The sequence below is a fragment of the Conger conger genome, chromosome 11 (assembly GCF_963514075.1).
Source record: "Conger conger chromosome 11, fConCon1.1, whole genome shotgun sequence".
NCBI classification, from domain to species: Eukaryota; Metazoa; Chordata; class Actinopteri; order Anguilliformes; family Congridae; genus Conger; species Conger conger.
This window is the reverse complement of record NC_083770.1, coordinates 5,270,089-5,331,221: the sequence shown is the minus strand read 5'-3', so window position 1 is coordinate 5,331,221 and position 61,133 is coordinate 5,270,089. Positions and strand designations below refer to the sequence as shown.

At 41.1% G+C, this 61,133-nt stretch overlaps 3 protein-coding genes across 5 annotated transcripts; 2 read left to right on the top strand and 1 right to left on the bottom strand.

Moving 5' to 3' along the window:
- Positions 1-2,887: 2,887 nt before the first annotated feature.
- On the bottom strand, positions 2,888-34,224 carry coq2 (coenzyme Q2 4-hydroxybenzoate polyprenyltransferase). Its single transcript, XM_061260713.1, has 7 exons — positions 34,180-34,224; positions 11,745-11,911; positions 10,886-11,007; positions 10,682-10,767; positions 8,566-8,699; positions 4,884-5,072; positions 2,888-4,263 (listed from the first exon to the last, which is right to left on the bottom strand). The coding sequence occupies exons 2-7, from the start codon at positions 11,832-11,834 to the stop codon at positions 4,108-4,110; spliced, it is 777 nt and encodes a 258-aa protein (XP_061116697.1). The 5' UTR covers positions 11,835-11,911; positions 34,180-34,224; the 3' UTR covers positions 2,888-4,107.
- On the top strand, positions 19,679-25,459 carry LOC133140530 (transcription factor Jun-like). 2 transcript variants are annotated; one of them, XM_061260538.1, is made up of 2 exons: positions 19,679-19,758; positions 20,765-25,459. In XM_061260538.1, exon 2 carries the CDS (start codon positions 20,873-20,875, stop codon positions 21,899-21,901), a length of 1,029 nt encoding a protein of 342 aa, XP_061116522.1. In that variant the 5' UTR covers positions 19,679-19,758; positions 20,765-20,872; the 3' UTR covers positions 21,902-25,459. The 2 variants fall into 2 exon arrangements, with proteins under 2 accessions (XP_061116522.1, XP_061116521.1); XM_061260537.1 differs by lacking the exon at positions 19,679-19,758 and adding an exon at positions 19,874-20,181.
- Positions 34,225-34,324: 100 nt separating the features above from the next.
- zgc:152968 (uncharacterized protein LOC564848 homolog) lies at positions 34,325-50,799 on the top strand. 2 transcript variants are annotated; one of them, XM_061261341.1, is made up of 16 exons: positions 34,325-34,544; positions 34,935-36,460; positions 36,546-36,644; positions 36,742-36,946; positions 37,219-37,367; positions 37,587-37,727; positions 38,143-38,257; positions 38,518-38,589; positions 40,668-40,814; positions 43,130-43,243; positions 44,518-44,591; positions 45,228-45,332; positions 45,598-45,713; positions 45,836-45,974; positions 47,770-47,890; positions 50,203-50,799. In XM_061261341.1, the coding sequence occupies exons 1-16, from the start codon at positions 34,397-34,399 to the stop codon at positions 50,292-50,294; spliced, it is 3,363 nt and encodes a 1,120-aa protein (XP_061117325.1). In that variant the 5' UTR covers positions 34,325-34,396; the 3' UTR covers positions 50,295-50,799. The 2 variants fall into 2 exon arrangements, with proteins under 2 accessions (XP_061117325.1, XP_061117326.1); XM_061261342.1 differs by lacking the exon at positions 34,935-36,460 and having other exon boundaries at positions 34,349-34,544; positions 50,203-50,796.
- The last annotated feature ends 10,334 nt before the right edge of the window (positions 50,800-61,133 follow it).

Sequence of the window (61,133 nt, the reverse complement as noted above, 5' to 3'; positions counted from 1 at the left end):
TGAACATACATTTTACATCAAGGCTGTCTTTATAAATGAGAGAGCCATTGCAAAAAATGATTTTAGAAAATGCCTAGACTGCATATTTGTCCATAATATAAGGAGATTTTCTTTAATATTTTAAATTATTTCAGAATTTTTCAATTAATAGGACAGTTTGAGTCTAATATTTTTGCAGTGTCAAGATGAAAAAGCTGTATTCCAAAGGCTTTTTGTCCCTGATGGCTTTCCATTCCGTCTTGCAGTCTGCAGGCAGACCCATCTCTGCTGTATGTTGTCATCATGATTGTATTAGGAAATATTTCATAATATATTTTATTTATTACGCTTAGGCCTCTTTTATCACATCGCTTAGCCCGACTGTGAATTAATGTCACACCTTCTTGCCCATAAACTCACACTGACATTCCAGTGACATACCAATGGAAGCACTTCCGACAGACACTGACACAAAATGATCTTTCATGTTTTGTTTTCCATGACAACACTCAACACAGGCTATATTGGATGAATGACTGGCTTATGACTGTTACTATTTTCTTTACATAATAGGGGGTACATTTTTGTCATTTAGCAGATACATCAGGAACGATACTTCCAGTATACTGATCCCTATTAAATTGGGACGACAAAAGCTAAATACAAGCTAACTACGTGACATTGAAGTCTGGATTCAAAGTATACTTTTCATGGTACATAGTTACATAGCCTACTGAATACGATGGGATTTCAGTTCAAAATTTGCAACGAAAAGCAGAATAGAGATAATTTGCGGATGATCTGGAGCCTTGTAATTTTGTGTTTGTATAATGATTTAATGCTTCATTTGCTTACTTGAAGTGCTAGCATAGCACTCAACAGTGTACCGTTCAGCGGGCCGTTTTACTTCTCTATTTACTTTCTCAAATTTTTTTCCCAATTCTTTTTTCAATTGTCCTATATTACATTTTCTTTTTTCTTACCATCACATTCAGTAAACACGAAGGACTGAACACAAAGCACTTCTTGAGATCCATTTGTCTTTTTATTGTCCGTCTGTCTTGCTGTATTTGTACAGAGCTTTTTAAACAAAATTTAAAATAGTCATTTAGCAGATGTTTTTTATCCAAAGCGACTTACAAGTGCATAAGTTCTTTAACAACCGTGCCCTCAAAATATGTACTGTCTACTAAACATACTGCTTACCTACACCGATCAACCACAACATTAAAACCACCTGCTAAAACCAATCTTTTCATGATTAAAAATGCTTTAAACTGTATAAACACTTAATGTTTAAATGTAAGATATGTGAACTTACAGCGGGTAAAATAAGTATTGAACACGTCACCATTTTTCTCAGTAAATATATTTCTAAAGGTGCTACTGACATGAAATTTTCACCAGATGTCAGTAACAACCCATGCAACCCACACATGCAAAGAAATCAAACCTTGATGTCCATAAATTAAGTTATGTGTAATAAATTGAAATGACACAGGGAAAAAGTATTGAACACATGAAGAAATGGAGGTGCAAAAAGACACCAAAAGCCAAGACAACAGCTGAAATCTATCAGTAATCAGAAAGCAATCCTGCCCCATGTCAGTGCAAATTAATATCAGCTAGTTCGGTCCCAACTGATGGCTTATAAAAAGGTGTCTCATTGCCATGGTGTCACACAAGAAACATCTCATGATGGGTAAAAGCAAAGAACTCTCTCAAGACCTTCACAACCTTATTGTTGCAAAACATACTAATGGCATTGGTTACAGAAGGATATCTAAACTTCTGAATGTTCCAGTGAGCACTGTTGAGGCCATAATCCGGAAGTGGAAACAACATCATTTCACCATAAACCGGCCACGACCAGGTGCTCCTCGCAAGATTTCTGACAGAGGAGTCAAAAGAATTATCAGAAGAGTTGTCCAAGAGCCAAGGACCAGTTGTGGAGAGCTTCAGAAAGACCTGGAATTAGCAGGTATAATTGTTTCAAAGAAAACAATAAGTAACGCACTCAACAGCCATGGCCTGTATGCACACTCACCACGCAAGACTCCATTGCTGAAGAAAAAACATGTTGAAGCTCGTTTAAAGTTTGCTGCACAACATTTAGACAAGCCTGTGAAATACTGGGAGAATATAGTCTGGTCAGATGAGACCAAAATTGAACTCTTTGGATGCCATAATACACACCATGTTTGGAGGTCAAATGGCACAGCACATCACCCCAAAAACACCATACCAACAGTGAAGTTTGGAGGTGGGAACATCATGGTGTGGGGCTGTTTTTCAGCATACGGCACTGGCAAACTTCATGTAATTGAAGGAAGGATGAATGGAAAAATGTACCGAGACATTCTTGATAAAAATCTGCTGCCATCTACCAGGATGATGAAGATGAAACGAGGGTGGACATTTCCGCAGGAAAATGATCCCAAACACACAGCCAAGGAAACTCACTCACTTGGTTTCAGAGAAAGAAAATAAAGCTGCTAGAATGGCCCAGCCAATCACCTGACTTGAATCCAATAGAAAATCTATGGAAAGAACTAAAGATTAGAGTTCATAGAAGAGGCCCACGGAACCTTCAAGATTTGAAGGCTGTTTGTGTGGAAGAATGGGCCAAAATCACACCTGAGCAATGCATGCAACTAGTTTCTCCATACAGGAGGCGTCTTGAAGCTGTTATTACCAACAAAGGCTTTTGTACGAAGTATTAAATAAATGTAACTAAGTGTGTTCAATACGTTTTCCCTGTGTCATTCCATTTTATTACACATAACTTAATTTATGGACATCTAAGGTTTGATTTCTTTGCATGTGTGGGTTGCAACCGACATCTGGTGAAAATTATGTCAGTAGCACCTTTAGAAATATATTTACTGAGAAAAATGGTGACGTGTTCAATACTTATTTTACCCGCTGTATATAAACAGATAATAATAAGTGAATTGCATTCAAAAACTTAAACTTTCAATGAAAATGGAAATCTTGTAAACTCATTGGGAGGGGTGGGGGGGTGCATGGTTTTGTTATTTAAATATCTCGGTACGTACTTAGTACGTGCATTTTGAAATATGGTGGGTGGAGCTTACAAGATTTTCATTTAAACCTTTAACTTTTACAATTAATTTATAATTATCTGCTTATACAAGTGCACATATCATATAATGAAATATTAACTGTTTATAGACAAGTTTATACAGTTTAAAGCATTTTTAATCACAAATTAGCTGGTGGTTTTAATGTTGTAGCTGATCGGTGTATATTATGAATGCAGACTGTGAGACCTACTTGCTTATGATTTCATATGGAAATTGAGTACTGGATGAGAACGTTAAATAGGCTACATTTTGTCTCAATGTACTGTACCTTAAAAAGTATTTACTTCCAGAAAAATGTATATTAAGGAAGTCCCACAGAGAGGAAGAGGAAAAGCAATCTTTGGAGTCATATGCACCGTTGGGAAATAGCATAGGGATATATTGCAGTATGTTTCGTAGACACTACATATTTTGAGGACACATTAGTTTCGGGCACATCCACTCAGCAAAGCAAAGGAAATACGTACACTCAGTGAGTACTTTATTACGTACTGATTACACTTCATTTTTAGACTTATTGGTCTTCTGCTCCTTTAGCCTATCCACTTAAGAGACGTGTTGTGTGTTCAGAGATGCTCTTTTGCATACCACTATTGGAACGTGTGGTTATTTGTGTCACATTCCTGTCAGCTTTGACCAGTCTGGCCATTTTCCTCTGACATCTCTCATTAAGGCGCTTCTGTCAGCAGAACGGCTGCTCACTGGAATTTTTGAAAACTTTTGCACCATTCTAGAGACAAGTGTGCGTGAAAATCCCAGGAGATCAGTCACCAACAATCAATCCACTGTCAAAATCAATTTTTTTCCCCATTCTGATGGTTGATGTGAACATTAACTGAAGCTCCTGACCTGTATCTACATGATTGTATGCATTGAACTGCGGCCACACATTTGGCTGATTAGATAATCACATGAATATGTAGGTGTAATAAAGTAAAAATGTTACTAATAAAGTACTCAGTGAGTGTACATTAAGTGGTAAATAATGTCCACAATACCAATAACACAGCCACAATAATGCTCATTCCTCTTTTCTCCCATTATTTAATACAATATCATTTCTTGATTTCCACAAATTTCCAAAGACTATTCCTAAAAACAGAAGAAGTCCAAGATTACGGTTAGATACAAATTTCTTCCAGCAGTCCTCTGGCTTATTGATGTCTAAGGTATAGATCTGTGGGACAGAGAGCAGGGATATCAGACCTGGAACAACTCTTTACTCTTTGAGATGCATATGAAGGCAGTGCAAATTGATGTATTCTGCAATTCAGTGGGGGCTGGTGGGGGGGGGGGGGGAAGGTATGGTACCCTAGGAAAAATATTTGGTGTAATCACTGTAAAATGGTTAGTTTTGGCACCTGTGGGGGAGGTGCAACTTAATTCTACCATTAGGCAGGGAATGCAAGACAATATAAGCCATATCCTTAAAAGTAAAACAAATTAAAAAAATTATATATATATATATATATATATATATATATATATATATATATATATATTACTGTGCAAGGTCACAAAATAATAGTTATATTGGCTTAATGCTAATATATGTATGGTGTATACGTTTTTGGTCAATGACACAATAGTTTATAGTTTTGACACTGTACTCCAGTACAAAATAAGACCAAACCAAACATAATACAAGATTACACAATAAACATAGTGGTAAAAATGAGAAAAAAGAAAAGAAAAAAAAAAGTCAATTAAGACTTCAACATATCCAAAGTATCCGCAAAGCTGCATGGTTCACCCGAAGTGCATGTAAATACATTGAAATTAAAGCTGAATTCCCACCTGATGTGTGAGGTGAAGGGCGACCAGTGACACGGCTCCATAATACGGCAGGGTCTGCTGGGCGTTCACGCCAGTCAGGACCAGGCCCGCCAGCAGGGCCCCCGTGAAGCCACTGAGCCACGGCTTGGTGTGCTCCTGAAACCTCAGGGCCGTGGACTTCACCCCCACCAGGACATCGTCGGCTTTGTCCTAGGTAGCAGAAGAACAAAAATGCAAACCACAATAAACTGAGGTGGTGAGGAAAATACCAGTTTACTAAAATACTAGGCTTCAATGCGTACTCACGAATCCATCCCTAACCAGGTTCACTTGGGCAATGACATTCTGAAGAACTATAAAATGGTTTGTTGAAAAAAACATGAAGACATCATTGTGTTACTCTGGCTGTATTAGTAGATGACACATGACAACTATGCCAAATACACAGTTTCTGTGTGCCATTATTGTCGCACAGACTGTCTATTTAACAAGCACCCCCAAACCAGTCTCTTTGGCTACTATGCCGACCAAGTGGGACAAACTGGGCAACAGAATTTATCTGGTAGTTCAGAACATACTCCAAAAATGCGTATTCCATAATAGCAACAAAATAAAAGCAGCAATAGCCTGAAAGTATGCCAAACCACCAGTTAAAAACACTAAGGCTACACTAATGGCACAATGGCACTAATGGCAAAGTAACTGAAATTATAACTCTAATTCTGCTACCAGTAATCAATATCAGATACTAAATATGGAATGAATATAAATCTTCCATTTGTTTTAGAGGTTTCGGTAGCCTCTTAAGATTCAGTGGTCAGTCACCATCTTTGACGATCTGTTTGTGAAATAAACAGTCATTTGCAACGCCTCTACACCTTCTGAGAAAGCACATGCAGGTGAGACTGACGTTTTGTCCCTGTGAAGTTGTCCAGATAAAGAGTCTCATATTTCCTATTTATTTGAGAGGACTCTAAGGGGTGGTTATTTGAGTAACTGTCACCTTCCTGTCAAGCTGTGACCAGTCTGGCCGTTCTCCTCCAACTTCTCTCATTCACAAGGTGGTTTGTGTTATATGGGGAGGGTCCAACACAAGGAGAACGGACGCTGTTTGAGCTGAACACCCCCCAGGGTTCAGGAATACCCCCCAGGGTTCAGGGTTGTCATATTTTGAAGTGACAGGGTGAGGGGCAAAGGGATGAAGCCTGCAGGTGCAGGTGGTCAGGGTCCTGGTTCAGAAGTGATTGGGTCCTGTGGAGATGCACTGGGGCAGGTGGTCAGGGTCCTGGCTCAGAAGTGATTGGGTCCTGTGGAGATGCACTGGGGCAGATGGTCAGGGTCCTGGTTCAGAAGTGATTGGGTCCTGTGGAGATGCACTGGGGCAGATGGTCAGGGTCCTGGTTCAGAAGTTATTGGGTCCTGTGGAGATGCACTGGGGTAGGGGCTCAGGGTCCTGGCTCAGAAGTGATTGGGTCCTGTGGAGATGCACTGGGGCAGGTGGTCAGGGTCCTGGCTCAGAAGTGATTGGGTCCTGTGGAGATGCACTGGGGTAGGGGCTCAGGGTCCTGGCTCAGAAGTGATTGGGTCCTGTGGAGATGCACTGGGGCAGGTGGTCAGGGTCCTGGCTCAGAAGTGATTGGGTCCTGTGGAGATGCACTGGGGTAGGGGCTCAGGGTCCTGGCTCAGAAGTGATTGGGTCCTGTGGAGATGCACTGGGGCAGGTGGTCAGGGTCCTGGTTCAGAAGTGATTGGGTCCTGTGGAGATGCACTGGGGCAGGTGGTCAGGGTCCTGGTTCAGAAGTGATTGGGTCCTGTGGAGATGCACTGGGGCAGTTTCCTTTACACGCCAGCTCATCCAGGATGAAGGGTGGCAGCAGGAGTGAGTGGAAATGGAAGGCAGGTGTGTCTCGTTCCATTCCTCCAATTCCCTGGCATTTTCCCCAGGCTGATTTGAGAGTGCAGCTCTCAGTGGCCCTGGAGTGCTACAGCACCGGGTTTTCCATTTTGGTGCGCTGCCTCTAACGGGATACTGGAGAAAAGAAAGGCCCTGGTATTCTTTTTACTCCGGTCCATGTTCCAGTTTTAGGACGGTCCCTGGTACTTTAGTGCACTTATCCAGCAAACTCTGCTGTGGATCACCTGATGCCTCACCAGCTATCCCAAAATTCCTTGTGGATGCTAAAAATTGCCTCAATGAACTGTTAGATTTCGGTGTTTTCAACATGTAGCCGAGTTAAAAAGTTGACACGAAAATTTTGCTCCTACTTTTTCCCCCATTCTATTTACATTTCCTTTCCTGGCGTTGATTTGAGGTCTAGGTGCCGACAACCATTTGTCTGTGGCCTAACCAGGAAACCTGTCAATAGACATTATCATATCTAAAGGAGTGTTTTGTCACAATGGATGAAGCACTTCCTTTCAGATACTGATATAAACTCTGTCATTCCCAGTAAGGATTGTGTAAGATTGGTGAAAGCTCAGGAGAACGTACACACTACCTGGAACCACAAATAAATAGCTAAAACTTGTCTTACACCCTCGAATTTCGAGTAACGACTCTTTCTTTCCTGAAACGCGATTCGAAGTACCAGCAGCGAAACAGTTATAGTATTGAAGAAACAAGAAGTTCTTCACAACTGACCTGAACCAACCTCATAGCAGCCCCAGGCCAGCTGCGATCAGCAGTTACATTATCAATTAATTATAGCACCCCCACTACCATGTTTCCCCAAGAAGGGGGTGCTTCGGAATGTAGGCAGTTCCTTTTAGCCTCCACACTTTGCTCTTGCCCTCACTCTGATCAGTGGTTCCGCTAGAATAAATCATAATCTATCAACGTGACCGATAGATCAGTCTATTTTTACTGGTCATTAGGTTTGTTTTAATGTTACCCTATTTCATATGGTTTGAGTTTGTATGCATGTATGTAAATTCAAACAAATATAATCCTATTCATAATTAGAATTATTAGGCTGAATAATGACACAAGTTGGCCTCCTGGCAGCCAATGCAAGCTGAAAACTCATGAAACTGAGGTAACCAAAATAACACAATATATAGCTCATTAATTGGTCTTTCAGTCGTTAAAACAAAGTGCAGAACATGTTTAATATAAACATAAGATTTGTCATTCACTGTCCTTGCTCAGCTAGTGTTTACAATTTGGGGTGATCAATTATCTTTAAAACAAAGTGCAGAAAATTTTAACGTAACGTTACGTTAGCGTTGCTTTGTTCCAGATGATTTACTGCGTGTAGCCTACGTAGTTAAACATGCATAGTCCTACGTAGTTAAACATCGAATGTCGTCGAGTGTTTGAGGTACAGTGTGATAACTTACCCCACTCTCCTCTACATACCTTGAGTCACATATCTATAATTATGTCATTACATTACACTACATTACATTACATTAATGGCATTTGGCAGACATTATCCAGAGCAATGTACAGTTGATTATACTAGGCAGGAGACAATCCTCCCCTGGAGCATTGCAGGGTTAAGGCCCTTGCTCAAAGGCCTAATGGCTATGTGGATCTTATTGTGGCCACACCTGGGATTTGAACCACGGACCTTGCTGGTCCTAGTCATGTACCTTAACCACTACACTACTAGAAACACAACATTTTTCATCAGAGCCCTACTCAGCAACCCTCTCAGAAAAAAGTTGTGATCATGTAAATGTTGGGAAATGCCTATCTGACCTGATGAGCATAGATGGTGTCGTATATCAATGTCCACATCACGCCAGAGAAATAGAGTGGCAGGCAAATTGACCAATCGCAGGACCCAATCACAGCTGACCAGCCCAGCAGGGCTCCCCAATTAAAGGCAAGTCCTGAAAAGGAAGTATGACTGTTAGACACATGGATAAACACCACTGGAAAAAACACTTTGCATGTCAAATGTGATTTCATTAAGATTTCATTATTTCAATTTCAATCTCCAGATTAAGGAAATATGTTGATGCATCATTATCCAGTCCGGGGCAATGATATGTTTCTGGCCTGATGCAATAGTGGGATCCTGTCTTTTGAGGCTTAATAGAGGTTAATAGGCTACTTATTATGTTGCTTGTAATAGTCACTGAAAATTATTAACATAAGAAATTGAAAATATCCTAAAACTATTATTGTATGCTATTTTGGAGTAGATTTTTGATTTATTTATTTATTTTTTGAGACTTGGGGGCAGGGGTTGGATAGAGATCAATCATTTTTTCAGTTCTGCCAGAACCTTGAAGGCAGTAGCTACGTCAATGCTTTTTCAAAATAAACATGCTGCAACTGAATTGTATTACAATAATATGAAATATGTTATTGACTGTGTAATATAGAATGTGTTTAGCTTATAATTACAACATAGACAATTTAATGCTTATCAAGCTCAGCTTCATTTGCAAAATGTGATTAGTAGGCAGTCCTATACGCTGATTGCGGAATTAGCTGTAGCATTATTAAATGAAACATTAATTTCATGCAGACTGTATATGCACCAACATACCCTTACCAGACCAGTTTGCCCAGCGAGTTTTATGTACATACATCTGGCCCTAAGTTTTAATATCTGACATCTGACATTTTAAGTTTCAGTTGAGTAGACAATACCTCCATTTGGCCGATACATTTAAGTTCAGATGCAGCGCTGCAATGTTTAAATTCCAAAAAAGAAATGCAAGTAAGATTTCAACTATTTTAATGTTACAGCACAATGACTACAGTACTTCAGTAAAAGCAATGTTAGAAACGAGTGTTTAGTAATATGTCTAAAAGTACGCCTGCTGTTTTTAATACATTTTCTTTAAACACATATGAGCATACATACACCGATGAGCCAGAATATTATGACCACGCACAGATGAAGCGAATAACATTGATTATCCTGTAACACTGGTGCAATGGGTCTGGGATATACTAGATGGTAAGAGAACAGCTGGTTCTCTTAGTCAACGTGTTGGGTATGGTGCTGCGCAGACCGGTCAGACTGCCCATGCTAACCCCTGTCCACCGTCGAAAGCGCCTACAATGGGTACGTGCATTTCAGAACTGGACCTTGGAGCAATGGAAGAAGTTTGCCTGGTCCGATGAGTCCTGTTTTCTTTAACATTGTGTGGATGGCCGGGTATGTGTTTGCTGTTTACCTGGGGAAGAGATGGCACCAGGATGCACTGTGGGAAGAAGACAAGCCGCTGGAGGGAGTGTGATGCTCTGGGCAATGTTCTGCTGGGAAACCCTGGGTCTGGGAATTCATGTGGACCTAAATTTGACACATGCCAACTCCCTAAACTTTGTGGCAGACTAGGTACACTCCTTCATGGCAACAGTATTCCCCGCTGGGAGTGGCCTCTTCCAGCTGGAAATGAGCCCTGACATGCTGCACAAATTGTTTGGGAATGGTTTGAGGAACATGAGGAACAAAGAGTTGAAGGTGTTGCCCTGGCCTACAAATTCCTCAGATATCAATCTGATCGTGCGTCTGTGGAATGCACTGGAACAAGAAGTCCGATCCAGCGGGGCCCCATCTGCTAACGTCTTGGTGCCAGATACCACAGGGCACCTTCAGGGGTAGAGTCCATGCCACGGTGGCCAGAGCCGTTTTGGCAGTACGCGGAGGACCAACAGCATATTAGACGGGTCATAATGTTTTGGCTTATCGGTGTATTTGCTCATACTGTTAATTTGAATGACTCCACTTCTCAGAATATAATGCCTGTAAGAATTATATCTTCAAGAATGGTTGCTACTCTTATTAATGGGGGGGAAAAAATCACAAAATATTATTCGGGTAAAAGCATTACAGAAAAGCTGAACATGGACATACCCAGTACAAGCTGTGGCCAGTATGTGATCCTTTTCATCAGAGGATAGCTCACCACCAGGGACAGAGAAGCAGCACCAAGGGCTATGCTGTAAAGTAGCAATTTGAAATCAAAACGTAACGCCTGTAAAAACCATTTAAAAACACAAGATCAACACACAAACTGGCATTTTTGGGACTCTGACTGGCATTTGACGCTGTAGCTACCTGTAATAGTTGAGGCAGAGTAGCACTGCCAGTGCTGAGGTCAGCTGCACGCCGAGGAACGCGAGAGCCTGCAGCTGGGAGATCTCCCCAGAGGCAATCGGCCGACTGGCTGTCCTGGTCACCTGAGGAAGGAACAGAGGTAACAAGTTCGAGTCCCCACTGTCATCCGAAGGCCAGGCAGGGTAATACTTGTGTGAGCATCTGCAGTTGTTGGGCCATTTAAGAACAAAAGTACAATTTTCCGACCCCATCTTTTACAGAGAAAACCAACAGTTTCACAGCCAAGGCACAACTGTCAAACTAGCAGTAACACAGTGATCACAATTGAAGTGTCCAAATCAATCTTGGAAAGAGCACACCTGCAGCACTGTGGAAAAAGGGCTTGGTTCAAGAGAAATACATGTTCTGTGGGTGGGGGTTTGGTTTCATTCCAGTCTGATAATTGTCTGATCTTGTAATCTCAAATGCAACCATTTGTCGCAGTCTGGAGTTCTGATGTGGTTTTACCACATGTGTAATGGGAGACAATAGAACAACTGCAATTCTCAGTTTTGTCTGAATATCAATGTAGCATTTGTGTCATAGAAATAATGTTAATTACTGGTGGAGGTACGGAGTGTGTTCATTACTGGTGGAGGTATGGAATGGGCTCATAACTGGTGGAGGTATGGAGTGCGTCGCTTACTGGGTGAGGTCTGGAGGGTGTTCATTTCTGGCGGATGTATGGAGTGGGTTCATTGCTGCTGGAGGTATGGAGTGGGTTCATTACTGCTGGAGGTATGGAGTGGGTTCATTACTGGTGGAGGTATGGGAGGTGCTCATTACTGGTGGAGGGATGGAGTGTGTTCATTGGAGGTACCTTCTTGTCAAAGTCCTTGTCCCACATGTCATTGATGGTGCAGCCAGCACCCCTCATCAACAGGGCTCCCGTACCAAACAGTGTGAGCATTGACAGGTCAGGCAGGCATCCAGGGTCAGCTGCCAGACCAATACTCCATGTGCAGGGCAGGTACAACAGCCATGTACCTTTAAGAAACATACAACACCATTCAGTAAACCAATAAAATCTTGTAATTCTCGTACTCAAAAATCTACCACTGTGTTTGTGCTTCATAATTTCTTTAAAGTATGCAGGGGCATTCCACACCGCAACAACCTGAAATGGTACCTGAAATCTTGTTACCCAGTCCCCTCAGGCCCAACAGGGGTTGTGAATGAACCAGTAATAACACCACGCAGGAGTGTCATAACAAAGATGAAAGTTGAAAAATAAAGGCTGTATAACCGTGTAACAAATTGACGTGTAACCACTGATCCAACAATGAATTTTTTTCATTGAGTGTAACTAAAAATCTGATTTTTATGAGGAGATACCAGCATTACAGATGTGACACCATTGCGTTATGGATGTGACAGACCTGAAATGCACATTGCTTGACGATCTACTTCCAAATTAAATTTTATCATAACACATTTGTCGTCATCAGAAATGGTCCCGAATGTCCGTTTTGACATTCCCTACCTAAACTACACCAGATTTATATGCTGCCACCACGACACGCCGTTATCATGTTACTGTATATCACGCAAATATTGGACATTAACGTGACCATGGAATTTTGAGTGCACAACCCTGTCTGTAACAAAGTTCTCAATAGCAGCAGATTGGGCACATTCCATTACATTCCATTATATTCCATTACATTCCATTACATTCCATTACATTATTGGCATTTGGCAGACGCTCTTATCCAGAGCGACGTACAACAAAGTGCATACCCATAACCAGGGATAAGTTCGCTGAAAGACCCTAGAGGGAAGTACAATTTCAACTGCTACCTGTACAACAAAGATAAGGACAAGGGCCATTTTTTTTTTTTTTTTTGAACAAACAAACCGAGCAAAAGTGACCAAAGTTAACTATCCAAACACTGCTTACCTAGCCAACTAAAAATACCGTCCATGACAATCAAGTCGGAATCCATTGGGAAGAGGAATCGATCGATCAGCATGCCTAGACGTAGCATACACGGCTTTAACTACAGATTGTGAGTACGATGTCAATGTAAATTGAAATCCTTAATTTGACTAGGGGCGGCCTGTAGTGTAGTGGTTAAGGTACAGGACTGGGATACGCAAGGTTGGTGGCTCTAATCCCAGTGTAACCACAATAAGATCCGCACAGCCGTTGGGCCCTTGAGCAAGGCCCTTGACCCTGCATTGCTCCAGGGGAGGATTGTCTCCTGCTTAGTCTAATCAACTGTACGTCGCTCTGGATAAGAGCGTCTGCCAAATGCCATTAATGTAACGTAATGTAATGACTAATAACGTTGACATTTAAATAAAACTATTTTTTGATGGCCCAAAATAATGTTTGAAAATGGAATCACATTTTTGTCAGTAGGCTACCAAGTTTCTTTTTTATTTTATTTTTTTTACATGAATAAGATACGACCGCTAGTGGTCATAAGCAGTATCGGTTACACAGTTCACCGTTTTCAATAACTGATGATTTGTCACATCCCTATGGCAGACAACTGGCGTCTCCTTGACTGAAGTTGACTGAAGAAATAAGTTTCAGACAACAGAATTATTGTTGAAAAGGAAAACAATGATGCTAGCTATACTTTTAAATCATGCATTGTTATGCATGCTAGCTATGAAAACAAAACCTTTGGTTGAGTCAATTCAACCAAGAATGGATCATCAATGAATGGCAAAATACCACTTTTTGTTCTCTTACTGAGTCCATACGCATTGGATCCAAAAGTGCTGTCCTTATAGGAGCCGCGATGGTACTGTGAATGTTTGTCCTGGAGAGATGCGCAGGCTGGGGCGTCTTAGCCGCGCGTTGTCGTCTGGTCCACTCGGTTGCTGGAAGGATGTTCGTTGCAGTTGTTCTTTGGTGAGCTTTGCAGGGGTAAACTGATGTAGCGTTCCGCGTACACCAGTTTCCACTCGAAGTTACCGCAAGGTAACTGGGTGTGTCCGTAGGCCTGGTAGTGCGCTGTGCAGCATTCAGCCTCTGTCCGAGTCTCGGAGCAGATGAGCTGAAGCGAATGGCCAAAAAGCGTGCGTCGAAGAGAAGAAGCAGAAAAGAGATCCCAAGAACGTGTCTTGCTCTTATACGGGAAAGTTTATTGCTCCCACCATTACGGGATTGGCTGAACCAAGTTAGACGTCATTCGTGGTGGAAGTCGCAGAATTTTCCTGTGGGAATGTAGAAGTTGTAGTCCCTACAAAGTTCTCAGCCGAGAATTTAAAGGTACAATAGGTACCATTTTTGGTTTTAAACATTGTTTAACGAGACCTGAATCCCTTCCCATCATTGAAAAAGGGTCACTGACATGGTGACTCGCCTGTGTTTAAGATGCCCTTAAATTCGGGTTTCAAAACATGCAGTTGACGGACCGTCGCTCTGTACCAAACCATTGTACAGCTGTACATTAATTCAAGCTCACTGGTGGAAAAGTGGTTCTAATCGCCAGAGCCAATGGCATTGCGGGGCTTATTCTGAAACATGCATGAGCACAAGCCTTGCCCATGAACAATGGCAGAGTCCACCAGCAAGCAATCCTTAGATCCTCCTGTGGTTAAACCAAAGAAAATTAGACCTATGTGTTGTGTGCGTCGCGGCAAATCTCTGGGCGTGTTTAGCTAAACCTATATTTGTCTCAAACAGTTGCATCGTTTGCGGTAGACTATCATGTCTTAGTTATATAGCCAGCTAGTTACTTAGCGAAACTAGACTGAATTAATAATCCTAATCCTAACCTAGCATAACCTGTGTAATATTTCTGAATTTATTGAGGTAAATGTTTTCTCATGCTATTATGAAACCATGATTTTCCCATGTCTATTTCTCGACATTCATCAGTAGAGTAGCAGCTAGTTAGATTCAAATTCAACCAACAAGCAGACCAGCTTCCCCATCTGCCATTGGCAGCTCCACAATTATTTACCCATAACCCTCCAATTTGTAATGTCTTTTGTAATTAGCTTTCCATAACCCTCCAATTTATAATGTCTTCTGTAATTATCTTTCCATAACCTCCCAATTTGTGATTCACTCTTTAATGGGAATGTATGAGAGAAGCTGAAATTCACATGAAAATGCAACAATTTCAACTATCCATCCATCCATCCATTATCTGAACCCGCTTATCCTGAACAGGGTCGCAGAGGGGCTGGAGCCTATCCCAGCATACATTGGCCGAAAGGCAGGAATACACCCTGGACAGGTCGCCAGTCCATCGCAGGACACACACCATTCACTCACACACTCATACCTACGGGCAATTTAGACTCTCCAATCAGCCTAACCTGCATGTCTTTGGACTGTGGGAGGAAACCGGAGTACCCGGAGGAAACCCACGCAGACACGGGTAGAACATGCAAACTCCACACACAGAGGCCCCGGCCAACGGGGATTCGAACCCAGGACCTCCTTGCTGTGAGGCGGCAGTGCTACCCATTGCACCATCCATGCCGCCCAATTTCAACTAACCCAGTTTAAACAAACAAAAAATGTTTTTTAGCAATGTCCATAAAGTCACTCACCAATTGGTTTGTCCAGTCTCATGAGTCTGAGGTAGGGCTGAACAGCCACTGGTGCGGAGTTAACAATCCCAGCAGCAGACAGGCTGAACGATCGTCTAATACGAATACCAGTGTCCAGTTTGGACAAAATGTTTGAACATGAGCCTTGGGTGTGAAAAGTGGCGTTCTCCAGTGTTCGAGAGAGCCACTTTTGCACTGGTCTTTTTCTGGGTCTGTGGTTGTGTGACAAACAGGAGAAGCAAGTTCCATGGTGAAATCCTCTCAAAGACAGGAGATGGAGCCGAGTACATTTAGGAAGGATCATCATGTATGTTCTTCAAACCTGGAATGAAGGGAAACGGGCAATACAGCTCATATCTTCTTGTAAATGGGAGCGAGTTTACAATGGCGCAGCAGAGCTAATTTTGTCAATGAAAGTGCTTAGCAGGACATTTTGTATGCGTCTCATTCTTCGTTTCACTGCTGGGTTTGGGCTTTCTTTGTATTTTGAAAACGTTCTGCGAAATCACACCGACTTTATCCATTGGATAAGAATAATTAAAAAGCCAGTAATTCCACTGTAAAATAATTACGTGGGAAGGTAGCGTTGCCAGATGTACGATAATTATCGTGTTTGTATAGTTTGGCCCTTTGTACGATGTACGATCAACAATTCAAAAAAACTCCTAAATGTACGATAATCTTTTACATGTCATAGTTTCAGTTTTTTTCATAAGAGTGAAATGGCACGGAGCTGATTTGGATCAAGCCTTAATATTCTTACGTTTTCTATGTCAATGTATTTGGGGGAACACTGACCTGGATCTGCCATAAATTATCCACCGCAACATGACATTATAAGAGCTCTGGATGAGCAGCAGTCTGCATTTGAATGTACAATAATTTGCACTGAAATACAATAATTATGTCTTCGTACGGTTTTCGGCATCTTGCAACCCTGGTAGAAGGGAAAACGAACTATAACTAGCTAGCCAACTATTTACAACTGTAAACAAACTCGTCTCGTAAATTCGTCTATTGAAAGTGTTTATATGCAATCTGTACTCGGGTACGTTAGTAAATTAGACTCACAGTTATAGCAAAGATCAGGGCCTGTTCTTGATCTATTGAAAGTATCTAGCCAGCTCTATATCATACGTATTCAGGTAAAGTGTTACTGTTTGGTTACTGAATTGTATAGCAATGCTCGAAACAACGAAGTGACTTCCGTAAACGAGTTACATGCGACCGCCTTCCCCATAGACTTCCCGCAGAAACGTGGCTACAGTAGTTCCGCCTGATGGGCAGAGCACATGGCAACGCATCGCGGCAGATTCTGACAGCAACAATATTGAAGAATCCTGTAGAATATTGTATGATTCTCAAGCTAAGATATGGAATTAAATGAAACTGTTGAAGATCCGAAATCAAAACCTAGCTAACGTCGTAATTTAGACGACCGTCAAGCCATTCCCTGATTGTGTAAACATACAGAAACTAACCTTACCGGCTTGAGGCGAAATGCGCTCTTACCATAAGAATCAAGATGAAACCATCTGATGAAACATTTGTGCACGTGACATATGTGTAATTTCAAAATAAAAGCTCTTTAATGTTATACTGAGTTGTCGCTTATATCTTGTTGAATCGCTTTTCCTGAAACTATACATGGTTTCTCAATTCAAAATGCTCAAGTGTTTTTGAAAAACCTCAAAATATTAATGTACCCACGCCCCAAAATGACACTGTCTCCAAATCATAAACACGCCTCAACAACTGAAAATACCTTATGAATATAAATAATAAGCACTGGTATGAAAAATAAAAGACACTATTGTGAATTCATTTAGGCATGTTTTTGAATGCTTTTTTCCCCCCATGATGCAGCCACCCTTGAGATTACTCTGCAAATTTACTCTCATATGCTGGCTCCATTGTCCAAAAATCAGTGTGCTTTTTGGTGTCAAAAAGCATTAATCTCCTTTCATTTCGAAGATATTGGACCTGAAGTGATATTTTGTTCACAAGTTCACAGTTTCAAGATGTCATATCTCAAAGTAAACACTTATTTGTTGTCCATTGTTTTGTCTGTGGAAGTCTAGTGAGAAACCTTTCTTTTTAAATACATCAGGTGTTCAACAACAATGATGTAGCTCACAAAAAATGCAATTAAGATAATTATGCATATGTTGGCATCAGAAATGTGTCACCATCCTCAACTTTGCGTATGTTGATGATTCACTCATCTTTCATGAAAAAAATATTTCATGGTGTCTTGATAGGTTTGGTTTCTATGGTAGCTTAAAAAACCCTAACCTCATACATTCGTACAGTGGGCTCCTAAATACAAATTGAGAAAAAAGGCTGCATATAATAAACAACATGGATAATGATCTACAGTCCCCTCCAAAGGTATTGGAGCAGCAAGGGCAATTCCTTTGTTTTTGCTATACACTGATGACAATCGAGTTTTAGGTCAAAAGATGTACATGAGATGACAGATCCGAGCCTTGGGTTTTGCCTGTGAAGACTGCATTTCTGTTAAAATATAAACCAACTTGAAGACCAGAGAGCTGTCTTTGGGAGAAAAGCAAGCCAATTTTGAAGCTTAGAAAAGATCGGAAATTGATCAGAGCCATTGCACGAGCATTGGGGATAGCTTGTACAACAACTTGGAATGTCCTGAAAAAGGAAGAACCTGCTGGAATATTGAGAAAGCAACAGTAGTTGATGACAGAAACATTGTGAGAGCTGTGAATAAAAACCCCAAAACATCGGTCAGTGACATCACAAACAATCTCCATAGGGAAGGATGGATGAAGGTAACTCAATCAACCGTTTGAAGAAGAAAACTTAGAAAGCAATAGAGAGACTCTACCACAATCTGCAAACCACTAATCAGTACTAAGAATTGGAAGGCAAAATTACAATTTGCAGAGAAGTACAGAGATGTGCCACAAAATTCTGAAACAAAGTTTTATGGACTGATGAGACCAAGATTAACCTCTACCAATGTGATGGAATGGCCAAAGTGTGGAGAAAGCAGGGATCTAATCATGATCCAAAACATACTCTAGCTGCAAGTCCTCTAGCTGTGGGTCTCTCGCTGTGGGTCTCTAGCTGTGGGTCTCTCGCTGTGGGTCTCTAGCTGTGGGTCTCTAGCTGTGGGTCTCTAGCTGTGGGTCTCTAGCTGTGGGTCTCTCGCTAGCTTCAGACCAGCTCCCCACTCAACATGGTTAACCAGCTATGCTTTGGAACTTGTTCACACTGTGAAAATCAACCCGAGTGGGGGGTGACCACCAATTTGTGCAAACTTTGTGAAAATGTTTTTTATATATTCAATAGTGAACACGCACAATATTTGCTTCATTGTAGCTATTTGTCGTTCTGGAGATATTGCCTCTTTAAAAAAAAAAAAAAAAAAGGGGGGGGGGGGGGGGTCAGGGGGGCGTGGCACCCAAAAAGGCACTTGCCAGTGGAAATTGGAATATATGCAAGCAGACATGGTCAAGAGCTTCAGCTGTTTTCCAGGCCAAATGTCAGAATGGGGAAAAATGTGATCTAAGTGACTTTGAGCTAATAATATATCATTTTTGAGCTGGTGCTCGCTGGATTTTAGAATAGGGCAAAGCAATAAAATTACAACAAAACTGTGAACATAACTTACCTAACGTTAGTTTTTCACTAGGAATAATTATTCATTTATTTTTTATTATTTGTAAAAATGTCTAAAAACATGCTTTCATTTAGTCATTATGGGTTATTGAGTGTAGATTGATGGGCAAAAATGGCAATTATCAATGACACAATTAAGTGTGCAGAAAGATAATGTGACTGAATACTTTCCGAAGCCTTTACCCAATGCTCATATAAACACGTTAACTGGTTTCTACTAAAACCTAATGACACGTTAGGTACATTTAAGCCTACGCCCTCCCAAATAACTGAATAATATTTAGAAATAGCCAGCGCTGATTGTATATTACCGTGCGCGTGACGCATTTTAGAAATGTCTTTTTGTTTTGTTTGAGTCTTGGAGTTCATGATACGATTCCCATGAAAATAACTTTTTGTTGGAGGCTACATGCAGACACTGTCGCAGTAATAGCCCAACAACTGGCGGGCAAACGGAGGGGACATTTGCGCGCTGTGACCTGAAATGATTGCGGAGGAGGCAGTAAAGTGTGACATCAGTGCATGGTAGTTTGAGGAACTTAAGTGGGCGTGTGATTTTAGTAATCAGACAAGCAGATAGTCTCACAGAGGTGACAGCAGCAAGGACGGGCGGGAAGTAGCCACATACTTTATGGCTGGCGACTCGTGTGACTAAAATGGTATAGATGTATTGTACAGCCGTGTGTTTTGGAAAACGACATTGACCAACCGGATTATTATTATTATTATTATTATATTATTATTATTATTATTATTATTATTATTATTATTATTATTCTTTTAACGTCATATCGTTTGGAGCGGCTGCGATTCCGATAGCTACACTATTCGTATCAATATATGAGTAGTGCGCTGGATGGCTTGATTACCCGGTTCCTCGTCTGCGTGGATAACATGCCCACGATGGTCGGAATTTCATGTCATCAGTGTGACTAATCGTATACACCCAGGTCCGTTGACTCATTGGATTTTATAAGACAACTTAATTTATTTATTTTCAAGAAATGGCGATAACTGAATATAGGCAGCTGCCGCGGTGGTCGGATTTACTTTTTCGAAAACGGATTCATCGTTTACGTACAGTAAGTAAAGTGGACAATTATGATATACTTCTAAGTCCTTTATGATAATGCTAGCTAGTCTAACGCTCTGAGACGTGACAAAATCGAGTTGAAGGAATCATTCATAGCATATGGAATATTGAATGACGACACTATTGCAGCCCAGAACTGTTTCAGCATGCCTTTTAGATATGTATGTATGTATGTATGTATGTTTTTGGCTTTACGTGTTTCGCGTATAGACCACTTTGTGTATTGGGCTGATAGATTCAACAGTCGCTTGTTAGCCTGCCTGTAACTAATCGAAACACATAATGTTATGTTGCGAGATTTGCCGTCTTCCGTAGCCTATATAGCTCCGGTAGTGAACGTTTGTCTAGTAAGTTAGAAAGGCTAATAGATTGTTCAGTAAACTGATGCTACCTCATTACTACAAACGTGGAAAGTTTGTTGGTATTTATGTTAGTGTGGTGAGTGTTTCCTGGATTTGAATCCTTCTTGCGTTGTGTGGTGATATTTTGTTTGGCCATGCTCCTGATGTTGTTTACTCCTTGTAATTCCTATACATTTTTGATAATTGTTCTCTTTTAATTTTTTTGAACAGGTCTAAAATACCCTTTTCATTTGAAAATACAAAGGCTACAGTTACTATATTTGTGGAAATACCAATACCCCTGATATGTGTTAAATCAAATGCTGCAAGTCTGTGTCGATGACGGGTAAGATGGAAATGCCTTTTTATCATGATGACACACCAGATCTTCCGAACTTTGAACAAATTCCACAACATGTCAAGTACCAAAACCACAAAATAATGATGAGCAAGAAAAATATGACAGCTCAGAATTTCCCTGGAGACTCCTCCAGCCTGAAGCTCTTGCAGAGAAATGGTGACAACATGAACCCTAATGACACAAGGATTAACAGTAATGCAAACACCTCTCTAATGCCTCCCACAGACATAAACCCACTAAAGCTAGCTTCCCCTGACTTGGAGCATCTGATCATTCAGTCCCACCAGGGACTGGTGACGACCAGCCTGACGCCCAGCTCCACAGGCAGCAACTTATGCAGGAACCAAGTAACTAATGAACAGGAGGGTTTCGCAGATGGCTTTGTGAAAGCCTTGGCTGACCTTCATCAACAGAATCTGCTCATCAGGGCACCTGTCTCCCCATCCTCCTCAATCCAAGGGCCATATCAGAGAAGCATCATGCCCAGCGGGGAAATGCCCACCTACACTAATCTGAGCAGCTACAACCCTGGTAACGTTGCGGTCCCATCGTCCTATTCAGGGAGCCAGCTGTCATACACTGCCTCTGTTCTTGGCTTGGGGCAAGGAGGGCTGGCCCACAGCCAGCATCCCCGCAGCCGGGGTCCCGATGAGCCCCAGAGGGTCCCTGAGGTGGCCCACCCTCTCGGTGACCCCACCAGCCCCCCGCCCTGCCTTTCCCCCCTCGACCAGGACACCCAGGAGGGCACTAAGGCAGAGAGGAAGAGGCTGCGGAATCGCATCGCCGCCACCAAGTGCCGCAAGAGGAAGCTGGAGAGGATCTCGCGTCTGGAGGAGAAGGTGAAGATCCTGAAGACCCAGAACGTTGACCTGGCCTCCACCGCCGGCATTCTGCGAGAGCAGGTGGCACAGCTCAAGCGGAAGGTCCTGACTCACGCCACCAACGGGTGCCAGATAGCAGTGAGCTCAGCCGCATTGGTGACAAGCGGGGCGGGCACCAGCCGCTGAACTTTGCTGTTGAGGGTGTATTTCGCTGTTGCCATCTGAGTGAGAGCTGTAAAGAAGCAACCAAGTAAATAACAATGGCACTGAGATGGCTGAAGTAGACTGGGGGGAGGCCGTGCCCTTTCCTGACCAGAATGTATCAGATTAATTATTTGAATGTGTGAGACTTGAACTTTTCCTAGATTACCTAGGGTACCAAGGAAAGGCTCTTGCAGTACAAAAAGCTACCTGCACCATCCAGATTGCCACCATTTGTCACCTTCAGCCTCAGCCTGTATACACACTCACACACACACACAATAGTTGTGATTAATCAGCGAGCACACAGCTGGCTCTCAGAATGTGTTATAAGCATCTTTCATTGGAAGTACTGAGTGGAGCTGAAGAGAAGTGAATGACCCTGCATGGTCCATGCAGATGGATTAGAGATTTTTTGGAGGAATAAAGAGGAATTCCTACACTTTCAATATTCATTCAGACAGAATGGAGCTTTTTTTAAAAGACCAAATCTCCACAACTGCTTACAGATACAAGCCCACCCTGTACTCTGAAGGTGAAACATAAATGCTTGAACAAAGATGCACCTGGGAACAGGGGAAAAGCAAGAGGGAGAAGGGAGAATTGTTTTCTGCAAGTGTACTTAACTCAACTATTCATTGTCATACACACTCCTTTAATTCAAGGCAGTAAAAAAGACACAAATTATGAGCACTTTAATGTGAATACGTAATATCCAGTTGCTTACGGGAAATTACTTTGGTTCACCTGGCATTTAAGTGCTGTGATAGTGTGCCATTTTAGTCATTTTAGTCGTTTATACCTTGTCTCTATTCTGTTAAGATCAATTTGTTGACCACGCACAAGATAAAAGAGCTTTCAGTTAATAGTGGTTTGTTCTTTCTGAGATTAAGGCATCTACTAGTTTATTTATGCTAAATATTTACTATGTATATGTTCATAAAAATATGTGTGAGTATACAAGTATGACACTTTCTTTATGTTGGGGACCATCATATTGCACTTAAAGGAAACGTTGGATACTTTATATTCATCGAATGCAAATCTTGTCAGGATGGCTTCTTTTTCTCAACAAAATAAAAGCCCACTCCTGCTCTTCTCATCCAGGAAAATGTTATGACAGCGTGCAAATGATTTTGGACAACACTGAAATAATTGCTGTACTCTACTGCTATTGGTACATACAGTGATACCGATTTGTTTTGATAAAATGAGAAATGTTATATTTTTGAGTTAAATATTTCATAAGTAAATACATTTGTTTACCCTTTAGTATAAGTATAGGTGATGCTCAATATACATTCAGTGAACACTTTAATAGGTAGACCTGTACACCAGCTTGTTAATGCAAAGATTTAATCAGCCAATTATGTGGTAGTAACTAAATGCATAAAAGCTTGCAGTCATGGTCAAGAGGTTCCGCAGTTTTTCAGACCAAATGGGGAAGAAATGTGATATAAGTGACTTTGACCATGGAATGATTGTTGGTGCCAGACCGGGTGGATTGAGTATCTCAGAAACTACTGATCTCCTGTGATTTTCACGCACAACAGTCTCTAGATGTGAACAGACAAAAATATGGCTGTGATTAAATATTCCAGAATAGAGGTTGTAATATTACATACAATGTCTACTGCGAGAAAACTGAATACAACGAAAATAGTGATAGAGGAAGATGTTACTGTATATACTTTTAATTCAGCACAGAACTGTGAGTTAGTACTAAAGGATTTTACACTCATGAATATTTAAAATAAATTGATGAATTTACATATTTGCTAGAATAAACTCCTGCTTCCTGTAGCAGCAGTCTGCATTTCTAGATCATTTTCAAAGTGGGTGGTTCAGAATCTCCTTTGTTTGTGAATCAGTGGCATACACTTGAGGTGAACAGAAGCACAATGTATTTCTTTTTTCAGATCTTGGTGAGGGTTGATCAACATTTTAAATCTATAATTCTGTGAATTCAGAACTGCATGCAGAGGACTTGCGTTTTAGAGGAATAGTTTCAGAGACACTGCACTCAAGTTGTGAAGGGAAGATTTGTGAGAAATGAGTTCATTTACAATTCTTCAGGAAAATAGACCTAATAATTTTAAGCACTTTTATCAACTATTGTTGATATTTTGTAGAGATCAGACTGACAGTTTTGATAAGTTATACAACTCGCAAGTGGATTTTCTGGACAACTCAATGGAGCTTCATTTAATGTGTATTTTAACAGTTGGTGATTTTCACTGTTGGGTGAATGTTAAAGCTAAATAATACCTGTGTCATTTGTAAAGCTCCCAGCTGCAGTGGAGCTGATATAAAGGCGCAAGTGTGTGGATCTGATACTGGTACATGTTACCAAGTTTATTTAATGTTTATAGGAACGAAAGCTATGTCTACAATTTCAAGAAACTAATTGTAACATTCAAGATATGACAAAAATGCATCCCATTTTAGGTGTTGGATAAGCATCCTTGATATGTTAATGTTAACTTTTTCATTTAAAAGGTTTAAAATGGAGAGTATGAGAGACATACATTTATTACCACATCATTGTTAACATTTTAATAGGACTGTTTGAATACAACCACGTGTCAAATGAACAGTAATTTTTTGCCTTGTTTTTGTTAATGGTTCCTTATTCATTGTTTTTATTTTAATTTATTGTGAATTGTTTAGCGTTTCGATGCTGTCAAGAAGACCCCAGCATTTTGACTTTTGTTTTCCTCTGTTTTCTGTAGTTCTGTTTTCTGTTCATTTATTAGTTAGTCCTTTGCTAGATTGTAATGTGCTCCTGCTGTTTCACGCTCTGCTTTCTCTTCTTTGCTCTGCTCTGCTCTACTCTGCTCTGCTCTCTCTGCCCTTCTCTCTCTGCTCTGCTCTCTCTGCTCTGCCCTACTCTGCTCTCTCTGCCCTTCTCTCTCTGCTCTGCTCTCTCTGCCCTACTCTGCTCTGCTCTTCTCTCTCTGCCCTTCTCTCTCTGCTCTGCTCTCTCTGCTCTGCCCTACTCTGCTCTGCTCTCTCTGCTCTGCCCTACTCTGCTCTGCTCTCTCTGCCCTTCTCTCTCTGCTCTGCCCTACTCTGCTCTGCCCTCTCTGCTCTGCCCTACTCTGCTCTCTCTGCCCTTCTCTCTCTGCTCTGCTCTCTGCTCTGCCCTACTCTGCTCTGCTCTCTGCCCTTCTCTCTCTGCTCTGCCCTACTCTGCTCTGCTCTAATTGTGTACTGACCAGTTTTGTGATCCCTGACCACTGATTCTTGGATTACCCTAGTCTGATTCTGACCCGCTGTGTATGGACTTGGACATTCAGTTTGTGACTTTCGGTTTTCATTGTATTTTTCCGCCTGTTCTGATTGCCTTCCTGTTAAACTCTCACCTGCCTTATTGACTATGATTTGGATTATCCCCCCTGTGTCAGTTTGTCCTGGTCACAAACCTTTGCCTGGACTTTTGAGTACGAACTGCCTTATCTCTGACATTCCCATTTGCCTGTGTTGGACAATTGCTTGTTTAATGTGCTGTTCTGCCAATAAAAACTCTTAGTGGAAATACAAGTTCACTACTGGGTCCTGTGTTCTGAAACCTGACAGGATGGTGGAGAACGGGGCCGTGTTCAATTCTCCAAAACAAGAGGCACTGCCTCAAAAATGCAATTGCCATTTTGTGTGACTTTGTGAGGTCAACTTCCTGTTTAGTCACACTAATCTGAGGTGAGGACTGTTTTTCTATTTAATGGCACTCCACATTTTATGTAATAAAACCTTTTTAGGTACAAAATTATATATATGAGAATAATGTGTCTTTAGCTGCAGTCTTAATTTAAGGTGACATGAGATAGCCAGCATTGTGCAACCATTTCTATTAAATGTCACACAGTCACAATAGAAAAGTTTATAAATGATTTGCTCTTTCATCATTCCTTCCCCTGCAAATTAAATGACTTTTGGGGGGATTCCCCTCAGTCTTCAGTATTCACTACACTTTGCGATGAAATTATGCGAATTTCTAAACCTCACTTTGGCATGCAGAATAGGCAACCCAGTAACAGTAAATGAGGCAGCAGAGCCTACAGTATGTGAAACCCTCAAATTAAAGCTGCACTTTAACCACATAGTGATTATTTTATTTTTATTTTATTTGTTTGTTTGCTGGCGTACAGAGTGAAAAGAAAATGTGTCACTGTCCAAATATTTACGGACTGCACTGTATTTCAGTGGCTTGAGAAGCCACTCTATCTACACACTCAAATGCAGTTCAGTCAAGCTTATACCTTTTAACCCCATGAAAGTTTCACAGGAAACATACAAGAGCATGACATCAAAACGTCATTGTATTACATCTTATTAATGGCTTGCTTTTCTTGAATACACATTAAACTAATCAACTGAAAAACAGAAAGAAGCTATTACACATTTACATTTTACATTTACATTTACATTTACATTTTAGTCATTTGGCAGATGCTTTTAATCCAAAGCGATTTACATGTGCATAGGTTCTACCATAAGTCAAAGCATCATGTGCAAAATATGTGCAAAATACACATGAAATGCTGTTCTAAACATAGTTGTCATCATAAGTGCATTTTTTTTTTGGGGGGGGGGGGGGGGGGGGTGGTTAGACAAGGATAGGGATATCAGAAAGGAGGGGCAGGGGCAATCAGGAGGGAGGACTAAGGTAGGGTTTTGAGTCTGCATCGAAATAGGGGGAGGGATTCTGCTGTTCTGACAGTGGTAGGCAAGTCATTCCACCACTGAGGAACCAGAACGGAAAACAGGCGTGAACGTACAGCTCGACCGCCAGGTGCACGTAGAGAGGGAACCGTAAGGCGACCAGAGCTGGCAGACCGGAGTGGTCTAGCTGGGGAGTAGGGAGTGATCAGGGATTGTATGTAAGGTTGGGCAGTCCCCTTAGCAGCCTGAAATGCCAACACTAGGGCCTTGAAACCTTAAATGATTAGGGCCTTAAATGATTATAGGCTACTACTATGTTATTTTCTCATTGTGGTTTTATTTATTTTTGGCCTATTTATCTGTATTCATCCTTGTTTGACTTTCTGCACTTTAACCACATAGTTACTGTTTGCTATTTAACAGTTACTTATGGACTGCACTGTATCTACAACTTAAATGAGTGATGCCGCATCAAAATGTTGCGGTACTACATTTTGTGATTGGAGCAGTTGGAATAGTTAGTGGAGCCAGTGCCATCACTTCAAATTATTTGTCTGGAGCTCTGAATTGGTTAAATGTGTTAAAGCAATGCAGCTTTGGCTTGTTATCATTTGTTTTGTCCTTGAATTGTTACACTACATCCAAACATACCGTGAAGTGAGCAATCGGGACAATTTCACAGACCTGTCTTGATATGATCTGAGGATGACATTAGAACCATTCGGCAGGCTGGAGGCTGGTTATGGTGGCAGGCTGGAGGCTGGTTATGGTGGCAGGCTGGAGGCTGGTTATGGTGGCAGGCTGGAGGCTGGTTATGGTGGCAGGCTGAAGGCTGGTTATGGTGGCAGGCTGGAGGCTGGTTATGGTGGCAGGCTGAAGGCTGGTTATGGTGGCAGGCTGAAGGCTGGCAGTGGTGACAGGTCACTGCTAGCAGAAGAACAGAAACCTGAGGCTGCAGTGGGCACAGGCTCACCAAAACTAGACAGCTGAAGACTGGAAAAACATAGTCATACGGTTTGATGAATCTCAATTCCTGTTGAGGCATACAGATGGTTGGGTCAGAATTTGGCACCAACAGCATGAATCCATGGAGCCATCCGGTCTTGTGTCAACAGTCCAGGCTGGTGGTGGTGTAATGGTGTGGGGAATGTTTTCTTGGCACGCTTTGGGCCCGTTAATACCAATCAATCGTTGCTTGAATGCCACAGCCTATTTGAGTATTGTTGCTGACCATGTGTGTCCCTTCATCTTCTAATGGCTACTTCCAGCATGATAATGCACCATGTCATCAAGCAAAAGTCGTCACCGGATCTGAATCCAATAGAACACCTTTGGGATGTGGTAGAACGGAAGAAAGAGGGAATGTTTTTAACATCTTGTGGAATCCATGCCACAAAGAATTGAGGCTGTTTTGAGAGCAAAGGGAGGCCCTATCCAGGATTATTATAGTATTATTATAGTGTTCCTAATAAAGTGCCTTGTGAGTGTTTAAAAATGCTGCCTCTGTATAGTTACTCTGAAATAGCCAACATGCATGCAGGATATGCAGTTAGCACTTGAGCCATTCTGCAGCTACTTTCTGTACACATGCGCAACCAGCCTGTTGTACGTTGTTGCAATGCCGAAACAAACCAAATTTCATGCAACCAAACTGATACTGGTGCAGCCGAACCCAAACAAAAAAAGCTGAACTTTTTCAGCTTTGAAAGGAATGGGAAACTAGTTTGCAAGCCGCGTACAACACCATACACCATACACCATACATCTACACATCTTAAATGTTTAGGTCTGCAAAATGCATGGCCTTCATCATTGTTTGCTCAGGCAAAATATTCAAGTGTTAACCACAGCTATGGGATTCCTTTAAAAAGGTTTCAGAGCTGTATAATAAACACAGGAGTTTTCGAGAAAAGTCACTTGAAATGAGTACTCAACACCCACACATTTCGCTGTACACAATTCCTTTTGAGCAACTCACCTCAAACCCTTCATTCCCCTGAGCTAAGCTTCACGCCCAGGAAATAAGGTTTTGAGAGTCGGTGTTCTGTCAAGCATTCTCATTGAGATCAACTTCAAATGAAACACTGTGTCTTTCCAAGCACCTGACCTTCCCTATAGACACATGATGTGCAATAACTTTTTTGGCTAAACCATTTCTCTACCAATAAATCCAAACTGTCTTTCAGTGCTACAATATTTAAACACTTTTGTTGTCATTCCTACACAAATATTGTTTGTGCATTTTATAGCCTTCAGTGGTCATGGTATTTACATCGCAAGCCAAAATTAAGATGTGGGGTTCTATAAAGGAAATTGAAGACAAAGCTTAAGCTTAGGGTATGTGTTTGTTTGTGGCTATGAAATTACCATGATTGCAAGCCTCCATTCCCCACAGGTATAAAGATCTTTAAAGCATAAACTGCTTTTGATGACTATACTATACTGTTGTGGGGCAGATATATTGGTACCATGCAGTTACACCTCCCAGGCAGGCTTCAGCAGACTGAAATCCACTGGTGTTAGCGGCAGTGGTGAGTCTCACCACTAACGACGTTTAGCTAAATACATGGGTAACTCTTAAATAGCTAGCTTGCGTGGAAAGCAGCTACCAAAGAAGATGTAATATGAATCATGTTAGACCAGCTCATTGCTATCACACGGCAGTCTGCAGCAGCCAGAATCACCATGGGGGTATAGGCTGAGAATACAGGGGTACAGCGAGGAAATAAATCCCTCATAGTGCACTTTTAAAGTGACTGTAAAGTGGCTGGAAATGTTTTAAACCATAAGCTATCACATAGAGATGTATCCACTAGACACCCACTAAATATCTATTCAAAGTAATGTAAATAACTATAATAACACACATTTCAAGTCAGACATAAAATATGACAAGACTTTATGGGCGTGGTCTGGACTGCTTCACCACCCCACCTCCCTCCTCAAGATGGAGGGAGACTGGGAGAGGGATTACGTCAGGAGAGGGATTAAGGGCTGAGATAAAAGCAAGATGCAAACTCCAGACAAACAGGTCCCTGCCGCATTTGAAGCCTGGACAGTGTTGTTGTGAGGCAACACTGTGATCCATTGCACCACTATCCTGCCATGGAGCTCATGCTACAAATCTCTCTTTAGAAAAATCTCTAAATAGAAATCTCATGAAACTCAATGAATGAGACTCAAACAATTATTGGCCATTAGGTCAGGGAATTCTTGATGTCATCAAGGACTAACACCCAATAGCTCAGACTCAGAGTCATAAATCGATCAATCCCCACATCGGAATAGAGGATTTCTCAAATTTTGCTGATGCTTAATACATACAATAATAATGCCATTCAATGTAGTTTGCAGCCATTCCAGTCATTTAAATTTCCAGTCACTTTTTTAAAACAAATTTTGAAAGGTTCTCTTTGCCCATTGCTACAGTAGTATTTTACAAAACAAAGTTTCTCCTGAATGCATTTCTGTAAGCACCCCACTTATTCTGACTCTTCTTAAAACTATTTATTTTTTATTATTCTTTTTTTTTTTATTGCCATTCATGGTTCCTGGTTTGAATGCTCCTCTTACTTTGCAGACTTTGCAGATTAGTCTGGACTTGGTCTCCTTTTCTACCTGCTGTGATCTTTTTATTTCCTCAATTATTTGGTTTGGAACTGAAACATATTCAGAACATTGGTTTTATAGCTTGTGTACTACTTTTGCAAATTTCTCATGCCACCTCAAGAAAACAACTAGAAAAACTTTTTGACAAGAATGTAAATAAAATGAATATTTATATGAATACTGTATGATATATGCATTCAAAAAATGTCATTCAGAACTTCTACTATTCACAAAATTGATTAATATATTCAGTATATTTAAGAGTTTAAGTTTATACAATATATTTTTTAATTGTCATTCATGCACAATGGCACAAGAACCAACATAAATATTAACTTCTATTACTAATACTAATATCCATTTAAATGTCTAGAGTTTTTCTACTGTGTAGGGAAAACACCGTCATAATAATTATGGCAGATTTGGGTTTTCCCTGGCTGGAGTAAATGTGTTATTTGAAGGTAATGTCAAAAATTTCCTGGAGTAGGTGTGCAGTAATGTAATTATATGCCCATAAATACATGCTAATTAATCCGAGGAATAAAGAGACATGGCTGTTTTAGTAAGGAGTTTAGCCTTTCTGCCTTTAGTTTATTTTGCACTGCCATGGATTTGGAAGTCTTGAGGACTCATATTTATTATGAGCACATTTTTCATAATTAATGAAAGCAATTGTATTATTGTATGAATACTTGCTAATCAAATTCTAAAACGTATTTTAAGCATAAGCAAAATTAAATATTCAAAACAATATCACAGTTTCAAAGTGTCAATGGAGCAGGACAGGTGTAAATGATGACACTATTTTGTGGTAAAATAGCATTTGAAATTGGTCAGGTGCTAGCTTACAAACACGTGATGAACAGCAAGGCACCGCCTTACAGAAAGCTGGGGTGGAGGACTGAGTGTTCAGCTTTGCAGGTTTATACCTGAGGTTAGGCACCCACAATTAAACAAGGTACTTGTAAACTGAATCGTTTGCAAACAGATATAAATCCAGCTGTATAATTAATTAGCTGCAAAAAAGTAACCTTTGTGAGTAACACTGCATGTTTGCTCATGACATCTGAATAAAAGAACAGACATACTTGATAGAAACAATCAGTTTCTATCAAGTTTTTATTTAATTTTACCATACTGCTAATAGGCCTGCCATTCAGTAGATTTTAATTATTGAAATTCTGAAATAGCTAAATTCTGTGTTAGAGACCTCTAGTGGACAGTCTGTAAGCAGCACAGTTTAAGTTGACAGTGTGAAGAGACGTTGCATCAAAGGGGAGCAGTAATGATTTATTGTCAACATGATTACAATTTCAGAAGTGACAGGTTCAGTTTTCAACAGTTCAGCTTGTTTTCAACAGTCAACAGACCTCCCCTTGTGTATAAAGTTGGTTCGGTTCTGCCGTTTATAAATGTTTTTATACAGAGCTGCATAAAAGGAGATTCACTTAATAAACATGGAAATTTGGTGGTGGGTCCATGATGTGCAGGTGTTGATTTAATAACCATGTCCAGAGACGCTGGTTGAAATCAATTTATAATGTAATGTAATAGGATGTAATAGGCAATATAAGTATCAGGCAATTTTGGCTGACAATCTAGTTACCTCTACCACAAGGCTGAGACTTGGCTGTAGGTGGACATTCCAATGACCCAAAACTTGCCTCAAAATCCACACAGAAATGGTTCAGTGACAACAAAATCTATGTTCTGCAGTGGCAGACCTCAATCCAATAGAAAACCGGTGGGCTGAACTGAAGAGGTCAGTTGATAAGCACAAACCCAAGAATGTGAAGGATCTAAACTACAGTATTAATATGTCAGTGTAGTATTAATATACAGCATAGTGTCCACGGTCAACAATTAGATCACATTTTTTGAGGGACAATATCACCAAAAATGAGCATTCTGCATTGCTTTTTCTAATCTACAATCACTGAGCACTTTATTAGGAACATTTTTACTTTATTACACCTACTTATTAATGTGATTATTTAATCAGCCAATTGTGTGGCAGCAGTACAATGCATATAATCATGTAGATACGGGTCAGGAGTTTCAGTTAATGTTCATATCAACCATCAGAATGGGGAAAAATGTGATCTGAGCGACTGACCATGAAATGATTGTTGGTGGCAGACAGTGTGGCTTCAGTATCTCAGAAACTGCTGATCTCCTCGGATTTTCACACACACTAGTCTTGCATGATGAAAGGTGCAAAAAACTAAAATAAAATCCAGTGAGCAGCAGTTCTGCAGACAGAAACATCTTGTTAATGAAAGACATCAGAGGAAACTGGTCAAAGCTGACAGGAAGGTGACAGTAAAGCAAATAACCACACATACAGTGGTATGCAGAAGAGTATCTCTGAACACACAACACATCATAACTAAGTGGATAGGCTATAGTAGAAGTCTAAAAAATAAGTCTGATAAATACCTATTAAAGTGCTTGGTGAGTGTATAAAATGGTATCAATCTTGCCAGGAAGAGGATAAGTGCACATTGTCCCCACAGATGGTGAGGATCACAGTTCTAGAATTGCAGCGATTGAGTGCATCTTGGGGTCACAAAGTCTCAAAAAGAACCATAAGATGCCACCTCCATGCCGACAAACTCTTAGGAAGGAATGCAGAAAGACAGCCCTTACGGAGCATAATAAACAAAACGAATCTGCCATTTGCCAAAAGTCATTGGAATAATGACTGGAGGAGAGTATTTGGTCAGATGGACCAAAATTGAATTTTTAACCATCCACTGCATCAACATGTTTGGTGGCAAAAGAAAAATTAATACAAGCAAACGCACCTCATACCTGCCAAATACGGAGGAGGGCCATTGATGTTTTGGGGACATTTTGCTGCCAGGGGCAGGGGCACTATTTAAGATCAATGGCATAATTAATTCAACAAACCTAACCACACATTACAACAGTGGTATGGAGAAGAGCATCTCTGAACTCACAACGCATCATAACTCTAAGTGGATAGGCTACAGCAGTAGAAGTCTAAAAAATATACCTAATAAAGTGCTCACTGAAATTGATGCTTCTCGTTCTCCCATTCATACAAACACCAGCATTGGCTGCCATGCAAGGCACCAACCAGCTTGTCAGGGACACTTTGACACACCCAGGACGGGATCGAACTGGCAACCCTCTTTACTGACTGAGCCAATGTCGCCCCTATTCTGGGATAGAATTAACATATTGATTGCATATGCTCGTTTCAAATGGAATTTTAATTTTAAGGTATATCAATGATTTTTTTAAAATTGTACAAGGAGTATTTTTAAATAAGTATTTAAACAATAGTATACCCATTCTCTTTAATTTGCATTACTATTCTACTGTATTTTTTATATGTATGGTAATTCATGCTGCTGTATCATACAAGACATAAGATGTTTACTATTTTGATGTTCAATCTCAAACCGTGCAGTTTATGAGCATGCAAGCAGCTGATTAACAGCTAGAGACTAGATGCATGTATTAGTACAAAACAACCAAAGTTGTATGCTGAAACTGGCTATATTCCCCCCGCCACGCCCTCTGAGCAGTAAATTGTCATTATGTGATCTAGTAGAGACAAAAGCTTTCCTGGGTGAAGGGAACATCAAGGAGTCATGAAAAATGTATGCATACAATTCATCCACAGATTCGTGCTACATGAAAAAAAAAAACAGTTAATTTTGGCGATTGTTGCACTCGCCGAACTTAGTAGAGAATAAAACACTAAAACTTGGGTTTATTTTTCATACCAACTTCAATATATTAACGTACTAGAAATAATCATGCCCCTGACTTTTCTACAGTTCTACAACCACAGGAACGTCCGGACACGTCTCGGAAAGACGGGAAAGACCGTTGCTTCAAATTAGCGATACATCAAATCCGCAAGTTCCGCATCTTAATTTGTATGCAATTTCGCGATTGTAAGTATGAAAAACGAGTTCCGCAAAATATTAAAAGGTCAGCGCTGGGTGTATTCTCACCCTCCTGTGTTGATTCTCCTTTGCCTGGTTTAAGCACACGTGCGCCTTCTGAACCTTTAAATAATGACGTGCCAAAACCTTCAGGAATATTTCCTGTCAGCTGGACCTATAAAAACTGACGTTTGATTGACGCCAAATTCAGGGCTGTAAACAAACCTGGGGATGTTCGAGTACGAAATTACACTTGCTTGGACCATATAATAAGAATAAACTGTTGATGTTACCTTCAGCTAGATTTTTTGAGGAAATACACTGCCCTTTTTTCCGACAGGGCTTTTGTGAGCGACCTTTCTGTCAATATAAACATGGAAACGATGAAAAGGTGGTTTCAACTTCATATCAGTCACGTTTCACAAGATCAGCTGGTAAGTTCATATCTGTCTAGATTAAATTAAGTTGATTTGATATGCTCGCGGTCGCATGTTCCGCGGAGCTGAGCTTTGGTGTTAAATCTAAGTTTGTTAGCTTTTAAATAGTATGCCTGGCGCAGTCTAATGTGCTCGTTACCCATCTCACTTACTGAACATGGAGACTATGTTGTTCAGAGGTTTGAGGATGCATTTGTCTCTAATGATTTATTATATTTAAAACGTTTACCTTCTGTATATTCATTCAACCGTGTGTGCGTTGCTCCAGTAGTGGATTTTAATTATATGTCATTGTTTGTTTATTGAGTTTCTTTTGATACGAGAATATTCAGAAGAAATTCCTGTGGAAAACCAGTTGTTTTTTTTTTTTCTCGTTCCTCTATAAAGGAAGTGCAAGGAATCACTTGACACTTAGCAAAATGACCCCCCACAACAGAGAGGTGTCATTTGAAAGGGACCCTTGCCTTTTGGAGTTGGAAAGGATCAACAAAGAAATTGAAACTGTGAAATGTGAAGTGGAGAAAGAACAAAGACGATTATCCCACTACAAGAGCCTTCAGGGTGAAGGTGATGGTACGAACAAAGCGTTGATCCCCTATAATGATTCTGTAGGTAAAGGCCATAAACCTATTCACTGCAGCACTTTGTGTCAACCGAAGTCCTCTGCTATGCATTCCCATATTAGCAAATATGTGGTTGACCATTCCAAACCAAGAACAGATTTGGAATATGACCCTTTGTCCAATTATGCTGCGGATGTGCGGTCAAGCAGTTATGCAGAGCCCAAACCTCAACTCTGTGATGGCAGTGAAGAAAAACCATGTCTGAAGAGGCCAAGGGAAAATCCCAACAAAGATAGACGTGAGTTGCTAACTATAGAGCTAGAGGACTCTGATGATGGTGTCCTTGTCATTGATATTCCACCACTTGACGTAAAAAGGAAGAACCGCAGACGCCAAAAATTGAGCAAGACATTACCCGAAGTCCCTGAAAATGCCATACCTCTAGTCCCTATAGCTGATGTTTTGATTCCCATTCAGTCATGCAAAGCAGAGGTCTCCACACCTGTCTTAGGGGGCACACAGTCCGATTCTAACTGTGCTCAGCCCTCAACTGGGGTTACTGTAAATCAGGGAAGTGAATGTGAACAAGACCCCAATGTATTTGAAGATATATCCAAGTGTCTGGAAACTCTCAGGAGCGAAAGCGAAAAAATCGCTCCACTTCCAGAAATGGAAGTTGTGCAGATGAACAAGCATAGTACTGCTTCAGAGTCCTCCACAACTAACTTGGTCTCCTGGTCCCAGAAGGATCCACCAGGCAAGCAGAAGAGCAACTCCAACATAATGGTGCCTCAATCGATAAAACAAGAGCTTGCACCCAGTTGTGATAAAAAAAGCAACTCCCCACTCCCAGCCAGACTGGTTTCATTCCCAAGATTTACAGAAAGTGACGGGGGTACTCTCCCAATATCTGTTAAATCCAATTCAAATATCCAGAGTAATGACCAGCAGAGTACCAGCATCCTTGAAAGTTATTGGTTGCCTGTGCAACAGATTCCACTTCCAAGTTTTCAGAAAACAGGATCAGACTCCACCAAAGGTCACTCAATGCCACCTGTAGATCCCAAGTACAATGACGATCCAGAATCCACAGCCGATACCAGTCCTATCAACCTGTTGCAAGGTCCATCCACGTCTGGCAATGAGGTGGACCATCCTGACATTTCCAAGGATCAACAGTTGAACAAAATCAGTGAATCGGTGACCAAAACTGATTTGAGCTCCGGGGAGGAAATTCATTATTCAGACGTGGAGCTATCTGACAGTGACCCCATGGAAGAGTGTTACCGCATCTTCATGGAGGCCAACCAAGGTGGACAAAATCCAGTGGATCAGCGGGAGAGCTCAACTGTAAGACTCTTATCTGATTTGGTGCTTGGTTGTGGTGTGGGCAGAGGGCTGAGCTGTTAGTCTGAATGTAATTGTGTTAATTCAGGTGGAGATATCAGACTTGGAGAAGCCAGGGATGGAGAAGCCACCTCCCCTCCTGCTAGGACCAAAGAAAAGGGTCGCGCATGTGTCCAAACATAACGAGGTATGTGTGTGCGTGTTTGTACATGCATGCGTGTGTCTGTGTGTGCTCGAGTGTGTGATTTGACCTTGTTTTTATTATTGCTTTATTCTTTCCACAGGTGAATAAAAGCAGACAGCAGGTGATTGTTCCACTGAGAGGGTCAGGCACACATTTTCCTCATCCCTCCAGAGTCCAGCAGCTGCAGCAGAAGGCCGCAGTGTTGACCACGGCCATCAAAGGAGGCCAGGCGTTTGTGGCTGCAACTGCGCAGAAGAAACCAGTAACTCTGTTTCCTGTTTCACGGCCCCTCCCTGTGCAAACCAGTGAGTGTCATCCAGAGTAGGAATGATTTATTCATTTGAATGATGGAATTCCATGACTTCTGGTGTCACCGCCTGTAAACCTGTATTCTGTCCTGAACCATAACTGGAAATGTATTTGAGGCTCCCTATTGAATGTCCTGCATGTTTTACTGTAAATGATAGACAGGTCATTGAATTCATATACTGTAGCACTTTTCTAGATGATCAAAATTGTTCTTGGTAGTTGAGTAATACAATAAAGCCTCTTATTTTGTATTCCTTAACTTCATCAGCCTGTGTTAATATCATACCTGTTGGATCAACTATACAATTGGGCTCAAATGTGCACTTCATCATACCGGATAGGAACTCTGCTCTGCCCATAACTCCGGTTCCCACCCAAGTAGTGTCACCACAGCACACTACTCTAACCCCTGCCAAGGTAAGTCTGCCCTGCTTAGTGCTAATACTAATTGAGTGTAAGAAACCCAACATATCAGTAATTGTGAGTGAACTGAAAAGACGTTGGCATGTTGAATATGCTGGGGGGTGAGTTCCAGAGCAAGTCGCCCAGGCTTTGCTTCGGTTGTGAAAAACCTTGTTTAGCAGTTGTGTTTAGGTTTGCAAAACTTGTTCAAACAAGTGCCATTGTGTCCCCCAGCCATTCGCCTTCAAAAGGAAACCCAAGGCCCGGCCGGAGCCGAGCGTCAAAGTGCCGCATGACATACGTCAGCGTTATGTCAACCTGTTCGTGGAGGAATTCCTGAAAACATCCTACACCGTGCAAGATGCTTTTGAAAAGGTCTGTGCCTAAGATTGTCTCAGCTGTTGCCTTAGTAAATCCATGAGGTAGACATTCTATAGTCTGTCTTTTGTGTCTGCAGAGTGACTCATCACATTAAAAATTGGGTTCCAGTGTAGTTTTGCTCCTTCTAGTTTGGAATTTAATCCTCACCTTGACAGGGTGACTAATTTGCCACTCTGCAAAATGGCACATAACTGAACCTACGATGCTTCACTCCTAGGCAGAGGGTGACCCTTGTCAATTGGCTGTCTGTACCAACTGTAAATGAAATATTTCTGATTTGACAGAAGACGTTGCAGTAATGAACGCAATTTAAGCATATGATTGGGCATAACTTTTTTTGAGAAAATGAAAGCTGCTTGGAATGACTCTCACTGGTAATTTGAACTCCATTGAAATGGACTGCTGCTAGGCACTGGCTGAGGAGAAGATGGTATATGATCGTAGCATCAACAAGCTGAAGTATCTGAGTGTAGCTGTGAATTCCCTCAAGAGATTGAAGAACCAGAATCTTCCCTCTGTGAAAGGTCTGTATTTCTGATATATAAATATAGCTGACTGTCTCTGTGCATTTTGGCTGTCATGCTGAACTCTTACCATCTGAAATGATCGAAGAGCCTTCCTTTAACATTAAAGTCTCACCATGAATAATCTAGAACTAAATCTTTTCTGAACCATTTTATATATGTTAAATGCACTGTACAGTCAAAGTAAATGTATTTAAGAGTTTATTTTCCATTAGCATGCCTGTTGGTTCTGTTCAATTCCTGGTTTCTTTTTTTTACAGCAAGCATTGAGGCCAGTTCCCAGGGATCAAGAGGCAAAATTTCCCTCACTCCTGTAGAACTACAGGCAAATGGTAGGAGCTAGAATTTGCTACATAAATTACCTTTTTTATTTGGTCAGTGCTTGTTCAGCTACACATGGTAAGGTGCCTTGGTCATCAAATTATTCTATGCCAAACAGACCTAAATGTATGTTTGCATGCAGCCTGAATTTCTGAGGAGGGATATAACATCACTCTTCCAGGAGAGAATTGATCAACTCCACAGCAGGTGCGGATATTTGGCCTCATGCAAGAACATTTTCGTATTATCATGAATCGCTGGCGTGTATGAGGGTGCCACATCAGATTGTACAAATGCTCCTAACTTTAAAGAGTAAAATTGACCACATAAACATGATGAACCACCTGCCCCTTGAAAATTAGCCTGCATGCAAATTGTAAATTGGTATAATTGACGCCCCAGAAATGCTATATAAGGCTAAGCGTGTCCAGAAGATTTATTCATAAAAATATAATTGAACCCCCAAGCAGTCCGTTTTCTGGGTGGTACTGTGGTTGGGTTCTGTCGGATAGATGGCACAATGAGATCAATATGAACAAGGGACGTAGTCTACCTGAAACACTGTCGGCACCTGATTGGGTCGACTGTGATCATTGGTTTTGGCAAAGCATTACTATATGGCTGGCTGTTGCTAAACTTTTTGTTATTCATCCAAAACAGTCCACTAATAAACAGTGCCTACGGAAAGTATTCACTCCGCTTCACTTTTCCACATTTTGTTATGTTAAAGCCTTATTCCAAAATAGATTAAATTCATTTTTTCTCAGCAATCTACACACAATACCCAATATTGACAAAGTGAACTTCCTAGAGCTGGCCTCCGAGCCAAACTGAGCAATTGGGGGAGAAGGGCCTTGGTCAGGGAGGTGACCAAGAACCCGATGGTCACTCTGACAGAGCTCCAGGGAAGATGGGAGAACCTTCCAGAAGGTCAATCATCACTGCAGCACTCTGCTCAGGCAGAAGCCACTCCTCAGTAAACGGCACATGACAGCCTGCTTGGCGTTAAAAAGGCACCTAACGGACTCACAGACCATGAGACGCAAGATTCTCTGGTCTGATGAAACCAAGATTGAACTCTTTAACCTCTTTGCCCAGAATGCCAAGCATCACGTCTGGAGGAAAGCAGGCACCCCTCATTGCCTGGCCAATACCACCCCAGGTGAAGTATGGTGGTGGCAGCATCATGCTGTGGGGATGTTTTTCAGCGGCGGGATCATTACATTAATGGCATTTGGCAGACGCTCTTATCCAGAGCGATGTACTTTATTGGACAGTATATAGTATAGAGAGACAGGAAGAATGGGAGCGAGAGAGAGGGGAAGACATGCGACAAATGTCGGATGGTCGGATTCGAACCGCCGACGTCGCAGCTCGCAATGAGCATGCGGTCAGTGCTCTACAGGCTGCGCCACCGAGACACCCCAAGAGCAATGTACATTTGATTAGACTAAGCAGGACAACGGAAAGATGAATGGAGCAAAGTTCAGAGAGATCCTTGATGAAAACCTGCTCCAGAACGCTAGGACCTCAGACTGGAGCAAAGGTTCACCTTCCAACTGGACAAGTCTGTGAATGTCCTTGAGTGGCCCAGCCAGAGCCCGGACTTGATAAGGCCAGAAATGTTTTGTCATTATTGGATATTGTGTGTAGATTTCTGAGAAATAGAATTTAATCAATTTTGGAATAAGGCTGTAACATAAAAAAAAAACTGGAAAAAGACAAGCCGAGTGAATACTTTCCGTAGGCGCTGTATGTTTCTGAAAACATTGAGGTGAGAAATAAGCAATGCAGTTGCTGAATCTTTATTCTTATTTAATCTGCAACACCTAGTTTGACATTTTCATGAGTTTTGTGAGCCAGGCAAGCTGGACGCATTTAATTTGCATGGGCAGATTACTATATGCAAATGCAAATACTGAACTGATGAACGTACCACAGCACTTGTTGGACTGTGCCTGTCATTCACCGTAAGAAAAGGACTGGAATGGCCACAGAGGAGCTTTTTCGATAGCCTGTCTGTCTCAGAAATGGGAAGCTTAAGCATGCCTGGCCTTTGAATCACTGGAGACTTCACGATGAATTTCAGATCCAGGAGTTGCCGCGCTGTATGAACAACTGAAGGAACATGTACTATTGGAGGTGGCATTTAAGGAAAATGGCTATCCTCTTCAGAATCCAGAAAAACCTGGCAGTGCCATATTGTATGGGGAGGTGAAGAAAGGAAGCACTGACCGTAGGTACCCTTGTTCTACTGACTGTAGTGTGATGACCAAGATTTAGCCTTGAGCCATTTGTCCATAACTTTCAGTTGCTAATCTGGGCTAATGTTGCCACAAATACAATCTGTACCAATGTGTTCATGAGTTTCATACTTTGATTCAAACTGTGGTTTACAAATTAAAGTAAGGGTTGGGTTTGCTTCTTTCAATGCGGAACTGGAATGTATTATTATTTTGGTTAACTTTGCACGAGGCAAAGGGTTTGTAAAGAAAGCAGTGGTAACACTTGCATTTTGATTGAATCCAAGTCGCTGTGTTTAAACTTTCCAAAACAGAAATGAGTGGCAGTCACAATACAGTCTAGTCCAGAATTATTGGCACCCTTGATAAATTTACACAAAAATACTGTAAAATAAAATAAAAACATACCGCTATTGACAATTCCCCATCCCCTCCCACATGTGTAAAATTGGGTGCTTTATTTAAGTGTTATGGAACGATGGTGGTTAGGCACCACGCAAATTGTATCCCCACTCCACTATTTACGCAACAGTACTTACGTTAGCTAACGTTACTAGCAATAATGTATCCCCACTGCATTAATGTTAGCTTGCCAATTTAAGTCATTTGTCTTCGTTGTGGACATTTATCTGGACACTGCCAGATAACGTGCAGTTATTGATTTAACTTAGTGTTATTATGAGTCAATATTTCCTTCACCGGGGTTTGGTGGTCTTGCTGGTATTTCAATCCGAGGATGTTGCCGTAGTTGTATTTATTTTATTTCTTTAGTTCCTACTCCTTTCCAAATCCCCTAGAAGGTAAAAGGATAAATCGTTCATTTTGCTTTACTTTGGTAGGCTACTAGTAGCAAGATAATGATAACTCAGTCTCCGTCTCTGGGCAGAGAATACCAGAATGTGGGAATGACCCACATTCGTATTTTGCAGTAGGTATGAGGTGCGTTTGCTTGTATGCATTTATCTTTTGCCACCAAACATGTCGATGGAGTGGATGGTTAAAAATTCTATCTGGTCTCTTCTGACCATAATACTCTCCTCCAGTCATTATTCCAATAACGTTTGGCAAACGGCAGATTAGTTTTGTTTATTGTGCGCCGTAAGGGCTGTCTTTCTGCAATCCTTCCTAAGAGTTTGTCGGCATGGAGGTGGCATCTTATGGTTCTTTTTGAGACTTGGTGACCCCAAGATGCACCCAATCTCTGCAATTCTAGAACCGTTTTTGTCTGCAGAACTGCTGATCACTGGATTTTTGTTTTGTTGTTTGCACCACTCTTTGAACTCTAGTGTGTGTGTGAAAATCCGAGGAGATCAGCAGTTTCTGAGATACTCAAAACACCCTGTCTGCCACCAACAATCATTCCATGGTCAAAGTCACTTAGATCACATTTTTTACCCATTCTGATGGTTGATGTGAACATTAACTGAAGCTCATGATCTATATCTACATGACTCTATGCATTGCACTGCTGCCACATAATTGGCTGATTAGATAATCACATGAATAAGTAGGTGTAATAAAGTAAAAATGTTCCTAATAAAGTGCTCGGTGAGTGTGTGTCAATTTATTTTTTATTTATTTTTTATTATTGCCCATGCAGTGCAAGGTGGTATTTTTAAACTGTTTTTTGTTTTTGCCCATTACCAGACTTGTGAAGGTCAATTACCATTGGTCTCTTGAGTTGATGGTTCTTTGGCTTTTCTTTTGTGATGGCTGACAAAGGGATTTTTCATTATTATTATTATTATTATTATAATTATTATTATTATTATTGTTATTATTACTATATATTATATACTTTTACTTTTATTATACTATACTATTATTTTATATTTTAGTAAAACGTAATTGCCAATTTAACAGTTTGATCTTATTGTCAGGGGTGCCAACAATTTTAACACCTGTTATTGTTTTCAGAACAATAACAAAAGGGATTATGTAATAAATTACCGCAATAAATGTTTTTTCCCATACATTTGAACATAACATACATATTATTATTGTGTGTGTATTTACATTTCTTTGCATATAAATATAGGCAATATTAGCCTTTATTCTGTGGAAATTCTGCCTAATTATCGTCAAATTTTCGGCAAGGCAATTATACGATATGCATTTATGCTAGGTATGTCACATTTCACACTTTTTTCACCGAAGCAGGTCTTAAATTAATCTTTGCAGTAGAAAAACTGTTGCATTTGTTATTTGTAGTCAAGGAGAAATGCTTGGATTGAATGTTTATATTTTGTGTTTTCCATTACCATCTTGAGCTGATTTTGGTGTGTAAACATCACTAACATGAAAACAGCTATGAAGAGGATTTGCTGCCGGTGTGGAGCAACTTTCTCTGTCAGCCAATCAGGGAGACATGTCCGCAAGGAGGAGTGCAATTATCACTATGGGAAAGTGGTTGAAAACAAAGGTAAGTCAGAAAATGCGCAAGCCAAATTCCACTGCTTCCCACTGCTCACAAAACACTGTTAGCGATTGGCTGTTGCTCCTTTAGTTTAGTGTATTCTGTCTATACAGTGCAATCTAAGTATTTGGACAGTGGTACAATTTCTGTTATTTTTGGCTCTGTACTCCAGAACTTTTGATTTATTAATGACACAATGAATATGAGGTTAAAATGCAGACAGCCTCAAATTAAAGGTGACAATGGACATTCATATTTGGCAATCTGTGTAGGAATTGCATTCCTTTTTATACAATGACTGTCAAGGAGGCTGTTTTGAGGCTGAGAAATAATAAAAAGAGACAACTGTAAACTTACTGAAACAAACTGTTTAGAACATCATTAATAAGAAAGAGAGCAAACGTGTATGTTTGACACCATTGCCTTGCTGTGGGATGAAGCAACACCCAATGGGATTTGAGGCATTTGATTGAACTTGAGTCGACAAAATGCTTCTGCATACGTCAGAATTCATTCTGCTGCTATCAGCTGTTACATTATCACTGAAGGCAAGTGAGCCAGCATCTGTGGCAGCTATACATGCCCAAACAAACACCCCCACCACCATGTTTCACAGATGAGATGGGGTGCTTTGGATCTTGGGCAGTTCCTTTTAGCCTCCACACTTTTCTCTTGCCATCTCTCTGATACACGTCAATCTTTGTCTCATCTGTCCACAAGACCTTCTTCCAGAACTCTGCAGGAACCTTTAAGTACTACTTAGCAAATTGTAACTTGGCCATTCTATTTTGCAGCTAATTAGTGGTTTACATCTTGCAGTGTAGCCAGGAACGCATGTAGATCTGTTTGTGAATTCATCTGTGGACAGTAGTCACTGACATATCCATGCCTGCATCCTGAAGAGTGTTTCTGATCTATCTGTGTTTGGGGATTCTTCATTGTGACAAGAACTCTTCAGTCATCAACAATAGAGGTCTTCCTTGCGCTAGCAGCCCCTTTGCAATTACTGAGCTCACCAGTGCGCTCTTCTTAATGATGTTGGGTGTCCCAATTGTGCAATACAACACATTGCCTCTCGGACTGCCAGTCCAAAATTGTGGTGGGAACGGATTAATTATCTTGTCATTGATCATGATAAGGCTTCCCACTGTTGTTGGATATGAAAATTTAAAAGTAAATGATTTAAAGTCATTTCAGAACTTTACCAAGCATCATTGCGTATGGTCATGTGTCATCTACTTGATGACTGTGTTGCACTGTTCGGTCTCTGGTCATGCCAGTTCCTGGTGGAGTAGAAACTCGCTACAGCTGCTGTGAAGGAGCCATTGGAACAACTGGATGCCAGGTTTTTAAGGTGAGACATGACATTTCTTTAACTCCTGTTCACTACAATTGATGTTTCTTATGCCTTTTACTCGATTCATAGCATTATCGGTGAACATAGAATTGCATGACCACTGAACTGTTGTTGGATAGATTTAAGCCAACCATGATTCCTCTGGTTGCTGCTGCATTCGCTGCTCCCAGTACAATTACTGTTGCCAGTTAATGGTATACCTCTTTTCCAGTAACTACCAGCTCTTGTAGTACTGTGTGGCCTGTAGTGTGGAGGAGTTTGCACAACAGTGGCTTAATCTTTCATTACTCCAAATGATGGTAAAATAAGATGGGAACAAAAAAGTAAACTAATATTGAACTGGGAAACTGTGTGAACATCAGTTTTTTCATTTTTTACTTTTAATGTAACACTTGCATGTGACTTTCCATTTGTGTTTTCTATTTTGGGTCATTGAAGTACAACCAGCCATTTTAATAATGCAATGTCCTGCTACTGTATTTTGCAACTTTCTATCCCTCAAATAGTGTATTGAAAAAGTAGGCACTAGATGGCAGTAATGCACTACTGAAGCCATTTTGGCATAGTTATTGTACGGTCACTTCCTGCTGTAACAGTCACAGTCCAGTTTTTAATAGGCATTTCCTCTCCCAGCTTCATGTCCATGATGCCATGAGTCTTGATGGCTTTGTGAAGAGCCTCCCAAAGCCCCTTCCTGAGAATGACTGTCCTGGAGTGTTTGCGCTAGACTGTGAGATGGTAAAATTTAATTTTATTGTGTGAGGAACTGAGCTTGCTAGATGTATTCAAATGAAAGATGTGTTTACATTTTTGTCCCAAATAAGACTGCTCTTGTGCCAAAATAATAGATTATACAGTGTACTAGGACTAGTTTAAGCATTTAAGCTGACGGTTAGTTGGTTGTCTTCAAGAATGAATGCTTTTATAATTCCAACATTTGTATCTTCAGAAACTGTATGACATGCATAAGTGAGTAATGTACGATGGTTTTCCCTCTATATAGTGTTATACCACTCAAGGTCTGGAATTGGCCAGGGTAACTGTGGTAAACACCAGTTTGCAGATCATCTATGACACCTTTGTTAAACCTGACAATGAAGTAATCGACTACAACACCAGGTAATGACGTACCCCTCAAGAAATAGCCTTGGGCACAAAATGGTTTTTGGAAAGTTTCCGCTATATGTTGTGGGACTTCTGCATAAACTGCAATAGTGTGAGTGACCTCATTTGTCCTGAAGGTTCTCTGGAGTGAGTGAGGAAGATTTGAGAGGTTCCAGCTTGTCCATACACAATGTCCAGGAGGTGCTGCAGAGTTTCATCAGCGCAGACACCATCCTCATCGGACACGGCCTGGAAAAAGACCTCTGCGCCCTCAAGGTGCGTAAACATTAGTGGGGCGGCCTGTACTCTTTCCCTTCTAATCCCAACTGCGATAAAGGGACACGGTTATGGTCAAGTGTAGGGTTTTCACGGGTGGAATATCAAAGTTGGAAGTCATCTTTCAATGAGAGTATGGATGTTCTCACCAAGGTGGTTTATTTTCATGATATTTATGCAGTAACGTAGGCTATTTTATAGGCAAATATAAAGGTTCTATGTATAAATATAAATCTAAACCATGCATGTGCATGAACAAGATGAGGCATTCAGAATAAACCCATTAAATGTATTCAATTACAGAAACATTTGCTATGATAATTAAACCAAAAAGGTGATGACCTAAACAATGAAATGTTCTTTTGCATAAAGTCCCGTTCATTTAAACAAAAGGACATTTGTGCATGGGAAACATTTGCACTGTACAATTGATGCTTCTCGTTTACCCATTCATACATACACTCACACACCAACGGCGATTGGCTGCCATGTGAGACACCAACCAGCATGGATCATTTGGGGGTTAGCTGTCTTACTCAGGGACACTTTGACACACCCAGGGTGGGATTGAACCGGCAAACCTGCCGACTGCAAGACAACTGCCCTTACCTCCTGAGCCAATGAGATGACTGCTCTTACCTCCTGAGCCAATGTCACCCCACATAGGCTTTCAATTCATATAGGTGCATCTCAAAAAATTTAAATATGGAAAAGTATTTTTATTTTATTTTTTTCTGTAATTTAATTCAAAAAGTGAAACGTTCAAGAGATAGTGGATTTTTGGAAGATTAAAACAAAAAAAGGCTTGAAATACTTCACTTTGTGTAATGAATCTAGAATATATGAAGGTTTCCCCTTTTTAATTAAATTACAGAAAAAAAATAAAAAATATATATGTAATATGTTATGTTATATGTTACATATATATGTTATATGTTTTATATATATATATGTATATGTATATGTATATGTGTGTGTGTGTATGTGTATGCATATTATCATTATTTTTAATTATTCATCATGGCCTTCAGTCAGGACCTTAAGTTGAAGTGGGTGTCTTGGTGCTGTGATCAAACAGAAACACCCACACAGGCCCCTACTTCATATGGATGCATTCTTTTCTCTACTGCAGTGATACTCAATCCTGGTCCTTCAGTACTGCTTTATTTTTTCCTTAAGTTCAGTGACCAATTCTGACCAAAGAAATCAGGTGACTTGTTAACTGTGCAGTCAACTGCTTTAACTAATCAATTGACATGCTACTCAAGTGCTGAGTAACAACAAAATCCAGTAGATCCTGCAGCCTTCTATGACCTCCAGAATGAGGACCATTGGCTTGAAGACATGATTTCCTGGCATTTAAACTTCCATCCATGTTCACTTCCTTATCGGACTCTCCCCATATTGGAGCAAGTAATTGTGTGTAAGGTCTCAATTAGAGCCTCAATTGTATAAACACTTAATTGAGCTGTTGGAATGTCTACGGCACAGGTGTCAAACTCCAGTCCTGGAGGGCTGCAGTGTCTGCTGGTTTAACTCCAGTCCTGGAAGGCCGCAGTGTCTGCTGGTTTAACTCCAGTCCTGGAAGGCCGCAGTGTCTGATGGTTTTCAGGTTGTTCTCAGAACCTGTGGTTCATTTAAGCCATTGATTGGCAGAATCAACACACCTTGTTCTCAAGGCCTTAATTGGCTGCTGATCGGAAGGAAACCACAAACACCAGCAGACACTGCGGCCCCGTGGGAATTCAGTTTCACATCCCTGGTCTTGATCTTGATTGTAAATGTCCGATTTCAGCTTCTTCACAGCAGTGTGGTGGACCTGACTGTAGTGTTCCCTCACCGGCTTGGCCTTCCACACAAACACACACTTCGAAGCCTGACAGCAGATTACCTCCGGAGAATCATTCAGGAAAGTGGTAGGTCACACTTGTCTCAGCAAAATGTGTGGAATATTTTCACATTTAATTTGTTCTATAATTCTTGAGAAATAAAATGGAACTAACATGTAAATGAAGCTGATATGGCTCTGGTGTGGCTTAACCTACCCTAGGACGGGACGGGGAGAAGTGTACATTGAATATTTATGAATTTTGAGCACAATCCAGAGGGCCTGCTTCCACACTAAGCATTTTTAAGTGAATTGTAAAAATTGAATTTACCTGAATTGTTTTGATACTCCGAAAAAGTAATTTCAAGTTTAGTTGTCATCAGTAAGGCCCAAGAGGCCTGATTTCAAATGCCCATATCTTTGGAACTGCGGGTCAAAATGAAGAACTCTTTTTCTGGTAATTAATATCTTGACCACTTAGCAGGTTTGAGTTGGTTAATCTAAGACTATTCTGGGGCTGTTATCTATGTGGTATGTTAAAAATAAATGTCAATCATAAGCACGTGGGTGATTAAAAAAACCAATGAACGGACCTTTTAAAATGTATTATAAAATACAGGTATAGACGATGCAGGAGTTAGAGTATTAAAGTTATATGAGCTGTCTTTCTAGACCTTGCCAGTTATGTGATGGCTATATTTTGAACTACACTGCTCAAAAAACACTTAAGGGACACATCAGATCTTGATGAATGATTTATTCAAGTTGAAAATCTTTACTGAAGTACATTGTATAATTTGTTGAGAACAAAATCGCGTAACAACAGTCAAAGGAAACCAAAATCATCAACCCATTAAGGGCTGGATTCAAAATCACACTGAAAATCAAAGTAAAAAATTTAAATCACAGGCTAATCCAACTTTTATCACGGCAACTCATAATGTGAGTCAGTAGTGTGTTTGGCCCCCGCGTGCCTGTACACACTCCCGACAAAGTCTGGGCATGCTCCTGATGAGTCAGCGGATGGTGTCCTGGGGGATCTCCTCCCAGACCTGGATCAGGGCATCAGTGAGCTCCTGGACAGTCTGTGGCAGTACTTGGCGGCGTCGGATGCACCAATACATAACATCCCATAGGTGCTCAATTGGATTTAGGTTTGGGGAAGATGAGGGCCAGTCAATGGCATCAATGCCTTCCTCATTGAGGAACTGCCTACACACTCTGGCCACATTGTCCTGCACCAGGAGGAACCCAGGGCCCACTGCTCCAGCGTAAGGTCTGACAATCGGTCTGAGGATTTCATCCCAGTACCTAACAGCAGTCAGGGTACCGTTGGCTATGACATGGACATCTGTGCGACCCTCCAAGGATATGCCTCCCCAGACCATCACTGACCCATCGCCAAACCGGTCATGCTGGATGATGTTACAGGCAGCATAACTTTCACGCCTGTCACATGCGCTCAGTGTGAATCTGTGACGAGAACAGGCCCCAGCGGTGGACCTGCCGATTCTGAGCTGCACGGTGCTGGGCTGTGAGCACAGGTCCCACTAGAGGACGTCGGGCCCTCATGCCACCCTCATGGAGTCTGTTTCTGGCAGTTAGGTCAGAAACATGCACACCAGTAGCCTGCTGGAGGTCATTTTGTAGGGCTCTGGCAGTGCTCCTCCTGTTCCTTCTAGCACAAAGGAGCAGATATCTGTCCTGCTGCTGGGTTGATGCCCTTCTATGGCCCTGTCCAGCTCTCCTTGTGTAACGGCCGGTCTCCTGGTATCTCTTCCATGCTCTTGAAACCTGCTTGCAACCACACGTATGGATGTGCCTTCCTGGAGGAGCTGGACTACCTGTGCAACCTGATTGGGCTGCAGGTACTGCCTCATGCTACCAGTAGTGACAAGGACTCTAGTAGAACACAAAACTAGAGAAGAATCAGTCAGGAAGGATAAGGAGAGAGCAATTGTCTGTGGCCATCACAAGCAAAACCATTACCTTTTTGGGGGTTGTCTTGCTTTTGCATCTCCATTGCACCTCCATTGCACCTTTTTTGAGCAGTGTAGTGTTCTTTCGGTAATACTAAGAAGCACTTTACATGGTTTCATTAGCTGTAGATTTCATCACTATTTTGTGTATCAAATGACCAAAAACAAACGAACCTGTCCAAGACCGGTACATATTCATTGTCTCATTGGCTGCATGGATTTTAATCATTTTATGAATGTGTTTTCAGTCCAACAAAATGCAGGGATACATAAGACACGGTTCCATCGCAGACCTTGCCCTAGTCTAACATAAAAACACTTTGAGGCTGTGCATTGTTTGTACATTAGTTTAGCTGGACTTTATGGTGCGTGACTAGGTTTCAGAATTCTGAAAAGCAGTTGTTTGTTTTTTGTCATGCAGTCAAGGGTCATGACTCTGGGGAAGACGCTACTGCTTGCATGGAACTGATGCTGTGGAAGGTCAAGGAAGATGCCAAAGTGAAAAGATGGTGATTTCAATAAATTCCCCATCGCTGTCCTGATCCATATAAAAAAAAAAACCAAAAAAAAAACCCTGATCATATCAAATCCTGTGTTGATTGGCACTGCACACCTCAACCGCTCTGTGCGCGCTGTATCTTTCAGTTCAATCATTTTTTTTTCTCGTTTTAGCATTTGCTGTTCATTATTTGCTGTTCAAATGGTAACCCATGCCTGGGTCTAATGTTTAAGTTTAATGTTGGGGCAGGGATTGGGGGGGGGCATACCACATGCACTGGATATAAGTTAGAATGCACTTGGAGAGGGAAAACCGAGAGCAATGGAATGCACATCACTCCACCTGCAATTAATGTGATTTCTATACATGAGCCTGCTCGGTGATGATGGAGAATTTAAGTAAATGCACATTAAAGCTGTTTGAGTTGTGTGTATGTTTGTTTACCTCTGACATACTTGGTGTTTGTGTGTTGACTCGTACGTGAGAGGACCATTATAGTGAGACCCAGTCTGAAGCCAAACACACAGGACTGACCAGTAAATCACGCTTCCTTTTGCTGAGTAAGTTTGTTGCTGGATTACACTCATTTGAATTTGGAGGTTAAGGTCTAAAAATCAATAATTGGATGAATTAATTTTTTGAATTCATCCAATATCTGTAAAGACCCAGCTGTATTACATTACATTACATTACATTACATTACATTATTGGCATTTGGCAGACGCTCTTATCCAGAGCGACGTACAACAAAGTGCATACCCATAACCAGGGATAAGTTCGCTGAAAGACCCTAGAGGTAAGTACAATTTCAACTGCTACCTGTACAACAAAGATAAGGACAAGGGGCTTTTTTTTTTTTTTCTTTTTTTTTTTTTTTTTTTTGAACAAACAAACAAACAGAGCAAAAGTCACCAAAGTTAACTATCCAAACACTGCTTACCTAGCCAACAAAAAATACCGATACACAAGGCAAGTCACAGAGACAACAATTAAGGTTCACAGGGAGGTAGGGAGGGATGGGGAGAGGTGCTGCTTGAAGAGGTGCGTCTTCAGCTTGCGCTTGAAGGTGGGGAGAGATTCTATAGTTCTGACCTCAACGGGGAGTTCGTTCCACCACCGTGGAGCCAGAACAGACAGTAGTCGTGAGCGTGAGGTGGAGGTTCTGAGAGGGGGAGGTGCCAAGCGGCCTGTGGAGGCTGAACGAAGAGGTCTGGCAGGGGTGTAGGGTCTGATGATTTTTTGCAGATAAGCTGGGGAAGACCCTTTAACTGCTTGGAAGGCTAGCACCAATGTTTTGAATTTGATGCGAGCCATGACAGGCAGCCAGTGGAGGGAAGTAAGCAGGGGGGTGACGTGAGTATTTGGGAAGGTTGAAGACCAGACGAGCTGCTGCATTCTGGATGAGTTGGAGGGGTCTGATGGCGGACGCTGGGAGGCCAGCCAAGAGGGAATTGCAGTAGTCCAGGCGGGACAGAACCATCGCTTGGACCAGGAGCTGGGTCGAGTAGGGGGTGAGAAAGGGGCGGATTCTCCGTATGTTGTATAGGAAGAACCTGCAAGACCGGGTCACCGCCGCAATGTTCTCGGAAAGGGACAGTCTGCTGTCCATCACCACGCCGAGGTTCCTTGCACTGGGTGACGGCGTGAGTGTGGTATCCCCGAGAGAAATGGAGAGATCCAGATGGGGAGAGGTATTGGCAGGGATGAATATCATTTCAGTTTTACCTGGGTTGAGCTTTAGATGGTGGTTGTCCATCCAGCTCTGGATGTCCCTCAGGCAAGCAGAGATACGGGCTGAAACCTGCGTATCAGACGGCGGGAACGAGACGAAGAGTTGGGTATCGTCCGCATAGCAGTGGTAGGATAGCCCATGTGCAGTGATCACAGGGCCAAGGGAGCGAGTGTAGAGAGAAAAAAGAAGTGGGCCAAGGACTGAGCCCTGGGGAACTCCTGTGGCGAGGGGCCGAGGTGTCGATACCGAACCAGCCCAGGCAACCTGGAAGGAGCGACCAGAGAGGTAGGACTCAATCCAGTCCAGGGCTGTGCCACAGATGCCCGTTGCTGACAGGGCAGACAGGAGGATGGAGTGATCCACAGTGTCGAAGGCAGCAGAGAGATCTAGAAGAATGAGGATAGAGGAGAGGGAGGCTGCTCGTGCGGCATGAAGTGACTCACTGACGGAGAGGAGCGCAGTCTCTGTCGAGTGGCCCGATCTGAAGCCAGACTGATGGGGGTCTAGCAGGTTGTTGTTAGAAAAGAAGGAAGAAAGTTGAGTAGAAGCGGCTCGTTCTATAGTTTTAGAAAGGAAAGGAAGAAGAGATACCGGGCGGTAGTTCTGGATGATGGAGGGATCCAGGGTAGGCTTTTTTAGCAGCGGAGTGATGTGGGCCCTCTTGGAGGATGCCGGAAAACAGCCGGAAGACAGGGAGGAGTTGACAAGGGAGGTGACAAATGGGAGAATGTCAGGTGTGATAGTTTGGAGAAGAGAAGAGGGGATAGGGTCAAGGGCACAGGTTGTAGGGCGGTGGCAGAGCAGGAGTTGAGAAACATCAGAGTCCGTAAGGGGGGAGAAAGTGGAAAAGGAAGGGATGGGCCTAGAGGGGGGGAAGGGCACAGTGAGGGGGGCGGTGGTTGTATTACGTCTCAAGAGATTGCTGCTGGTTATGTGGTAGTCGCAGCCACTTCAATGTCAAATTGTGATGAATGAGGCCAGCATTACAATTCAATTCATAGAATTAGTGGTTGTTTTTGTGCTCAATCAATTTCATTGGTGGTGGGGGATTAAATTGATATTCAAGAAACCAATCAAACATAGCCACACAAATGCACTTTAAATATGCATTTTCTCATATATGCAGAGGATACAGTTGTGTTCAAATAAATAGCAGTGTGTTAAAAGTGAATAAAGTGCAAATATTATTATTATTATTATAAATTTAGTTCAGTCTGCGTTATTCTTTTACAGGAAGCAAAGAAAAGGAATATTAATCTGTTAAAAAAATGGCAGTGTTGACATCTTTCTCTTCAAACTCTCTTCAAACTGTATAAACTGAAGACATTTTTCAAGATTTAACTAAACTTTAAAATACTGAATTAATATTTAGTTGCATAACCATTAAGAAACTGGTATTTCAGCCCAGGATGAACACTCTACATTCCACAGTTCCTGTGAATTTTTGGGTTTTGCTTCAGAAACAGCATTTTTAATGTCACTCCACAAGTTTTCAATCTGGTTGAGTTTGGGGGATTGAGCTGGCCACTCCATTACTTCTATCCTCTTTGTTTGGAACCAAGATGTTGCTCGCTTACTTGTGTGTTTGTGGTCGTTATCTTGTTGAAACACCCATTTCAGGGGCATTTCCTCTTTGGCATATGGCAACAATCTCTTCAAGTATTTTGATTTCAAACTGATCCATGATCCCTGGCATACGAACCCAACACCGTAGTATGAAAAACATCCCCATACCATGATTTTTGCACCACCATGCTTCACTGTGTTCACAGTGTACTTTGGCTTCAATTCTGTTCCCAGAGGTCGTCTGTACTGTTGACGAACACTAGACCCAAAAATAACAATTTTACTCTCATCAGTTCAAAGAATGTTACGCCATTTTTCTTTGGGCCAATCGATGTGTTCCCTGGCAAATTCTAACCGATTCTGCACATGCCCTTTTTTCAACAATGGTGCTTTACGGGGGCTTCTTGCTGATAGCTTAACTTTGATCAAACGTCTTCTGGCTGTAACAGCACTTACAGGTAATTGTAGATCATCTTTGATCTTTCTGGAGCTGATGAATGGCTGAATCTTTGCCATTCTGACAATTCTTTGATCAGTTTTAATGAATGAGTCGATTACTCAGAACGTGCATGTCATAACAGTTGGGTCTGTTGTTTTTCTATTACACTACAACATCTACAAGTGAAGTATTTGCAATGCAGAAATATCACTACCACTAATAACAGTGGTTCATCATGTTACTGATGTTGTACTGCTATTTTCTTGAACAACTGTATAAGTAGAAACATAGAAGCCAAAACATGTTACAAGGGTCAAAATGTTACATGACCCTTGTATAGCGCCTATTGTAACTATGCACATAAGAAGTCTGCGGGTCACAAAACAGCCCTAGAGTCACCTGACAAGGGTACTTTACTGACTGTCAAAAAAATGAATTCCAAAAAAGTAGAGTCCCCTCCAAAAGTATTGGAACAGCAAGGTCAATTCCTCTTTTTGCTATACACTGAAGACAAATTAGTTTGAGGTCAAAGAATGTACATAAGATGACAGATCTGAATTTCAGCTTTTATGTCCTGGTATTTTTTATCTAGATTTGTTAAACAACTTGTCACCTTTTGTATCAGACCACCCAATTTCTAGGTGAGCAAAAGTATTGGAATGTGACTGACAGGTGTTTCTTGTTGCCCAGATATATCCTGTTAGATTGATTGGTTAAACAATAAATAGTTCTGAATATCTACTCTTGGTTTTAGCCTTGGTTTTTGCCTGTGAAGACTGCATTTGTGTTAGAAAAAATAAACGAACATGAAGACTAGAGAGCTGTTTTTTTCGGGAGAAAAGCAAGCCACTTTGAAGCTTAGAAAAGAGGGGAAATCAACCAGAGCCATTGCACAAGCATCGAGGATAGCTTTTACAACAACTTGGAATGTCCTGAAACAGAAAGAAACTGCTGGTGTGTACTGAGCAACAGACATTGAACAGGTCCACCAAGGAAAACAACAGCAGTTGATGACAGAAACATTGTGAGAGCTGTGAAGAAAAACCCCAAAACATCAGTCAGTGACATCACAGACAATCTCAACAGACAATTACACACTACCAACACAATAAAGGACTTCATTAGGGAGAAAAATTGGAAGGTTTTTGTAGCACCCCGCCTTTTTGCGTTTGTCTGGTCTGCCCCTTGTTTCTTGCTCTCCACCAGCTATTTTGAGCTATTTCCGGCTATACATCAGTCTGGAGACCGCGGTCACAAGCTACAGCCAGCAGAGAACAGAAAGTATCATTGCACTGTTGTGCTGTGTGATTGCTGAATTTGGGGTAAATGTCCATCCCATTAAACCGGTCATTAAACTCACCAAACTCACCAGTGACTTCCTGGCAGCTTGCAGGATATGCTGCTGGTCCGTGTAACGGAGCAGGTTATGAATCAGTGTTCTAAGCCTCATTCCCTGTTTTAGATCGGCCGCCATAGATCGACTGCCTGTTTTAGAAGCTGACCGGATCAGCATTTTCAGGTAGGGTAATAATGCAAAGGTTGCATCGCCAGTTCCTATCCTCTAGCTCTGCCATTTCAGCCTCAAGCTGATCTCGTTTGGCTTGGAGCGGAGATGTAGCAGTTTTGGCTTGTTTAACTTTGGCTTGGTGCGGAGATGTAGCAGTTTTGGCTTGTTTAACTTTGGCTTGGTGCGGAGATGTAGCAGTTTTGGCTTGTTTAACTTTGGCTTGGTGCAGAGATGTAGCAGTTTTGGCTTGTTTAACTTTGGCTTGGTGCAGAGATGTAGTAGTTTTGGCTTGTTTAACTTTGGCTTGGTGCAGAGATGTAGCAGTTTTGGCTTGTTTAACTTTGGCTTGGTGCAGAGATGTAGCAGTTTTGGCTTGTTTAACTTTGGCTTGGTGCAGAGATGTAGCAGTTTTGGCTTGTTTAACTTTGGCTTGGTGCAGAGATGTAGCAGTTTTGGCTTGTTTAACTTTGGCTTGGTGCAGAGATGTAGTAGTTTTGGCTTGTTTAACTTTGGCTTGGTGCAGAGATGTAGCAGTTTTGGCTTGTTTAACTTTGGCTTGGTGCAGAGATGTAGTAGTTTTGGCTTGTTTAACTTTGGCTTGCAAACTGAAAAATTCAGCCCATAGCTCTGTCGTGCCGTGTGAATATTGAGTGTATGGACTGGGTTCCATCCTCAGTCAGAGAGAGCTGCGTCTCTCATTCTTCTAAAGCAGCCTCTAAGACAGTCGCTAGCATAGCATAGCATAGCATAGCATGGTTTTCTTTATTTTTTAGGTCTGGCCCAAGCGCAGGTTTCTGAACATATCTATTATCTCGATTTGATAGTACGAATGAACTGTTGGGAGAGATCTGTTAAGTTGGTTATTCATGTAGTAATGAAATAAATAAATCAATAAAAGCAGAAGCATTTGAATGGAAGTAAGAAGCCTGAGGTAATCGCAGAGACTCATGAGATATCCTTCCCGGCGATGAAGGATGCATGAATACTGCCTTCAGAATTGTTCCCCAAGCCTTTTGCAATAATGTTCTATGGACAGATGAGTCAAAGGGGAACTTTGTGAATGATACGGGTCTCATTATTTCTAGCGTAAAGTAAATACAGCATTTCACAGGAAGAACATCATAAATCAAACATAGTGATGCATTGTTGCCTGGGACCTGGACAATTTTTAATTACTGAAGGAACCATGAATTCCGCTCTGTACCAGAAAATTCATAAGGAGAATGCCTGGTCATCAGTCCATGAGCTGAAGCTAAATTGTAATTGGCTTATGTAACAAGGCAATAATCCAAAACACAAATGGAAGTCCACATCTAATTGACTGAAAATAATTAAAATTACGTTTTTTAGTGGTTTTGTCAAACTTCTGCCTCGATTAAAGATGTGGCAGTACCTGAAAAGACCAGTTCATGCTCAAAAGCCGACCAATTTGTCTTTATTAAAGTATAGGTAAATTAATATAATGAATTTAATTCTGTAGGTAAATGCTTTGAATGATTGTATGTTGTGTATTGTTATTTGCAACATTTGTCTGAACTGTATCTGTCTGTCTATATGCCTGGATGTGTTTATTACCTATGTATATAGGTCTCACTTGAAAAAGAGATTCCTATCTCAATGTGACCACCTATTAAAATAAAGGATTAATGCAAAGTAGAAGAGAGGATTGAAATTCACCCCAGTGATGCGAAAGGCTGATATCAAATTATAGGAAGCGTATGGTTACAGTTACTGTTGCGAAAGGTTGTGAAATCAGTTATTACATTGACTATAAGGGGACACTTTTATCACAGGGTTGACATGACTTTTTTTCATGAAATTAATTAAACAATAATTGTGTACCTACTTAAAAAATGTGGTTTGTGTTTACTCAGGTTCCTTTTGTCTAAATTTTGTCTAAAGATCTGAAACTATTCAATAATAGAGGAAATCAGGAAGGGGGCAAATATATTTTCACAGCACTGTCTATCTAATTTTCATGTTTAACTGCATAACTGCATATATTTGTGCATGTGACCCCTTGGCCAGCAGTCCTGTGTTCTCCCCTTTACACCCTTTACAATGCCAACACCACTGTGCTGTATTTCGGGTTTTATAGTGGTCCACCCTGGAGAAGCAGGTGGACATTCAGAAGCATTCCTGCTGTGTTTACCAACACTAATAGGACTGACCCTCAATAAGACAGGCAACCTGGGTTATAAAAAGGGGGACACTCATTGTGTATTTCAGTTGACATGGAAACTAGGGATACCATTTTACTGGTTCATCTGTTAAGTAAAATATGCACAATACATGCACCATACAAAATGTATGTTCTTTTTATTTTGTTTTTTATATGGAACATAACATCATTATCAGTGAAGCTTTAACAACTGTCAACTGCTGAAAACAGCAGGAATAGTAAGCAGGAATTTCAAATAAAACACTACAGTAATTATTATTTTCCAATCCGTAAAACTGTTGGAGCAATTAGTTGGTCTTGTTTTACAAACCAGTAGAACATTGTTTTTTATCATATGCAATTCATGCATTTTTACAAATACCGACTTAGAATTTTAAATATGCTAAGGTAGCTTTCTACATGATATTTTATAATACAAATGTCTTTTTTGACAGTAGGTGTTATTTTGCCACTAAAAGTGATAAGCCCCCCCCCCCCCCTTCCTTTAGCTGAAAAGGTAATCTTTCATTAACACAGAAATCCCCTTATCACAGTCTTTCAGAGTGTTGAGAACGCTTATCGCTGCGAGCCAGCAGACTGCAGCAAGCTCTCGTAGGAATGAGGCAGAGACAAAGGAGACCCCAGGGCCTGATTCCTGCCATCGTGCAACCTCCAAGTCTGCTAACCGCCATAAATAACTAGTTACTATTCAGCCTTCGTTAACTCGTACCGAGCATTCTTGCAACAAGGACAACTAGGACAAATCCATAAAAAAAGGACGATTTCTTTGATGCCGTCTAAACAAAAAGCATGAAGACGGTGTTTAAACAGCACCTCACACGGGCTCTGAGTAAACATTTGGGGAATGGCGTTGTAATTACCCTTGCCACACTTTTGCTCCTTTCATGAAATCAAGATTTATAGTGAGAATGGACATGCTGTTCAAATCTAACCTTTTGGTTGTTCTTTACCCTCAGTCATTCATGCATAGTGGCCTGTTCTTTACCAGTACTGAGCACAATCAATGTGACCGATATGACCTTACAGCCAGAGGGTTGTTAGATGTTGATATAATCCACAGACATGATTCAAATGCTGTTGTTCACTTGGAAGTTGCAACACCTGTGCGCAATGAAATCAGAATTTTTGGCTTCATAGGGGCTGCTTCTGTTATTAGTGGACATTTCAAGTAAATAAGGAATTGTTTATTGTGTGAAGCAGCTGTAGAATAGCCATCTGCGCAAGTTGGAAATAAAACCTTGGACAAGTAGTTGGCTATTATGAAATAAAACTAGATTTGGTCATATATTCCAGGGATTTCCTTTCAGCTCAGGCAAACTATTAACCCCTTGGTTTGTATTCTATCCTTTTTTTCACTGTGAAATTTTCTATTAATTTCATCACAGGATATACCGCATGAAAGCAATAAAACTAACTATTTTAGAATACCAGTGTCTTTTAGCGACAATGGTTCCTTACTGTATAAGATGTGGGGTGGCGAAACAAACACTGGGGGGACCTCACCTTCTCTGCATTTTGGAAATCCACAGATGACACCAATCAGGGTAAAGTCAGTATCCTTTTCATAGCAAGGGTACAGCAAACCAATTCCGTAACAGTTTTTAATAATTAAAAAAAAAAAAAACTCAGGGAAAGATCGATAGAATGTCCTTTGTTTACTAAGAATTTCTCCGGAGGAATTCTATTTTTTGTCCGTTTCACCATTGCATACTTGTACAAGAGTGAAAGTAACATAGGAATTAACATAGGAACGCAAAAGTAACATCGGTACTACCGTATAATTTCTGCACACAGCTGGCCAGTAGCATTCTATCACAGTGATGATGGAGCAGTGTTTTAACTTCTGAAATTACATTTGTAATAGTGGATAGTTTCATGAAACAGCACATATTTGTTTCCCAGCACAAACATTTGAGTATGCATGTTCCACGAAGGCAAAAGCGGTTATTGACTCTTGAGCCTAGAGAGGTCACATTAACATTACATTAACAACAAGATATGTATTTTGCCATGCCTAAGTCTAAATAGAAGACTCTGCATTTGGAGGTGAATCTGCAGTTGGAGTGAAAACAGCTTTGACTTACGCGGCCAGTGCACTAACCCACTAATTCAGTACTCACTCACTCACTCACTCACTCACTCACACACACACTCACACACTCACTCTCACTCACACACTCACTCACACACACACTCAATCTCACACACACACACACTCACTCTCTCACACACACACACACACACACACACACTCACTCACTCACTCACTCACTCACTCACTCACTCACTCACTCACTCACACACACACTCACTCTCACACACACACACACTCACTCTCACACACACACACACACACACACACACACACTCACACACTCACTCACTCACACTGTATCATAGGCTGTTGTAACCCACGTGACACTGCTCACAAGCGCCTGTTACGTGAGCAGGCTGCAGCCTACATGACAAAATGTATTTACAACACCTAGCCCAATGTCTCTTCTCATCCACCTTACTAATATGGATTTAATAACTAAGAGACATGTTAAAAACATTGGTCATAGGTTGAAGTATGTTTCCACAAAACAAAATGGCAACATTCCTATACTCACTCTTACTGCAAGGAAAGTACCATCAATAACAATCACAATCAGTAACAATCACAGCTAATGTACAGGCTGTCTTGAGTAATGAAAAAAAATTATTCTGTTAATTAAACCTATTCTAGCCCTTTAATGACCAGAAACAAAACCGGCAATAGGAAAGTGATCATAAGGTTGGAAACCAAGCAACCTTATGATCATGGTGCACTATTATCATCACGATTAAGGAATTCCAATAGTGTTACGAGTGTAAATGTTAAAATTGTAAAGTTGTTTACAGTTGTTTTTTAATTATATATATATATATATATATATATATATATATATATATATATATATATATCCAGCAGACTTGCAACTCTCAAATACATCAAACGATAATGACCAACAATAAAACCAGAGTTGCATTTGAAAACCATGTGCACATTCCCCTAATTTTCCACTGTTTGGTCACCTACAGTAGTGCCAGCTGAAAACATAAAAAGGGGACAAACCACACTGGAGTGCAATTCTTTTGGAACATGCCACTAAGAAAAGTTATCATTCGGTACTTCGAGCCATATTTCATCCTATTAAAGAAGATGATGTTTCAGGAAGTCAAAGTAAAAGTTCTCTTTCTGTAGATGAGGAATTATATTTGTGTACTGGAGGCAATCACAGGACAACAGGAATGCAACAAGTGTATCACACTTCAATTACACCAAGAGTTTTACATTTCGACTGGCATTACCTTGCTATGAAATTCACCTTATGCACGAGCAGGTGGTTTTGAGCCAGTATGCCGTGGGCCTCAGCGTACTTGTGCTTGTTTACGAGCATTTTAG

What these genes read in the sequence shown, in the direction of transcription:
- coq2 (XM_061260713.1), bottom strand. Translation starts at nt 11,834, where the DNA reads ATGCTCACACTGTTTGGTACGGGAGCCCTGTTGATGAGGGGTGCTGGC. An exon ending in CTGGCCACAGCTTGTACTGG is followed by an intron (nt 8,700 to 10,681) that starts GTATGTCCATGT and finishes CTTCCTTTTCAG; the next exon opens with GACTTGCCTTTAATTGGGGA. An exon ending in ACACCATCTATGCTCATCAG is followed by an intron (nt 5,073 to 8,565) that starts GTCAGATAGGCA and finishes TCTGCTACCTAG; the next exon opens with GACAAAGCCGACGATGTCCT.
- zgc:152968 (XM_061261341.1), top strand. Translation starts at nt 34,397, where the DNA reads ATGTTACCTTCAGCTAGATTTTTTGAGGAAATACACTGCCCTTTTTTC. An exon ending in ATCAGCGGGAGAGCTCAACT is followed by an intron (nt 36,461 to 36,545) that starts GTAAGACTCTTA and finishes GTGTTAATTCAG; the next exon opens with GTGGAGATATCAGACTTGGA. An exon ending in TTGCGCTAGACTGTGAGATG is followed by an intron (nt 45,333 to 45,597) that starts GTAAAATTTAAT and finishes CCCTCTATATAG; the next exon opens with TGTTATACCACTCAAGGTCT.
- LOC133140530 (XM_061260538.1), top strand. Translation starts at nt 20,873, where the DNA reads ATGACGGGTAAGATGGAAATGCCTTTTTATCATGATGACACACCAGAT.